The sequence below is a fragment of the Mytilus trossulus genome, chromosome 14, assembly GCF_036588685.1.
Source record: "Mytilus trossulus isolate FHL-02 chromosome 14, PNRI_Mtr1.1.1.hap1, whole genome shotgun sequence".
NCBI classification, from domain to species: Eukaryota; Metazoa; Mollusca; class Bivalvia; order Mytilida; family Mytilidae; genus Mytilus; species Mytilus trossulus.
In genome coordinates this window covers 5,891,649-5,963,737 of record NC_086386.1, presented here as the reverse complement: position 1 = coordinate 5,963,737, position 72,089 = coordinate 5,891,649, and the positions used below count along the sequence as shown (strand labels likewise).

The 72,089-nt window shown below is 31.7% G+C and overlaps 2 protein-coding genes across 2 annotated transcripts; both read left to right on the top strand.

The window, feature by feature from the left end:
- Positions 1–31,257: 31,257 nt before the first annotated feature.
- Positions 31,258–36,279, top strand: LOC134696944 (uncharacterized). The gene is made up of 3 exons (XM_063558915.1): positions 31,258–31,370; positions 35,583–35,760; positions 36,153–36,279. The coding sequence occupies exons 1-3, from the start codon at positions 31,298–31,300 to the stop codon at positions 36,277–36,279; spliced, it is 378 nt and encodes a 125-aa protein (XP_063414985.1). The 5' UTR covers positions 31,258–31,297.
- A 4,119-nt stretch (positions 36,280–40,398) lies between these two features.
- LOC134696942 (collagen alpha-2(I) chain-like) lies at positions 40,399–66,532 on the top strand. Its single transcript, XM_063558913.1, has 35 exons — positions 40,399–40,530; positions 41,422–41,487; positions 42,986–43,021; positions 43,556–43,582; positions 45,167–45,193; positions 46,590–46,616; positions 47,024–47,050; positions 47,263–47,289; positions 47,957–47,983; positions 48,391–48,417; positions 48,633–48,659; positions 49,327–49,353; positions 49,761–49,787; positions 50,003–50,029; positions 50,697–50,723; positions 51,133–51,159; positions 52,503–52,529; positions 52,744–52,770; positions 54,165–54,191; positions 54,599–54,625; positions 55,968–55,994; positions 56,209–56,235; positions 56,903–56,929; positions 57,337–57,363; positions 57,578–57,604; positions 58,273–58,299; positions 58,950–58,976; positions 59,644–59,670; positions 60,078–60,104; positions 60,318–60,344; positions 61,016–61,042; positions 61,450–61,476; positions 64,371–64,397; positions 65,673–65,747; positions 66,480–66,532. Exons 1-35 carry the CDS (start codon positions 40,404–40,406, stop codon positions 66,491–66,493), a joined length of 1,128 nt encoding a protein of 375 aa, XP_063414983.1. The 5' UTR covers positions 40,399–40,403; the 3' UTR covers positions 66,494–66,532.
- Positions 66,533–72,089: the final 5,557 nt, after the last annotated feature.

The window sequence follows — 72,089 nt, the reverse complement described above, 5'->3', positions numbered from 1 at the left end:
TCATCTTTTTTATCGACTCTAATCTTCGAAAGTGGCGTTTGATACCATATAAACTGCGGTATACGTCAAAAGATTGCCAAAAAAGAAAATTATACTACTACTTTAAACAGTAAAGATCAAAATATTTCTAGCTTATGAAAACAAAAATAAAAATGGTATTTTCTGTGATTTAAACAATAGTTTGTTATAAAAATAAATAAAAAAAAGGCATAAAGATTCGAATTTTGTATCGTTAATTTTTACCGTTCTGACGTTTGTACCCAAAAATACAACGACTTATCGACCACGGCTATCAGCAGGTTCAATGTAAATCGATTCATCGCTTTCCATATATAGTTTTGATTTAAAATTAGATAAACATGGATCTAATCTTGGTTGCACAACATATCTAAAAGCTAAGATTGGACATTCTCTCGAAACAAATCAAAATTTGCAGATTCGTGGAGTTTTTTACCTTTCAGTTATTTACAAGGGACATTGTCGTCATACACATAACGATTCACAAACTCTGCAATGTCCTGTTCAATGGTTTCAATAGCTTTTCGAGGTCCATATGTTGCCACTGCTGGGCTTGGCTTGTTTCCAAAACATGCATGGTCGTTCTATATTCTGTCATTTTGCGATCTGGGTCATTATTCTCAAACCAGAAAATCAGAGGTAGTCTCTATGTTCTGGTTTAACAAAGAATCTGTAACACATCTGCTCTATATACGGAGTGATTGCACATTGATGTTTTCCGATTTCAAGTAAAACACCTTAAAGACTATTGGTGAGGTTCTGTCCTGATAACAATTCATTGTTCAAAGAGAATCCCTTGTAAAAAACTAAAAAAGTCAAAATAGCATACTTGTACTAAGCAGCACACAATAACAAGTGATGACTGCTGTAACCATTTTTTTACTTTTTTTTTAATTATTATGTCTGTTTTGTTCACGCAGCGTCGTAAATATTACGGAATTTAATGCGACTGTAATACAGGTGAGAAGTTTAACGCTATATAACCAGGTTCAATCCACCAGTTTCTACATTTGAAAATACATGTACCAAGTCAGGAATGACAGTTGTTGTCTATTTGTTTGATATGTTTTGTCATTTGTTTTTGCCGTTTGATTACGGAGTTCAGTACTTTTGATATTTTACTTGATGCATATCAAATTTGTTTTAACTTGTCGGATGCTTACTTCAACGTGTAGGTACAATCATTTACGACTTTAAGAAAAAATAATAGACAAATTATAAAATCTTCATGTAATTTCTTGATTTACGGTCGAATCGTAAAATAAACGGTCGTTTTACCCGACATTTTAAGCTTGAGAATTTATGATAATAAGTGAATTGGAAACTAACGTTTAGCGTGGATTTTAGTTTACGAAGGAACTACTTATGAGAAATACAAATATAAAAAAAGCGCATAGAACGTTCGAAATTTATGAAGTTTTTTTCATACTTTTCCTATCACAAATTTGCAAATGCACATTTCATGAAACGATATATGTATACTCAAAGCAATAGCGTACGATTATAACTTGAAACTTGAGATAATTGGGTTAATGATGAAGGGTTCCAAAATTGTATTGTCAGATTCCGTTTGAACATAGAATTTGAGCGTCTCTAACCAACAGACCAGACCCTTCGTTACAATGCAATTCCAATTAACTGAAAAACTTTGCAAAGAACCTTTCTAACTATCGTGTTATTGATTGATTAGTCGGTGCTTCCTTAAAGCGCAGTTTCAAACGTACTATGAAAATGTTCAATATCTTAAAATACATAACTACATGGTATACTTTCATCCACATGTTATACAAAGACAACTAGGTGGAAATCGTTCAATGTAATAAGTAAATCAATCAAAATGTTGTATGTTTCGAAAGTAAATAAAGGCAACAGTAGTATACCGCTGTTCAAAACTCATAAATCCATGGACAAAAAAAATAAATCTGGGTAACAAACTAAAACTGAGGGAAACGCATTGAATATAAGAGGAGTACAACGACAGAACATTAAAATGTAACACACACAGAAACGGACTAAACATTAGACAAAATCATATGAGAATAAAAAATATAACATCAAAACCAAATACATGAAGTTGGGGTCGATAATATAACTGGACACTTTGTATGAATGGATCAAAGCTATTCGATCATGCATTCAGAGGCGCATTCAAAAACTACGATGGAATAAGAGTACTAGAGTTTCTAACCCTTTCAAGAATCCGGAGGTTGTGGATGCTTTAGCCTCTTTGCATGACAAACATGTCGTCGCTGTTCCAGCAGATAAAGCCTCCAATAATATTGTCTTCATATGTAAAAAAAACATTATTTGCAATGTCTCACTACAGAGCTTTGAATTAATAAAACTACTGGTATTCCTACATATCCTTAACATCATTTACCAAGGATGAAATTTTACAAAATCATAAATCTGTCCTTCTTTCTTTTGGTATCAACATCAAAGAAAACGAAAAAAAACTTGCCATCATTATACTGGATACCTAAATTACACAAAACTCCGTATAAAGAACGATACATAGCTAGGTCTTCAAAATGTTCGACTAAACATCTTTCTAAAGTACTGACTACTATTCTTTCTACAGTTAAAGATGGGCTTCAAAAATATTGTGAGGAGATATATTTTACCAGTAGTGTTAACCAGATGTGGATTCTCAAAAATTCGAAAGATCTACTGCTTAACCTTCGATCACAATCTTTGCAATTTTGCAGCAACATAACAACTTTTGATTTTTTACGCTATATACTACTATTCCCCATGCTCAGTTGAAAGATCGACTTTACCATCTCATAAAACAGAGCTTTTTCTATAAAAATGGGAATCGTAGATACAAATTTCTTGTTTTGGGTTACAATAATTCATATTTTGTGAAGAACCACACTGAATCTTCCGAAAATATTCTGAAGATGATATTATCATAATGCTGGACTTTTTGATCGACAATATATTTGTTGAGTTTGGAGGATTTATATTTCAACAGACATTCGGTATTCCAATGGGTACTAATTGTGCACCCTGCTGGCTGATTTGGTTTTGCACTCGTATGAAGCAGAATTCATTCAGAACCTTCGAATTCTAAATGACAAAAAGAAAAAGCACCTTGCCAAATTCTAATTTTACTTTCCGATATATTGATGATGTTCTATCATTTAATAACCCATACTTCAGCCAATACTTACATCTCATATATCCCAGTGAACTTGAAATTAAGGATACTACTGATACTAGAAGGACTGCTTCGTACCTTGATCTTTTCCTCAATATTGACGTAGATGGACGACTACCCACGAAAATCTATGATAAACGGGACGATTTCCCATTTCTCAGTAGTAACATACCCTCTGCCCCTTCGTATGGTGTTTACATATCACAATTGATACGTTATTCACGTGCTTATTCACACTATACGCACTTCATATACAGGAGTGTGTTCCTTACGCAGAAACTGCTCCAACAAGGTTATGAGGAGGACAGATTAAAATTGACACTCCGTAAATTTTATGGACACCATCACGAATTGGTGGATCCATACGATGTGTTTTTAACCAAACTAGCTAAGGACATTTTTACCACATGGTAGATTGTGGTTTGTCATTTTGTCGTTTAATTAATCTTTTAATTACCGAACATGACTTATTCCCGATTGTGACTGTTTTGCTGAATGTGAATTCGCATTACTAAAAGACGTGTTACGGTACTTGTCTATCCCAAATTCATGTATTTAGTTTAAATGTTTAATGTTATATTTGTTATTCTCATCGGATTTTGACAAATGTGTTGACGTCTTTTTTATTATATTTATGTGTTATGGAAAGAAAAATTAATCACCGCCTTCATTTATTAGATTTAATTTTGTTCAACGTAATCTGTGCGATAATTTACGTTTGAAGTTGGATTCATAACAAACTGGACACATATATATATATATATATATATTATAGTTAATTGCTATTAATAAGTATTGCAATATGCACTGTGTTTAAATGTAATATCAGTACTTAGTTTTAATATAATCTTAAATCAATCCTAATTCTATCTTACCTTGGAATTATAGTTTTCATATGTGACGTCATTTTTGTGCTGTTTCAGAAATTTCATAAATTCAAATGTGACGTCATTTTTGTGCCTTTTCGCCTTTTTATGATTTATTGCGTTGAGCAAGGCCTGAACTGAGTCGGTTGTGTCTATTCTGTGTTGGTCTTAGCATTATGTATTCGTGTGTTGTTTTCTTTGATTAGTTAATTCTTCAGTTTCATTATGTATATCTCATTTATATTCATTTGATAAAATTTACTGTTTGCTATAGCATTAATTGTTCTAAATGATAAGGATGTTCTTATCCTAAGCATAAAAACATAGCCGTATTAGACACAAACTTTTTCAACTTTTGATCTTCAGTGCTGTACAACTTTGTACTTTTTTTCACTTTCGATCTTATATATCTGGGCGTCACTGGTGAGTCTTGGTGGACGAGGCGCGTTTTTGGCGTATTAAATTTTAAACCTGATGCTTTTTGTTATCTATTAATCATGTGTTTTTTTTGTCTAATACGTTCTCCTATTTATTTGTATTGTAGTCCTGTAATATTGTGTTGTCATTTCAATGTTATATTTAACATTGCCATTAAAGTGCGAGGTTTGGCATTCCACAAAACCAGGTTCAACCCACCATTTTTTTCCTTTAAAATTGTCCTGTATCAAGTCAGGAATATGGCCATTGTTATATTATTGTTCGTTTCTGTGTGTGTTACATTTTAACGTTGCGTCGTTTCTTTTCTCTTATTTTTGAGTGAAAATTCACATTGCGATAAGACGTGTCACTGTACTTGTCTATCCCAAATTCATGTATTTGGTTTTGATGTTATATTTGTTATTCTCGTGGGATTTTGTCTGATGCAAGGTCCGTTTCTGTGTGTGTTTCATTTCAGTGTTGAGTCGTTGTTCTCCTCTTATATTTAATGCGTTTCCCTCGGTTTTAGTTTGTTACCCCGATTTTGTTTTTTATCCCTTGAATTATGAGTTTTGAACAGCGGTATACTACTGTTGCCTTTATTTATATAAGTACCATGATACGTCTTATAGCATTGTGAATTCACACTCAATTTAAGAGAAAATAAAAGACACAACGGAAACACAATGTTAAAATGAAACACATACAGAAACGAACTATTATATAACAATGGCCATATTTCTGAGTAAAACAGGAAAAATGTATATTGATTATTATATATGAATTAAAAGAGCTAAAGGGTGTTTACGTCAAATATTATTTATTTATATTTTCCAAGATAAATGATCTACTAGTATAACATGTTATATTATCGAAATCATGTATTTTATTTAGTCGCTTGCCGGAGGATGTGCAGAAAAAACATGCAAATCTGGTCAGAAATGTGAGAAGCAGTCAAATGGTGTATTCGGTTGTACCCATGTCTGTAAGATATATTCATATCACGTATTGGAGATAATTTGAGTGGCGTATTTTGGTTTTTAATATTTTTTATTCTTAATATTTTATGAAAATAGTAAACAAACAAGATAAATTGTATAAGTATTCTGCTATTAGATAAATTTGTCACTGTTTTACTCGCATGTCTTCTAAACTTAATTAGTAAACCATAATATTTCTATTGACAATGATCATGGCTAGATAGTGTCAATATAATTTTATACAAAACATAAACGTATAATAAAGTATGATTTTTAATCAAAAGATTGTGAAAGTCCTGCACCGACGACACCAAATGCGACATGCATTGAACCTTTTGGATTGTATCGAAATCTCGGAACTGGAATACAATTTAAATGTAACAACGGATTCACGATAAAAGGACGTCCATTTCAAATATGTAGTGAACATGGAGAATGGAAACAGCTGTTTTGCTGCATTGAAAAATGTAGGTATTCTCTAGCTGTAGATAATTACATATTATAATGCTAACCTCTCTATACATATGTCAGGAGAACTGTTCTAGAATGTTATGTAGAACATATATTCAGACACCTTTAGAGCAGTCTCTGACATAAGCGGTTGTACCTTTTACTATACCAGTGTTGGACAATTGTAACCTAAAACAGATTAAAAGAGATCTACCATATACTAACTTATGTGTAAATAGAGAGAAATTACAAAAACATACACCCAAGACGGTACATACTTGTACGTTTTATTCTTAAAAAATTAACTTACAAGGAAAATCTAGCTACCATTCCGTTCTCGAAATCATCAAAAGAATTTTTTTGTTTGAAATGCCCTTCCATGAATAAGAACAGTGTCTAGGTTGGTACCCTAGCCGAGATTGATAAAATCAAGTTGGTTGGCCGTTATCGAATGAATAAAGGCAACAGTAGTATATCGCTGTTCGAAATTCATAAATCGATTGAGAAAAAGCAAATCCAGGTTACAAATTAAAACTGAGGGAAACATCAAATATGAAAGGAGAATTACGACCCAAACGGAACGCAACCCTAAAATGTAACATATTCAGAAACGAACTATAATATAACAATGGCACATATCCAGACATGGTACATGTCATTTTAAGAAGAAAAAAATCGATGGATTGAACCCTAGTTTTGTGGCTAGCGAAACCTCCCGCTTTTATTTCAATATCTAATATAACATTAAAATGACAACATTTCATGACTGGACTATAATACAAGTAAATGGACGAACACATAGGACAGAAAATGCACAAGGTTTATAATTTAATACGCCAGACACCCGTTTCGTCTACACAAGCATAAACAGTGACGCTCAGATCAATAACCGTTTCACAGATGATATTGGATATGTTCCTCATGTCGTAACTACAATCGTCTTCCTTTTTGACGAAAAATGTGACATACCGAATAAGACTATATACCGGATTTGTAATAGTATGAGCAACACGATGGGTTCGACTTGTAGATGAGGATCTGCTTACCTCTCCGGAGCACCTGAGATCGCCACTAAATTGTTGATGGGGTTGGTGTAGCTTAGTCTTCATCAATGAAGCAGCTGTTATGTAATGTTACGACATATCCAAACTGTATCATCTGTCATATTTGAGTTCTACTCAGTTATCTGATATGGTGTTCTATATTATTCTAGCACTTCGTCCACATGATTGTGGTGACATACCGGAACATTGTCCATCAGCAGTATACACAATTTACCGGACAGGCACCAGTCCTCTGGATGTCTACTGTGACATGGAAACAGCTGGCGGAAGTTGGACTGTATGTATAAAAAAATTTCATCATTATAAGATAGTCTAACAAATGAATTATGAAATGACATGAAATGCTTTCGTCTGATTGTGAAGATTTCCATTTTAGTGAATAATAGTAGGCACTATTTAACTGAAGTTTGTGGTGACTTGTCGATATGATGGATCGATATAATAGATTATTTGTATCTTTATTTGAAAAGTATGCGTTAAGTAAATGTTTCAATGGTTTAATCAATCAGTTGCTATTGATATCATTTTAAATATACATAAAATAACCACACTTAGTATACATAGAATATCAATATCAAATTTAATCTAAAAAAAAACAAGTTTCAAAGTAAAATATATAAAAAAACAAACACGTTATTAGTTGTTCGTCCGAAGCGCTTTTCTGGATTAACCTTTATCAGGATCATAGCCAAATAATGTAAAGCCAAAGTGTATAAACACTCACACAGTTTAACAGCTATATGAGACACAAACATTTCCAAATTTATCTTTTAACGGTAAACTTGCCTATGGGGTTGAAACAATTGAAAACAACACGTTTAATAATTCCATCTGTCCGAAGCGACTTTCTGAGTTTACCTTCATCAGAAACGCTCAAAGCCATACATTTGAAATCCGAGGATGTATAAGTACCCAAACCGTTGAAACCTTAGCTTCTTATAAATTTAAAATTTATTAATGGACACAATTTTAGAAAGGTTCGTAATAAATCATGTCAGTACCGAAATTCTCACTACTAGGCGGATGATATCCTCGGATACTGATAGTCCACCAGCAGAGGTATCGACCCAGTGCTTTCAAATATGAATACACATATTGTAGGTCATTCAGAGAAGAATTGACGGATCTACAGATTTCTATAGAGGATGGTCTGATTATGAACAGGGATTTGGAAGAATTGACAGTGAATATTGGTTAGGTATGTCATGTCTTATTCGTAAAAAGTAAAATCACTAAAATACTGAACTTAACGAAAAATCAATTCGGAGAGTCCATAATCACATGGCAAAATTAAATAACAAAACGTATCAAAAACGAATGTACAAGAACTGTCATATTCCTGACTTGGTACAGGCATTTTCAAAAGTGGAAAATGGGGGATTAAACCTGGATCTATAGCGCTTACCCTCTCACTTGAATGACAGTCTCGTCAAATTCCGTTATATTTACATTGATGCGTTAAATAAACAGACGCAATAAATAAAATAGTCAAAATATTGGTACATCAGTCATCATCGTATAACAATTTTAAAAGTAACAATTTAACAGAACACAAACATGAAGGAAGAAGCGTAACCGATTTGAGAGATGATATTTGAAGACAATTGATAAGTTTCTACATTGCATTCTATATAAATTATTTCAATTTTTGATATTGTTTTTTAAATATTGACAACCTTTAAATGAAATAAAACACTTCCCCTTAATAATTAGCCAAACCTATTTTACGAAAGGTGGGTAAAGAGTTTTGTATTTACGTGTTGTAGCTAAGTCTTTCAAATCGCATTATGGATATGAGAGAATACTTCGCAACTCCAACAATGCACAAAACCGGATTTACTGTTTACTTAACAGCAAGTAATGCAAAGTATGCGTTTTGTTCTATAAGCCTGCTGTTATGTAAAGAGAATGCACAGACGTAAAGTCCTTGCCTTCTAAAATCATTTTATTTAATGCATCATATATATTGAATACTGTTATGATAAATCAGGAAACCGAAGAAAGGTATACTAGAACTTTTCACCGAACTACGAGTGTTAACCAGAAACGGCAACATATATGGTTTTGTTTCTAATGGAATTTCTTTTTATGTTTGTCAATAGGAAATACGGTCATACATACTATTACATCGTCTGGAAAATACGAGCTGTATATACATTTAGAAGACTTTGATGGAAAGACTGAATACGCAAAGTACAGTACGTTTAATGTTGATGATTCCCAATCAAGATTTGTATTACACATTAGTGGGTACACAGGAACTACAGGTATGTCTTGTACTCTACTTTTTCACAATTTTACCTATTACGTTATATCTGTTTGTTTTGTTCAAGCATCGTTTTCAAAATAATGGATTTTGTTACGACTGTCATATATGTGAGAGGTTTGTGTAGCTATAAAACTAGGTTCAATCAATATTTTGATATGAGCGTCACTGATGAGTCTTATGTAGAACAAACGCGCGTCTGGCGTACTAAATTATAATCCTGGTACCTTTGATAACCAATCAATCTACCATTTTGTACAGAAGAAAATGCCTGTACCAGGTAGGAAAATGGCGATTGTTATCCATTCGTTCGATGTGTTTGTGCTTTTGATTTTGTCATTTGATTAGAAACTTTCCGTTTTGAAATTTTCTCAGAGTTCATAACTTTTTTGTGATTTTACTTTTGACAAAGAGGTCTGGATTTTAAAATCAGAAAACAAAAAGAGCTAGAAGATAATTAATAACTGATAATGTCTTATTTGTTAATGGAGTGGTCAAATTTATATTAATATCATGGGTCTTTTTCTTATAACAATTTCAAAACGCGCATATCCTATAGACTCATAATGAAAGTATTTCTTTTGCTTTTACAAATTATTGTATTCGTCATTTCTGTAATGCATATCGGAAAAATACATGTGTTAGATTTATACTAACCATTTACTCCTACTCGACATATTAAGTATCATACTACAGAACCTTCAAATCACGTTACTTATGGTATGACTATAGGCAGTTGAATAAACCCTAGCATTCCTGTAAAAAAGAGGGACGAAAGACACCAGAGGGACAGTCACGCTCATAGATCGAAAATAAACTGACAAACAGACAAATAAAAATAAAGAAGACATAATATACAAAACTAAAGACTAATCAACATGAACCACTACAAGAACTGGCGGTGAGCTCTAGTGCTCCGGAAGGGTAAGCAGATCCGGCTCCACATATGGCATTTGTCGTCTTCGTTGTTTATGATATTACAAATCCGGCAAATGGTCTAACTCGATAGGTTACATTCGTGAAAATGGAAGGGTATTGCAGTGATGGCTTCACTTGGAACTTTTTTGTTATAGCTTATTATGTTAACTATATGGTCGTAGAAATATTTTATTATTGTATGCAATACATAGTCATAGTAACGAACATTGTCACCAAAATATCGCTTTTTTTTACTTAAATTTTAATTTAGAAAACAAAAGAAAATGGATACAGTATTTTATTCTTTTTACTATATTTTTGGTTTTTGTTTCTATTCTGACATAGGAGACAGCCTTGATATCCACAACAATATGATGTTTACTACCAAAGATAAAGACAACGATCGATATTATCGTAACTGTGCTGCTCTTAGAATAGGAGCGTGGTGGTACAATCGATGCATCCACTCCAACTTGAACGGCAAATATGGAGACAAAAACAGTGGACAGATATTTTGGAAAACATGGCGAAGTGTTAAAGAATCGCTGAAATCTACAAAAATGATGATTAAAAAAACACAAGAACAATAAATATTTTTTTTTTATTATTATTTAATGACTCATCTATATTATTTCAATTTAGTAATTCTTTTTCTCTGTATAATTTTTTTGTATATATATAAATGTTGTTTTTGTTATAATTTCATGTCGTCCTTTGTAGTTACATGGCATATAGTGTACTCATTCTACTTTAGCCTAATAAGTATCTTTCAAAAAAGAAATCCGTTTTCCCTCGAACGTAGTCAGAATATATAGTGTTGTACGCAAGAAGTCCTTGAAGTACAATTTATCGGGGTAAATGTAGTTCCAACTTCGTACCAATCATTCCACGAAATTTTCATTGTTCAACTATTGGTTTTGGATAGAATATGATAAAATGTTTGTAAAATTTATAAAGTTTTATTTCATATATTTCATAAAACGATATATGTATACTCGAAGCAATTGCGTACAATTATAACTTGAAACTTGAGGTAATTGGGTTAATAATGAAGGGTTCCAAACTTTTATTGTCAGATTGCGTTTAAACATAGAATTAGAGCGTCTCTTACCAACAGACACTTCGTTACAATGCCATTCCAATTATCTCAACATCTTTGCAAAGAACCTTTCAGTTGAAAACAAACTTTACGACAAAAGAGATGATTTTTACTTTCCAATTGTGAACTTTTCATTTCTAAGTAGCAACATTCCAGCAGCACCTGCATACGGGGTATATATCTTCCATATATATCCCAACGTGCTTGCATTTCCTATCATGATAGAGGGTTGCTACTCACAAGGAAACTATTAAACTAAGAGTTCCAAATGGTGAAGTTGAAAACATCCCTTCGTAAAATTTACGGACGCCATCACGAGTTCGTGACCGTTATTGAATAACCATTTCACAAATGATATCGGATATGTTCCTTACGTCGTAACTACAATCCCCTTCCTTTTCATGAATGTGACCGAATTATACAATTTACCGGAGTTGTTATCACATAGGCAACACGACGGGTGCCACATGTGGAGCAGGATCTGCTTACCCTTCAGGAGCACCTGAGATTAACCGTAGTTTTTTGGTTGGGTTCGTGTTGTTTATTCTTTAGTTTTCTATGTTGTGTCATGTGAACTATTATTTGTCTGTTTGTCTTTTCATTTTTAGCCATGGCTTTGTCTGTTTATTTTAGATTTATGAGTTTGACTGTCCCTTTGGTATCTTTCGTCGCTCTTTTCTTACTATCTAATCGTGCTATTTATTGATTAGTCGGTGCTTCCTTATAGTGCAGTTTCAAACGTACTATGAAAATGTTCAATATCTTAAAATACATAATACATTGAAAACTTTCATCCACATGTTATACAAAAACAATTAGGTGGAACTCGTTCAATGTAATAAGTAAATCAATCAGAATGTTGTATGTTTCGAAAGTAAAACCGGAAAATGTAGATTAATTTTCATATATGAATTAAAAGGGCTAAAGGGTGTTTACGTCTAATCTTATTTATTTATATTATCGAAATCATGTATTTTATTTGGTCCCTTGCCGAAAGATGTGCATAAAAAACATGCAAATCTAGTCAGAAATGTGAGAAGCAGTCAAATGGTAGATTCGGTTGTACCCATGTCTGTAAGAAATATTCATATTCTAATATTTCACAAATCTACACATGTAATAGTAAAATGACAAGTTTAATAGCATAAATTTCTTTCTTTTCATTTACGATAATCCTGGACAGAAAGCATTAATATACATTTATACAAATTATATGCCAGCTATGCTGGCACTTATGGTAGAAGCATCGTTTTGTTACAAAGAACGATAACTCTTGCTAGACGACCCATCTGAAAAGTTTCGTCACTCTCGTTAAATCTCGTACGATTTTTTTTTAATGGCTGTCAAAATTCTCGTTCAATCGCGATCTTGTATAAACAGGCAGAACGGAACAAATTCGATGTTAAATACGACATGAATTTTTATTTATTTACAAAAACAAGAATTCAGAAATTTTCGTAACTTGTGTAGTTAATTTAAATTTTATTGTACCACCATGACCACGGAAATTACCGAAGTTATAACAACAACATCTGACGCCGTGTTTCGTCTGCTTCGACATTCCATAATATCAGTGAGGTCAAAACAAATAACCTAAATTACCACAGGTACTTCATTTAAAAGTCAGAAAATCATAATTAACGTTAACATATTTAACGTAAAAGTTCCGTCCAGCCATGGGAACACAGATAAAACCTCCGCAAGCAATACATTTCGATTTTTTTAAATGGCCATGGGGCATGCGGGGTAAACTTTGGTTCACTGGTTGACCATGTCTACTCATGTTCATCTGCCGCACAATTCCCCACATCAAAGAACAGTGATAAAGGCGTTGGTTATACTGTTGAATGTGATCACGGTTATTCGTGTAGCCAGTGGCGAATATAGAACTTTTCAAGGAGGCCCCGCTGACTGACCTGAAAAGGGGGGGCTCCAGTCATGCCCTACATAATCAACAGGTTTTTTCCCCATTAAAAGGGGGTGGGGTGGCGCCCCCACCTAAGGATCTGCCTATGGCAACAGACTTATTCAAAAATTTTCAAAAGTTTGAAACACAGAAAAGAAATATTCAAATAATTGACAATTCTAATTCTGGTACTTCTTTTGGCAAACTAAACTCTCAACCAATCTTTTCATTAGATATCTACCTTAAAAGTCCAAGGAGATGGACACTGTTTTGTTCTCTCTCTCTAAGTTTAATAAAAAAAAATTGAGACTTGAGTCTGAGTGCTACATTTAGTACTGTATATATGTTGTATGCTCCCATATTGTCCAAAATTAGATTTTATGGGAAGATGAAGTTATAATGATAACCCATGAGAATACCATGACTTTGAAAGGTATATATGCAGGGCAGATTACTTTGAAGTATGTGGGCTACATCCTTTAAAATTCAAGCTGCAGCAGTGGCCTGATCATAACATTTTCAATCTACCAAGTACCTTTATCACTATATATATATATATATATATATCACTATCAGGTTCACATTTCAACCTATTTAGCAATACACACTTTGGTTATATAACATCACAGTACCTAAATTGCACCTACATGAATTCAACAAAAAAAGCTGCAGAAATCTTTCAAGCTTTCTTTCACCATGTGAAGTTATATAATTATCATATTTTTAAAAAGAGAAATTGAAAAGCAAGATGTGGTATGATTGCGAATGAGACAACTGTCCACAAGAGACCAAAATAACACAGAAATTAGCAACTATAGGTCATCGTACAGCCTTCAACAATGAGAAAAATCCACACCACATAGTCAGCTATAAAAGGCCCTGATATGACAATGTAAAACAAAAATTAACTTTGTTACCAGCATCTTTTTCTTAAAAAAAAATAAGCACAGAATGGTTCATATAAAAAAGTTGGTGAAAAACTGACAATGTAGGTGCAATTTGAGTACTCTCATGTTAGCAACTTTACAACTACAAATTTATTTTTAGGACCAAAAGGCAAAACAAAAAAAAGTTCAAACCTAAAGGCAATAAATGCTTCCCCATGCACAGCCTGATACAACAGCGGTATACAGATGTATATTTAGCATATAAAAAACACCATTTTTTTTTATCATTATGTCAGTTGAAATCAAACATATTTTAATTTTAGACCCTTCAAACTTCAATATGGACTAATTTGAAAACAGATATAAGGTCAGTAATATTGTTTATGTACACATTGTAGGGTCTATTTATGTATCATCACTGACAATATGGGGTATTATTTTAAAGCAGGGTTTGACTCTTGAAAATGGGTCTGTAAATTAAAGTTTCAGTCAAATTCATGTTTTTTTTTTAAATTTCCCAATTTGATGAAAATGATGCATATTTTCCTCATAAAAAAGGGCAGAGTTAGTTTTGAAAAAAGCCAGCAATATCACTGCAGGTGATTAACCAAAACATTTCTATTCAGCAGCAGTCTCTAACTACATATCTCCTTAATTTTATATGATAGTCCTACAAAAATATTGAAAATGTGAAGATTTTTTTCTTTCTAGCTTCTCTCATGTGAAAGCAGTACCTTTTTGGTCACTATTCATGTGTTGCGTATTAATAAGAATTGTAACACTTTATAGTGACTGAACAGGTTAAACAAATACTTCTTAAGAAACAGAAAAAGAAGACAACTTGAAACAGCACAGCCATGCCAGTATAAGTATGTATAAAACTCGGATCAGAATAGCATGGACAATGTGTTAGTTCTATGTCCTTGTGAATATATTGTGAGGAAAGTTATCGATAATTCTGCAGATAATGCAATTTTATCAAGTGTTTTGTACATTTTCTGTTAAAATTTTCACACAATCAGTGAAACATTTAAACAGGCTAAACTAAATTTTTATTACTGAAAGTGTCAAACAATGACAAATGTTTTATTCACCAAATAAGTTATAACTTGTGTTTCTGTGAGAAAAAAAATCATGTGCAATATTTGGAATTAAAGGGAATAAAAACTCGCGTCGCCATTATCAAGAAGTACAAATCATAAGAAAAATACACAAATTACATTCTCAAATTTTATTTTGCTGTCATATAAGAACTTGAAAAGTAAGCTACATCATGTACATGTAACAAAAAAAATATATGCAAGAAATTACATAAAACCGACTCTGAATTATTTTTTTTATTATTATTACTTTTAATGTTAAGTCTGTTTTTGTTATATCAACTTTACGTAAGTCTTCATTTATGTATGCCGTCATACGACAAAATTATTTTTATGTCTACCTGTGCGAATTTCAAACGCGCATTTTTAAACCAGTAATGAAACCTTCTATCATTATGGGTAGACTTTACATAGATAAATTCAGCCGTATAAGAAAAGCAAAATGAGAATGTTAAATTAATGTATGCCTTTTTGTGCTTCTTTGTTACATTTGTTGTTTATGTAGAGATATTAAGATGATAACACAATATTGACTGTTGTACCCCTATTTTTGACATTTTTACTCTTTGAGTATGTTTGTTTTGTTCATGCATCGTTGACAATTTAATGGAATTTGATGCGACTGTCATATAAGTGAGAGGTTTAGCTAGCTATAAAACCAGGTTCAATCCACCATTTTCTACATTAGAAAATGCCTGTACCAAGTCAGGAATATGACAGTTGTTACCCATTCGTTTGATGTGTTTGGACTTTTGATTTTGCCTTTTGATTTTTGATTTTCCTTTTTGAATTTTCCTCGGAGTTCGGTATTTTTGTGTTTTTACTTTTTAAAAGTACATAATACTAGTATTGATGAAGAACTCACTAACTGAGGTGAAACAAGATAATGAGAAATACAAATGTTTTTTTTTATTCCAGTCAGAATTTCATTACCGAAGGCCTTTAGCGCTATCAATTAAAATTATTTATTCAAAATTTAACACTAGTATTAAGGTTTATCATAACAAATTGGCAAATACGGCCTTATTATCACCTAAAAAAATACTGTGTACAGACTGACATGTGCGGTTTGGGAAGTTTTAATATTTTTTTAGATAAATACAAAAGTTGAATTTATTTTGCATATATCTGAAAGATAAAATCAGTTTTGGTAAAGATCTGGATTCAAAATATATTTTTTGTCCTACGCTTGAACAGATTTTTAATTCATCAATTTGGGAATCAGAATATTTTTTTCAGGAAAAATAGCATAACCCCTCAAGCCTTTTCAAGTTTAACGTTTGTTCCCTAAACATTTTCCATCTGATCTTATAATTTAATTTTAGACATAAACAATACGTTAATGTAGCCTTGGACATTCGTTCTGAACATGCATGAAATATTTGCCACTGGACATTAAACAACCAATCAATATATAGGACAATGTCTCAGTATAAAGCTGGCATTTAAGGTAGCGCCTTCCTCAATGAAATATTTTTTTGTCCTATGCTTTTTTATTCATCAATTTGGGAATCAGAATATTTTTTTCAAGAAAAAAATAGCATTTTCCATCTGAACTTATAACTTTATTTTAGACATAAACAAAACGTTATTGTAGCCTTGGACATTCGTTCTGAACATGAATGCAATATTTGCCACTGAACGTTAAACAACCAACAACCAATCAATATCTAGGACATTATAAAGCTGGCATTTAAGGTAGCGCCTTCCTCATATTAAACGTATGATAAAGTATGATATTTAATTGAAAGATTGTAAAAGTCCTGCTCCGACGACACCAACTGCTACCTGCATTGAACCTTTTGGATTGTATCGAAATCTCGGAACTGGAATACAATTTAAATGTAACAACGGATTCACGATAAAAGGACGTCCATTTCAAATATGTGGTCAACATGGAGAATGAAAACAGCTGTTTTGCTGCATAGAAAAATGTAGATATTCTTTAACTGTAGGTAATTACATTTTATAATGCTAACCTCTCTATGAATTTGTCAGGGGAACAGTTCTTGAATGTTCTGTAGAACAACTATCCAGACACCTTTAGAGCAGTTTCTGAGATAAGCGGTTTTCCCTTTTACAGTGTTGGACAATTGTAACATGATTCAGACAGATCTATCATATATGTGTAAACAGGGAGAAATTACAAAATTAACATTGTGTACAATTTGGAGTTTAGTATGGTGTTCATTATCCCTGAACTTGTATAAATATTTGTTTAGGGGCCAGCTGCAGGACGCCTTCGGGTGCGTGCATTTCACGCTGCAGTAAAGACCTGTTGGTGACCTGCTGTTGTCTTCTTTATGGTCGGGTTGTTGTTTCTTTGACACATTCCCCATTTCCATTTTCAATATTAACCAAGATGGTACATATTTGTACGTTTCATTCATAAGAAATTATTTACAAGAAAAATCTAGCTACCATAATCTTTTCTAAATCATCTAAAGAAAATCACAACATAGAAAACTAAAGACTGAACAACACTAATCCAAATCTGGGGGTGATCTCATGTGCTCCTGAAGGGTACACAAACTCTGCTCCACATATGGCACACACCATGTTGCTCATGTAAGAACAAACCCAGTGATAAGTCTAGTTCGGTAGGTCACATTCGGGGGGAAAATACAGGATTGTGGTTACAATAAATGGAACATATCCATCGTCATCTGTGAAGCAGAAGTTATATAACGGTCAACCTCCTCGTAATTGCGTCCGTACAATTTACAAAGAAAGAACTATACTAGAAAAATTTTGAACAGTTCTTTGACAGATTAAACAGGTGACAGTTCTTCTAAAGAGAAGTTAAGACTGATCCAAACTTTACCTTCAGTCATATTTGTATGCTACTTAGTATTCTGATATCGTCCTGACACAAGTACCCACTGAGTACATATCACGTAGATAGTGGGGAGGAGGTACGATGTGATTCGGATTTGTAAAAAAATATTTTTCTTACATGGTATTCTATATTATTTTATCACCCCGTCCACATGATTGTGGTGACATACCGGAACATTGTCCATCAGCAGTATACACAATTTACCCGACAGGCACCAGTCCTCTGGATGTCTACTGTGACATGGAAACAGATGGCGGAAGTTGGACTGTATGTATAAATCATTTTCATCATTATAAAAGAGGGAAAAAGATACCAAAGGGACAGTCAAACTCATAAATCTAAAACATACAGACAACGCCATGGCTAAAAATGAAGTTATATAAGTTAATCTAACAAAATAATTTGAAAAAGTTTTTACGATTTTTTATTCACTCTGTAAGATATGTAAAGGCTTGCACCAATAAAATGGCCTTCCAAATACCTTTCGATTTCTTACATCACTGAATAGACATTAATTGTCGAAATCCGGTTATGGTGTGAAAAATTGATCACCTCCTCCATTTTCAATAAAATGTAGCTAAATGAGTGTCACACACATACTTATCAAATTGGTACGCTATGACAAGGTAATCAGGCATTCGGTAAAAAAATCCAGCAGCATTATCAAAAGAAATGCCAAGGATAGCACTACCAACACATCCGATGTAAAACGAATACAATTGAGAATGGAAATGGGGAATGTGTCAAAGAGACAATAACCCGATCATAGGGGGAAAAAACAAAATAAACCAGCAGAAAGCCACTAACAGGTCTTCAATGTAGCGAGACATTCCCGCACCCGGAGGCGTCCTTCAGCTGGCCCCTCAACAATTATACTAGTTCAGTGATAATGAACGCCATACTAACTTCCAAATTGTACACAAGAAACTAAAATTAAAATAATACAAGACTAACAAAGGCCAGAGGCTCCTGACTTGGGACAGGCTCTAAAATGCGGCGGGGTTAAACATGTTTGTGAGGTCTCAATCCTCCCCCTATACCTTAAGCCAATGTAGAAAAGTAAACGCATAACAATACGCACATTAAAATTCAGTCAGTGCAAGAGAAGTCCTAGTCTGAGGTCGGAAGATGTAACCAAGTAAAATAAACAAAATGACAATAATACACAAATAACAAAAGACTACTAGCAGTTAACTGACATGCCAGCTCCAGACTTCAATGAAACTGACTGAAAGATTATGATTTCATCATATTAACATCAGACACAATCCTTCTCGTTCGCGGGTCTAGTATCATACCATCATAAAATATATGCGAAGAACATAATCCGAGTCATGCCAACAACTGGTTTTTGAATAAATGGGTTAAATTCAGATGCAAAGACCCCATAAGTGAATCAATATTAACGCCAAAATATGCAATCTTTAATGACCTGACAACAATATCGTAACTATATCCCTTCTTAATAAGTCTATTCAAAGGTTTTGTTTGTTTCTGAGGTGAATACTGAATTCCTTTGTGATTTATAAACAATATTTCCATAAAAAATTGGATGTGAAATACCTGAACGTATAAGACGTCTGCATGTTGAGCTATATTTACGAATGCTGTCCTTATATCGATGATAAAATTTAGTTAATGTTTTGACTAGTTTGTGATATTTTTTTAAGACGTTTTTGAATTCGGAGCGCTTTGATGGCATAGCCCAGAACAAAAATGCAAAACAAATTGTGTGTCAATGATTCTATATTCAGATTTGATATCAATTGTGATAAATTATATATAATAAGAAGTATAGTGATAAATACCTTTCATTTCTTAATGTTTTAATTATTTATCAGAATGTATCATTACTTATAGAATTAATGTAGAGCATATAATATTAAATAATACGCTAAATAGTTCAATTTTTATTGAAAAATAGAAAAACACAAACCATCATTAATCTATTGTTATGTGGATCATAAATTAACTTTAATTTGGAATAACGATTGCTTATTCTCACATCAAATGAATGCATCAGAAGAATATTTTTATACAAAGTTATCTAAAAACCACTAAATATTGCAATTCTTCACATTTCTCATATCAAAGTATGAAACCAACATGTGTTCACGGTTAATTATTGATCTTTCAATTAAAATATCAAAAAGTAACTAAACATAGTCATAATATCAATCAAGGGCACATAATAACAATTCAATTTGCATACTTTATGCAATGGCAGACAATTTCATCGCAAACTATCATCCTCTAGTAGGAATAGATCTACTTGTGAACAATGCTGACTTTAACAGAACTATTTAAAATGTTAATCACATCCTTCAAAGGATACATATTTTCTTAAAAATGCCTATCAATTAGTTCAATAAAAGCATACTTCACATGATTAATACAAAATTTCGAACTCATACTTGCATTTGCAAAGCTTCTAATAAACATATAGAATGTTATTTATATACTCTTTTATACATAACAGTTAAATTCAAAATCATTATTTACAAAATGAACCAACCTTAAATCTTCAAATATTGTAGATGACAAAACTGAAACACAACTACACCTGCCGATCAGTTAGTTATCAATAATAAAAAAAAAACATACAATCTAGTGAATAGTTTGTACCTGTAATCTTATTACTAAAATGAGGTAATTGATATTCTGAAATACCTTTAAATAGTATTGGGACAAAAAAAAATCAAACTGTATCATAAATATGATTTGATAAAATATACAAATGCTAATATAAAAATTGTCTTTTCTCTTTTCTAATTTATTTAATTTTCCAATTTCTCTTTTTTTGCTGAACTCTATACAAAGAGAGATAACTCAAATATTTATTATGTTATTTTTGTCATGTTACAGGTTACAATAGAGGATTTATTCGTAATGCATTTTTCATAGGGTACCACTATTGTTCCGTATTTTTTTGTCAAAGAGTACAGAAACTAGGGGAAACAAGTAGCAGTTCATGTTGCTAGAAATGCCAATTGTGCATTATAATCAAAAACATATATAGAATCATGCGGTTTTAATTGACTAAAAATGCAGTTGAAAAAGATCGTCTATTTCTTTCGCCTAATGAGAAGGGCATATTTTTAATGGCTCCGACGTGCAGAAATGGGAGATATTTTCGTAAAATGTGAATATGAATTTCTACAATGTTTAACCCTAATTGGATAAGTTTTCGATTAAATGCAAAATAAAATATAACAATAAATAAAACAATACCAAACAAAATACTAAAAAACTATTACAGACCACAATATGCAATCTCTTCGTTATAGTTTGACGATCTGCTGTATTAAATATCATTGTACGACGCTTGATGAGATGTTCTTTCCACTATTGATCATACTCATTTCATTATTCAAAATTGGCTATTTCTTAACTTTCACGCGTATTTTGGCATTTCAGTCATCCGTTATCCCTATAATGGTCAGCGTTGAACATATTGCTCATCACCATTTTGTTTCACTTTCGAAAGGCTTTCAATTAATGTATAAAGTTTTCTGTAATTAGGGTTGACGGGTTGTAGCAGTCCAATCAATTATTCAAAATAAGTTGTTCCTTTATTATTAAGTTTTTGAATGAAGTATAACATGTATAAGGTATAACTGTAATTAGAGGCTAACCAGTCGCAGCAGTCCTTTCCATTATTCAACATATGCATTTCATTATTCAAAATTGGCCATTTTTTTTAACTTTCACGCGTATTTTGGCATTCAAGCCCCCCATTACCCATATGAATGCCATTGTGAGACATATGGTGTATAACCATTTAGTTCCTCTTTCTATAGGATTTAAATTGGTGTTAAAAGTTTTCTGTAATTAGGGGATGACGGGTCGCAGCAGTCCATTCCTTTATTCAAAATAAGCTATTTCTTAATAGTCCCGCGTATTTCTATATTTAGGTCCTTCGTCATTCCTCTCATAGGTGGTGAAGAATATATTGACCAAGTTCCATCTATTAATAAGCGAATGAGGTACTGGGTATATTTGTAATTAAGAGCTGAAGGATCGCAGCAGTCTATAACATTTTTCAAAATATCCATTTCATTTTTCAAATTGTCTATTTTAACTATTTTTGGATTCTTATAAATTTTATCTACAACTTTTGGACTAGTTTAAATCTCGGTCTATTTCTGAAATTTATTCTTACATACTTTTGATTTTTTAACCTGTATGCTTACATTGTTATCTATCATTCATGCGTCTCTTGGTCTAATATGTTCTCCTTTTTATTTGTATTGTAGTCCTGTAATATTATGTTGTCATTTCAATGTTATATTTAACTTTGCCATTAAAGTGCGAGGTTTGGCATGCCATAAAACCAGGTGCAACCCACCACTTTTATTCCCCTTTAAAAGTGTCCTGTACCAAGTCAGAGAGATGGTCATTGTTATAATATTGTTCGTTTCTGTGTGTGTTGCATTTTAACGTTGAGTCATTTGTGTTTTCTCTTATTTTTGAGATATTGAGATAAGACGTGGCACAGTACTTGTCTATCCCAAATTCATGTATTTGGTTTGGATGTTATATTTGTTATTCTCGTGGTGTTTTGTCTGTTGCTAGGTCCGTTTCTGTGTGTGTTGCGTTTCGGTGTTGTGTCGTTGTTCTCCTCTTATATTTAATGCGTTTCCCTCGGTTTTAGTTTGTTCCCCGATTTTGTTTTTTGTCCATGGATTTTTGAGTTTTGAACAGCGGTATACTACTGTTGCCTTTATTCCCTATGTAAATTTTAAAATCATTTGTATGCACATTGAATGACAAATTAATGTGACGTATAAAAAAAATTCTGACATCAGACATTCAAATCAATCAATGTGTTCGTAGATAGTAGATGTTTTAGTGTTCTGTTAAATTGTTCCCTTTAAAATTGTTATACGATGATGACTGATGTACCCATATTTTGACTATTTTATTTATGTGTATGTTTATTTAACGCATCAATGTAAATATAACGGAATTTGATGAGACTGTCATTAAAGTTAGAGGGCTAGCGCTATAGAACCAGGTTTATTCCACAATTTTCTACATTTGGAAATGCCTGTACCAAGTCAGGAATATGACAGTTCTTGTTCATTCGTTTTTGATGCGTTTTGTTATTTGATTTTGACATGTGATTATGGACTTTCCGAATTGATTTTCCGCTAAATTCAGTATTTTTGTGATTTTACTTTTTTCTTTACTTCCACGCGTATTTTGGTATTTTAAGTCCTCAATAACAACCCCCATGAAGGTCATTGTGGGACATATTGTGTATAACCATTTCTTTCCTCTTTCTATGGGCTTTCAATTAGTGTATAACGTTTTTTGATGCCACTGTTGGTGGACGTTTCGTCTCCGAGGTAATCAACAGCATTAATGTCAATAATGTGGACATTTTTATCCATTTCCTGTTTACCAAACTTTGAATTTTTGAAAAACTAAGGATTTTTTTTTATCCCAGGCATAGATTACCATAGCGGATCTGGGTCATATATTAGATCATCACTGCCCTTAAATTTTGTACTTGTTTGGTTTTATACATATTTTGATATGCGCGTCACTGAGGAGTCGTATGTAGACGAAACGCGCGACTGGCATGCTAAATTATAATCCTGGTACCTTTGATAACTATTTTGTAATTAGGGAATGACGGGTCCCAGAAGTCCATTCCATTATTTAAAATAAGCTAATTTTTAATAGTCACGCGTACTTCGATAATTAGGTCCTTCGTTACTCATCAAAAAAGCGTTACAGAACATATTGCCCTTATAACTTTTGTTCCTCTATTAATAAACTTTGGAAAGAGGCATAAGGTTTATCTGTAATTAGGAGCTGAAGGGTCGCAGCAGTCAATTAAGTTATTCAAAATATATTTCATTATTCAAAATTGGCTTCTGATAGTCTTAAATATCAGGCAATATTTGAATTTATGTCCCCAGTAACCCCTATCATGGTTATTGCGGGAAAAATTGTTTATGGCCATTGTGTTCCTCTTTCTATAGGCTTTCTATACGTGTATATAGATTTTTGTAATTAGGGGCTAAAGGGTCGCAGCAGTCCATTCCATTGTTTAAAATAATCTATTTCTAAATTTTCTAGCGTATTTTGGTATTTAAGTGCTCCGTAACCCCTACAATGATAATTACGACACAATCGACACGTTATATCGATAACCAAAGGACAAAGAATAGCAAAGGTCTAGTGAAAATTAAAAGGACAATGTATAATATTTTAACTTTTACATTTGTTTTTTGTATGCAGGTGGTGCATACATTAAACCAAGAAATGTCTGTTAGAAAAAGTTAGAATAACCCACAAGTTTATCCTCAGAAGCAAAACAAATCCAAAAGATATTTATTGCATTATTCATTATTGAATTTTGAATAATGACAAATAAATAATGACAAATGAATAATGACAAATGAATAATGGACGTACCTCAATGCGGTTTTAACAGCCGCAAACATTCACCCTAGTCTAAAGTAATAGTGTAACATTAAAACATTGAAAGACATTTTACAATATATGCTGAATTGTTTAACTCAATCAAATAAGCATATTAACAAAAACAGACATTAAACGAATACATTTGTTCTATGACAAAATCAAATCTATATTAATGAAAAAAGAGACAGATGTAAAAGAATATAAGAATTTCAACCATAACCTTGTTCGAAATGAGATTTTATTCTTGAAATACAAAAATGTACAAATAATAATTTTGTTGTGAGGAGTACATGTACATGGAGTACTAAAACAGTTATTACAGAATAAATAAATGTCTTGTTGTTTATAGTACGAGTTCTGAATTGGAAATGTGTCTTCATGCTACATATTATCAACGGTGGTACATCTAAATTACGTGAGACGAGACATAATCCAAAATAAGGAAATGATATTGATTAACAAAAAAAAAAGGCCTAGAAATTAAATGTATTGATTTGAAGGAAGAAAAAATGATGGTTATCATGTTTTTATGCATTTAATACTCGACGTGTGTATGCGGAAAAGGTTAAGTGTGAAAACCTAGTGTTTTAACAGCAGACATGTTCCTCGGACATATTCAACATACAAAGTAGCAGTATATGTATGCGATATGGTTATTCATTCTACAATTGATCAGTTTTCCAAAGGATATAACCTGCAACTTTGAAAATCGTTGCACTGCTTAGCCGATAGTGCAAATAGAGCTCAATGACAAACAAAATATACAACATATATTTTCACCAAATAATCACCACCAATGATCATCGCAGCGGATGCCTTTAAAGTATAATCTGAATACTTTTGCTGCTAACATGATGTTCATACCAGTTTTAAGTAGACTTTGAATAGCAAAGCATTTTTATTTGTCTATTTTTGAAGACTATCAACCTGTTGTTTTCGCCTTTTTTAATTGTTTTTAGAAAATATTTTGTTAATTTCTTTCCCACTCACTATTTCCTTTACGGCATATTTCGCCTCTTTCCTTCATTGGACATATTTCTTTACAAAACAAGTTGTACAAACATATCGTGTTCTTTGTCACAGATTGAATTTTTAAATCAAATATATAAATGTTGTTTACAAGAAAGTATTGATTTGCGAAATCTGTTTGTTATTAATGTACGTTTTAATTTCCGTACATGGAAAATTCAAAGACCCTCTATTTCCTAATCATGCAAGTTTCTTTTAAAATCTCCTCCTACAAAAATCTAATAAATGTTTTTACTAGTTTATGATATCGGAAACCCTGGTGTAATTATTTTTCAGTAATACATAAGTTTCTCTAGTTGAAATCTAAAATGTTGTTATATACACGAGTGAATCGTACACCGTAAGCTGGTGACAAGGGAACGTCATCATCTAAAAATGGATATCGCAGTCACCCTATATGGACTCTACTGGCCCCATGTATATCATATTAAGTCACTAGCACACTATGTTATTGATATCATTTGTTTTCATTTGAATAATATATTGCATGAATATTGGGAAATATTGTCCCGAGTAAACTCAATATTGCACGAGCTTGCAAGTGCATTTTATGTTCTACGAGGGACAATATTCCCCAATATTCATGCAATAACCCTTTTATTGTATAGCAATATAATATTTGAAAGTAAAAATTTGTTTTCGCTAAGATTTTGTCGTTGATGACGTCATGCATTTTGAAGATCTATTGCACTAGTGCAATATTAGAATTTATTGCACGCTAACTTTTGGTTATTTTTTGTTGGAAATATTATATTGCTATAAAATAATATATAATATACATCTATATCATGTAAGTTATTTTTTGAAATAACATATGCATACAACATAACATGACTATATGCATACAATTTAACATGACGAATTTTTTAATGGACAAGATTTTATGTACTTATAGATCGGAAATTATATGAAGATACAATTTTCACATCACAGTAACACAACTTTTTTATAAGGAACAGATGAGAAGGAGGGTTATCGGTGGTTGTTTTGATTATTTCGTAGCATTCTCATCTTTTACTTTGAATTTTACTTATTCTCCGCCACAGTTATGTTTAAATGTTCTCGACATATTTAAGTACATTATATCGGGATGGATAAAAGCCTGCTGAGTTAGGATTTCTGCTCATTTAACCAAGGTTTTTTTTAAAGTTTTATTACAAGCATAACTGATGAGTATTGTGTAAAAAAACTTACGTCTGTTGTACCTAATGTTTTATAAGCACATAATATTTTGATAAGTGTTTTACTGTTTTAAGCCAGTTTGAAGATGAGACTGAAGATACCAACAACATGCTCAATCTTATAAACTCAATACAAACTGGCAATACCATGGCAAAAAAACACAAAAAGCACAAAATCTTTTGATAAGCTAGTGTTTTACACTTTTTGTTTAGGATATGTTGAAGGAAAGACTAAAGTACCAACAACATTCTCAATCTAATAAACTCAATACAAATTGGAAATGCCATGGCAAAACAAAAGCACAACAAAAAAACAACGAAGGACAAAAAGACCTACAACAATTTATAAAACACAACATACTAACTAGTGACGGAACATCAAAAATCCACACACAGAGGTGGTTTCGAGTTGCTTTAAAAGGACGAAGACCCTGGCCTGTTCCATACTCGTCACACCTGTAATTTAAAATATCAGGGTAAGAAGTATTGTGTTCGTTATTTCTCATTGATCGTGTTTGGCTTCATTTTGATATGTAAAAAGGTGTTGTGTTCGTTAGTACGTTTTTAATCAAACATTCCTGTTTGATCAATTACAATTCAAAAAAAGAAATATTTGGATCAGAGCTTTTTACATATGCTATCAGAACGATGAGTAATTTACATCTTAATGAGACAATCAACTAACAATGTGTGTTATTAACTGTCCTTATGAATTTTCATGTGTTATATATTTGTTAATATTTTTCTCGCAACAGACAAGAAACATTTGTCTACCCGTATATGCACTATGTTTTCTTTTTTGGGTGCTGTAATGCTGCTTTTTTTGTTACATGTTCATCTAAGCAAAAGAGTATAGTGTATCAGTCAATCACTGTATGTACCATAGTTAGGCGCGCTATGAACGTTTTTACTATATTTTTCTGACATATCTTCCCTCGCAACTCCTTACTCGTAGCACCGGTGCTTCCTGCTTTAAGAAACATAATCAAATGCCATTCTTTGCAATGATTACGGAATTTAGAAGAACTGAATTATATCTAAAAAAAAATACCAGGACAGGAAAAGCAAACAAATGTCATATCTGTGCATCATTATACATTTTGAAGTAAGTTTATTGTAAAGTTGATAGGGATTTCGTTTAGTATTCTTTTACCATTGTCTGAATCCCAGCAAGATGTACACTTAAAAATATATAATTGCGTACATTGATGAAAGGAAAAAAATCAATGTTTTTGTTATACAATTTGTTTTCATTTGAATAATATATGCACACAGCTGTATTATGTAAGATATTTTTCTAATAAAATATGCATACAACTAAACATGACAACTTACAGAGCATATTAATAAATTTTCTAAAGAACAGTGTTTTATGAACTTATAGATCGAAAATATTTACAATTATATGAAGATACAATTTACCAATCATAGTAACAGAATTAACTTTTTATATGGGAATAACTCGGAAAGAGGGTAGTCGGTAGTTGCTTTGACAATTTCGGAGCATTCTCCTTTTTTTATCTTGAAATGTCTTCTCATCCTTATTTCCCACCGCAGTTATGTTTGAAGTGTTCTCGACACTTTTAGGTACATCATTTTGGGATAAATAAAAGCCTGCTGAGTTAAGATTTCTGCTCATTTTACCAAGCCTTTTTATTACAAGCATAACTGATGAGTCTTGTTTAAATGAATGAACATCCGAATATATTTGAAAGTTTTCTCCATATCTAGCCACTTAGATAAGAAAAACAATTGCTGTCGTTCGAATAGATAAAAACACGTTGTCATTTTAAGCCACGGTTGTTTTGGGTTGCATGATTTGCACACACCAATATAGCCGATTTTATTATTCTTTGTTACATGTGTTATATATTTGTTAATATTGTTCTAGCAACAGGCTTGAACCATTTTACTACCCGTAGATGCACTTTTTTTTTGCTGTTCTACTGCTTTTTGGGGACAGAATATGCATGTAAACATTAGAGTTTTGTGTATTAGTAAAATACTGTATGTACCATGATATTAAGCCGCGCTATGAAAGTGTTCACTATAATTTCCTGACAGATCTTCCTTTGCGACTCCTTACTCGTAGCACCTGTGCTTCCTGCTTTAAAGTTCATAATCAAGTGCCATTCTTTGCATGAACTAGAAAATTTAAAAGAATTTCAAAACATGATGGAACAAAGACCATGCAACCGACATGACCATCCAGTTTTGAAGATACTCTGATCCTGAGTTAGAAATGGTAGGTCTTTTGATTCGGCATGTCTGATTTTTTTAGAAATCATCCGATAAAGTTTGGTAAACATGATAGCATATTACAGAATAAGCTCCCCTTTAATGATTCTAGTGCATTTCAACTGAATTATATCTAAAAATACCAGAACAGGAAAAGCAAACAAATGTCATATTTGTGCATCATTATACATTTGGAAGTAAGTGAATTGTAAACTTGAGAGGGTTTGCGTTTATCATTCTTTAACCATTGTTTAAATCCATATTCAGATTTGCTCTTAAGAATAAATTATTGCGTATATTGATGAAAGGAAACAATGTAATGTGTTTTTGTTTTATATAATTTGTTTTCATTTGAATAATATATGCAAACAGCTGTATCATGTACGTCATTTTTGTAATAAAATATGCATAAAACTATACATGACGAATTCTTTAAAGAGCATATTAAGCAATTTTCTAAAGAACATTGTTTTTTGTACTTATAAGATCGAAAATAATTACAATTTGAAGGTCACTTCCGGTTGTTTTTTTAAAGTTAAATGATTTGATACCTTTTGCCAAAAAGTCTCAGGGCTTAATTATGTATACATATGAGGTAAAAGCAAAGGTAAAAATCTAAAACGTTAAATTAAGATATGACCTTGAGATCAATTTCAATGTCATAACTCAAGGACATCAAATCCAAAGATCATAGGTCTTAATAATATTTAGTTAATGAGTTATATCACCATATGCGTAATTTTAAATACAAGAGGGGAGCAAACTCACTTTTAAGTTCAACGTACCCTTGCAATCCAAATTTACGTGTCACGACATGTCGCAACTAACAATTTAGTAAAAATAATTGAAAATAAGCCAAATGCAAAAAACTAGAATATGACCTTTAGATTTGACCTTGACCTAATTTTCATTTTTTCGGACCAAGGACCTCAAATCAAAAGATCCTATATCTCTATCACTTGTGGTTTACAATATAGAAATGCATATCACTTATATCAAATGCACAAGGGGAAATAACTCTCATATGGAGCGTTCATATTGCTTCGGTTAAAATAGGACAAATCATGCGAAGGATATAACGAGCAATTTTATAAAATAAATTTGTCGTAGTCTTTTACTATGGCGAAAAAGTAGTGGACACAAGGAAAAAAGTGTTTGGAGATAACTCCTACAAAGAAAAGTATTCAGTTACGCAGGGTAAATTTCAAAAGCGCAGAAAAAGTTCGATATCATTCACATAAATATATAAGCGACTTATTGCGAGACAAATATTTATCGCAAAAACAAAATTAGGCGGAAGAAAAAAAATAATCAAAAGAAAAACCAAAGGTCTTTCCACAGAAAAGAGGAAAGACCTAATTATATATATGAAGATACAATTTACCAATCATAGTAACACAATTAACCTATTATATGGGGAACGGATTGGAAGGGGTTGCCGTTGGTTGGTTTGACCACTTTGTAACCTTCCCCTAATTCATTTTGAGATGGCTTATTTTCCTTATTCAATGCCGCAGCTATGTTTGAATTTTCTCGACATTTTTAAGAACATCATTTCGGGATAAAAAAAAAACTGCTGAATTAAGATTTTTTTCTCATTTAAGCTAGACTTTTAAAGTTTTATTACAAGCACAACTGATGAGTCTTGTGTAAATGAATGCACATCCGAATGTTATGTAAGCACAAAATCATTGATAAACTAGTGTTTCACACCTTTTTTTAAGATAAGGTGAAGGAAAGACTGAAGATACCAACAACATGCTCAATCTTATAAACTCAATACAAACTGGCAATGCCATAGCAAAAAAAAAATAAGCACAAAAATATAAAACGATGAAGGACAACATGGCAAACAGCAGTCTATAAACTACAACATACTAACTAGTGACTGAACAGCAAAAATCCACATAGAGGGTGTTTCGAGTTGCTTAAAAAGGACGAAGACCATGGCCTGTTCCGCAATCGTCACACCTATTATTTAAAATATCAGGGTAAGAAGCATTGTGTTCGCCATTTCTCATTTATCGTGTTTTGGTTTCATTATGATATGTAAAAAAAGTGGTGTGTTGTTAAGTACAATTTGGATCAAACATTCCTATTGTATCAATTACAAGCTAAAAAAATTATTCAGATCAGAGCTTTTTCAAATACGTATCATCTGGATAGTGAAGTATAAAGATAGATATCGTTTTCACTTGAAAGTATATGCTATTTTTGAAGAAACACCATCTGTTGGTCAGGTACATGAATTACGTGTTGGTAAAAATACGTGTTTGTGTTTCTTATGCCACGGACATATCGTATTGGCTGATTTGAGGACTAATGAAATCGCAATTGTTAGCTAATTATGAGGTATAAAATCAGCCACATCGTCTCGTTGAGCACAGATACTGTAAAATTCACTTGTAGTAAAATAATAACGAAAATATAGTCAAGGCATGGATGCACCACTTTCACCGGTGATTTACGTTGCTTTCATAACCAGTCTATTGGATAATGTGATAAATGTAGGTAAGGAAACTTTGCATTATGAAGTTAATTAGCTTAAAATATAACAATGGAAAGGTTAAAGTAACGACTAATTAGATTAAAGATTGTAGTCTTCATTATTAAACTCGGGCAAGTTCTCATCTCTTTCAGCTACAATTCAAGAAAACGTGATCTACAAAAACGTATGCGGTTAAATACATTTTTATTGGCAGTATTCTGAAAATTTAGATAAGTAACCTAGAAATTCTTGATAATTGCAATATAAGTGAAATCATAAGATCTAAAGAAACCCGTAAGGTGTTTTTCAAAGTGTCTGCTTTCTACAGAGAATACAATAAAATATGTGATTTCTTTGAATGGAAAAACGAGAAAATTTGATGACAATTTCTTTAAAAAATCACGATTTTTTAAAATGTAGTCATCATTGAAAAAGCTTCAAATTATCTCCCTTTGGTGCAAACTTGCCATTTTGGCATTAAAATTTAAATATCTTTTTAAACTCATTTGGTACCTATATGTTTTATTATAATTTTCAAATAAGCTGTACTTTTATTAAACTATTGTAAATTATGAGCGATTTCTGTAATAAAGTTCTTTTCTTATTTCGATATTACCTCTTTTCTCCAATTAGTTCAACAGAAAAAAAATAATACAAAAACGTATGCTTCTTTCGGAGGCAGATTGTGGGCGTAAATGAACGGTGACCCCATAAGAATATTTCAATCGTTCAATACTAACCGTGTATTAAAACAAGCCCCATCTACTAACTCTATATGAAATATATGTACGATATCCACGAGTTTGCTTTCATATTCGTAGAAATAAATACTAGAAGGTGGTAAGATAATATTTGTTACAAGTCAGTCATCTGTATAATTGAATGAATTGCATAGGATTAGTCTTATAAACAAATAATTATTGTTGCTTGTGCCACTGTTGAGTATGTCTGCGCTCAGCAATGCATTTTCTTCTTTTTACTTTATGAATAAAACCAGTCCATTCATGGTTATTGTCGCTCTATGTATATATATGAAAGCTCCTTTTTTGAGAGCCCAGGTGGTCGTGTGGTCTAGCGGGACGGCTGCAGTGCAGGCGATTTGGTGTCACGATATCACAGTCGCATGGGTTCGAATCCCGGCGAGGGAAGAACCAAAAATTTGCGAAAGCAAATTTACAGATCTAACATTGTTGGGTTGATGTTTAGACGAGTTGTATATACATTATGTACACAGCCATGTATCACCATCATTGATGGCGATCCGATGGATACATCTGTTGTAGGATTGTCACTGACTCAGACGTACTTATATATATATATGCGATCCGATGGATACATCTGTTGTAGGGTTGTCACTGACTCAGACGTTCTTATATATATATATGGATACATCTGTTGTAGGGTTGTCACTGACTCAGACGTTCTTATATATATATATATACACCGAATGTTTGTGGCACAACATCGTAGCCACAAGTTAACATTTTTTTTTTCTGTGACGTATTAAATTTATATTCAGATCCATTTTGTTACATCTTGTGATCAATTTTATTTGGCAATCGTCAATGGCAGTCAGCAGGGTTAAAGAACATCAGTTGTTCGACCTGTTAGTCAAATGCGTTTTGTTTAAATATACTTTTTCACTTTTTTGCTCTTTTGGAAAATGTTGTTTGTGCTGTTTTTAGACCCTTCTACAACGAAATTTGTTTGACATGCACACGTATAAAAATTGCGATTTTTATCCAACGCAATCATAGGTTTGAACGTAGTTTTCAATTTAGACTCGTTTATAATTTTTGTTTGGGCATGTATCATATTTTCCCTCCGGTTTATATGATCCGTTCATCCTACATTGTCTCTTAAAATTCAAGAGTCAATCTTAAATTGAGAGTAAATTATATGGCCTTCCAAATACCGTTTCGATCCCTAACATCACTGAAGAGACATATATTGTCGAAATCTAGATTTGGTGTACTAAAGAAATATTGACACCGAATGTTTGTGGCACAACATCGTAGCCACAAGTTAACAATTTTTTTTTTCTGTGACGTATTAAATTTATATTCAGATCCATTTTGTTACATCTTGTGATCAATTTTATTTGGCAATCGTCAATGGCAGTCAGCAGGGTTAAAGAACATCAGTTGTTCGACCTGTTAGTCAAATGCGTTTTGTTTAAATATACTTTTTCACTTTTTTGGTCTTTTGGAAAATGTTGTTTGTGCTGTTTTTATACCCTTCTACAACGAAATTTGTTTGACATGCACACGTATAAAAATTGCGATTGTTATCCAACGCAATCATAGGTTTGAACGTAGTTTTCAATTTAGACTCGTATATATATATATATATATATACAACTCGTCTAAACATCAACCCAACAATGTTAGATCTGTAAATTTGCTTTCGCAAATTTTTGGTTCTTCCCTCGCCGGGATTCGAACCCATGCTACTGTGATACTGTGACACCAAATCGCCTGCACTGCAGCCGTCCCGCTAGACCACACGACCACCTGGGCTCTCAAAAAAAGAGCTTTCGGTGGCCATATGTTACCTTTCGACGTCAGTTTTAATCTAGCGGCGTACTACAGTACATGATATATAAGGCATGAAGATATTATTATTACAGATCAGCTAAATTATCTATAGTAAAGGATCCTACAAATTAATGTAAGATACAGTCACAGAAAATAATATATATATATAAGTACGTCTGAGTCAGTGACAACCCTACAACAGATGTATCCATCGGATCGCCATCAATGATGGTGATACATGGCTGTGTACATAATGTATTTACAACTCGTCTATATATATATATATGTACATTCAAAAGTGACTGCTACATGTAAAATTGAGAATAGAAATGTGGAATGTGTCAAAGATACAACAACCCGACCATATAAAAAAAACAATAATAACAGCAGAAGGTCACAAACAGGTCTTCAATGTAGCGAGAAATTCCCGCACCCGGAGGCGTCCTTCAGCTGGCCCCTAAACAAATATGTACTAGTTCAGTGATAATGAACGCCATACTAATTTCCAAATTGTACACAAGAAACTAAAATAAAAAAAAACCACAAGACTAACAAAGGTCAGAGGCTCCTGACTTGGGACAACATCGTTTATTGTTGTTCATTTCTTTTGTATGTAATTTGTAATATGAGGATTGTGAAATAATATAAATGCACGCATTTCGTTCATGACTTATATCTCAGTGAATAAACAATACATTCCGACAGTCCTGCAAAAGTACATCGGTTGTAATACATTTGTACCCACACAACATATTTGATGTTAAAGTATTTGTCTCCTTCAACAATCGGGTCAAGGAAATGTGATGGAAAGGGTAATTGCATACAAGAATCAAACGCTGTAAACTGATTAATGTTTACTATAAAGCGAATTTCTTTTTAACTCTGATGGTTTACGTGTGTTTAGCACCAAAGGTCGATTGGTCTAGGGAATCTGTTCATCCGAACCTTCTGCTGTACGACAGTTAAGCCTTTGCTACAAAATGTTTCATGTTTTCCGATCCGAAATGATAATAATTATAATAACCCGTTCGTTCGGAAAGGGAATATTGCACGTTTTTAATGTCTCGGAAAAATAAACGCATGTGACCTGTTGCAAGGCTACAGTTCTCCATCTTTCAAACATGCTATATTCTTGTGTATAATTCGGAGTTTAGTATGACGTCCATTATCACTGTACTAGTATATATATATATTTTTTAAGGGGCCAGCTGAAGGACGCTTATGGGTGATGGAGTTTCTCGCAACATTGAAGACCAATTGGTGGCCTTTGGCTGTTGTCTGCTCTATGGTCGGATTTTGTCGCTTTGACACATTCCCCAGTTCCTTTCTCTATTTATAATTTTCTAGTCGTATTCCAATTGTCCCGCTGAAATCCAATGCAACACTTGCATGTTTCATCGATCTGTGTGTTTAGTCAATACATGAATAAAAAATATTAGAGCGTTTTCATGAGAATTAGAAAATTGGCAATAGATAACAGGTAAAACAAAAAATGACGAAACAATAATCTGTCGTTATCGTTGTAGTCATCCCCTTTTTGAAGATTAACACCGGTTGATGTATCAATTCCATATTTTTTTCAGCATGCAACATAATTTTATGCCAGAATATTAAACAAAGCGTTTTTAACAATATGCATACCATTGAGTTTTATTTATTTTTGTTACAATTAATCATTCTAAAATCTCCGTCTTCTAGAAAGTACATGTACGTTGCCGCAATATTTGATTGGTGAATGGATTGATGTTGCTAAAAGTCTAAGCATAAAATTCCAGTCAACGACTCCAAATCTACTCGGATGGCAAGCTCTTATTACTGGCGAAGTTTTGCAGGATCAGACGTGTATTAAGAGTACCGGAAACGTCTTTGTTTTTGAGTATGCATATATATTAACTATTTTATAATACATTTCTTCCAACATACGTAAGATTATAAAGGACATTTTGCTTCATAGTTCTTGTCATTGATATTCTTGAATTGACAAACCAAAATAATTTCAGTTAACTGCTTCTATAAAAATAAGAAGATGTTATATGATTGCAAATAAATTAACTATCAGGCAGGGACCAAAATTAGGGAAATATAAGCGTGCATTGTTTAGCTGAGCAAGAGCAAGGTGTCTAATTTTGTTCCTGTCGAGTGTTAGGGGACAGGCTTATTGTTTTAGACTTCTTCCTTCATGTTTCTTTACAATTAACAACCATTATTCAAACTATAACATAATCAATACGGATATAAGTAATTATATATTATTGTTTATATTTCTAGAGGACGCTATGTTGATATGAACACGTTACAAAACCAGTACTACTATATGTGTATGAAGATTACTAAGATATCTGATGATGTGCTATATTACTATCTCCTATCAAGTAAGACTATTCACTATACATGAAATTGAAATTCACCAATAGCCCAGCAATACATTCTGAATTTCAACATTGGGTATTTTGAACAGAGATATCATGTAAAGGAGGGGTATTTGCAAAAAAATACCATTCGAGAGAATGTTAAATTTCTCGAGCCGTTACGGTAAAGCGAGGAAAATTCATTCTCAAAACTGGTATTTTTCGCAAATACCCCTCAAGAACATGCTGTTACTGTTTAATTACACCAAATGTTAATGTTCAAAAACGCATTGATGATCGTGAAGTAGCAAGCGTCCAGTCGGATATTGTAGTTTGGGCAAATACCACGACAGAGAGGGTGAAAAGGCATATCCGTTTTGTTTATACCCCGGTAACGTTGAAAATGGATGATATTCATTTGATAGCAGTAAATTGGTGAAAAATACACTGGGTATCAACCAATCAAAACACAGGATTCTTACATAAGGTTTAAGTTAAGTGTAAATACTATACTTTCTATCTAAACAAGATAATAAATACAACAGAAACAAACATACAAATGCCAAATACAGTCATACTAATACAATGCTATCATGAGCATCTAGTTACTCTTGTTACTCTGAGTGGCTGTGCATTACAATGTTCTATTTACTTTATTTTATAATGTGAACCTATGTTTTAATATTTGAACACATTGCGACAATAAGTAAAACAAGCATTTATAAAACAAATGTTGTGGTATGATTGCCAATGAGACAACTACCCACAAAAAGACCGAAATGACTCAAACATTAACAACTATAGGTCACCGTACGGCCTTCAACAATTAGCAAAGCCCATACCTCATAGTCAGCTTTAAAAGGCCCCGATAAGGCAATGTAAAACAATTCAAACGAGAAAACTAACGGCCTTATTTATGTACAAAAATGAACGAAAAAAAATATGTAACACATAAAAAAACGACAACCACTGAATTACAGGCTCCTGACTTGGGACAGGCACATACATAAATAATGTGGCGGGGTTAAACATGTAAGCGGGATCCCAAGCCTTTCCCTAACCTGGGACAGTGGTATAACAGTACAACATAAGAACGAACTATAGCAAGAGGCTGTCATGAGTAAATGCAACAATCTGAATGGAAACGCCATTTTACGATCTTTTAAGAACCATAACTCCTGAACGATAAAAGTCAAAATCGTCATTTTTGAACTTGACCTCTATTTTGTCATCAGTAACAATATATAAAAATTTTGGAAGCTTTAGTAGAACAGTTCATGCGTAAATGCACGGACATGACTGGAAACTCCATTTTTCAATCTTTCAAGAACCATAACTCCAGAACGGTAAAAGTCAAAATCGTAATTATTGAACTTGACCTCCATTTTGTAATCAGTAACAACATATTCAAATTTTGGAAGCCTTGGTAGAACAGTTCATGCGTAAATGCACGGACATGACTGGAAACTCTATTTTTCAATCTTTCAAGAACCATAACTCCTGAACGGTAAAAGTCAAAATCGTCATTATTAAACTTGACTTCCATTTTGTCATCAGTAACAATATATAAAAATTTGGGAAGCTTTAGTAGAACAGTTCATGTGTAAATGCATGGACACGACTGGAAACTCCATTTTTCAATCTTTCAAGAACAATAACTCCTGAACGGTAAAAGTCAAAATCGTCATTATCGAACTTGACCTTCATTTTGTAATCAGTAACAACATATTAAAATTTTGGAAGCTTTGGTAGAACAGTTCATGCGTAAATGCACGGACACGACTGGAAACTCCATTTTTCAATCTTTCAAGAACCATAACTCCTGAACGGTAAAAGTCAAAATCGCCATTATTGAACCTGACCTTCATTTAGTTGTCATTACAACATATTAAAATTTTAAAAGCTTTGGTTGCACGGTTCATGAGTGAATGCACGGACAATATTTGATTGCCGCCCGCCAGACAGCCCGGCCGCCCGCCGTACATCCCCAAATCCATAACCGACATTTTTGTCACAAAAATCCGGTTAAAAATCAGTTGAAAAAGGCTTAACTCATCAGATAGACAAAACAATACAAGTGGACGTGGCCGGGTACTTATACATCCCGACTTAAAAAGACACAATGAACAGATCTGAGAGTACTCGCAGTTATCTGACAGCTAGTTCAAAGCCACTAACAACTATTTAAAAAAAATCATGCCTCTAAGACTAAACAATCAATCCGTACACATCCAACATACAATGGATTTAGTGTAAAGACAGAGAAAAACATGAATTTAAGTTATTATAAGTGAGCAAATGCTTAAAACTGTTTAATCTCATTCATTCAAACATATCTTAGAAATAAAAAAAAATTGTAATTTTGTGCCTTTTCCCGTCGATATAAATTGGAAGTACTGAAAAAGTATGACTGAACGACGGAGGTCTTAAAATATTTTACATATGATTAGTCAGACAAATTGAACATTTAGCACCGTTCTAAATAAGTCAGAATAAACGGAATCGCAAAACAGGAATGTTGCACAATCATACAACTAAACCCCTACTAACAAATGATTAACTCATATCATGTAGGTTAATTAGACTGGTGACTTGTCATTAAACTCTTTGGTTCTAGACTGATGGAATATTTTCTGCAACAATTACATCATTTTGCGTTTTTCATGCAAGTTTAGATATTTATTAAACGTAATCCTCTGTGATTTAAGGACATAAGACAAGTGGTCAGATCCGGATGTCCAGAGACATGAAATTAACCATAGATACATTAGCTTCTTTTTCAACATTATACGAATTGCGCTTGAATATTAGTTTATATGTGTAACGATATAAAGCAGTTCACAATGTGTGTGCGGTATTTTATATTTCAATTGCAATGCGAAACATTTGATAAACATAATCATTAGAAGACGTTGTCAAAGGCAAAGATTTATTCTAGTTTCTGTTAATTTTGTCACAATAGGCTATTGTATGAATCTGGCGTTTCACCAAATAAGAAAGTATATAGAAAAAATAGAAAACAACACGTTTAACAATTTTTGCGTCAGAAGCGTTTTTTTGGGTTTGCCTTCACCAGGAACGCTCAAAGACAAACATTTGAAATCCGAAGATGTTTAAGTACCAAAAATCGTTGAAGAGCTATATAACAAAAATACCTAAAATAAATAGCCAAATTCATCTAAAGCCAACTTTTCCAGAGGGAGTTGAAACCTTAGTTTTCAATATAATTTCAAAATTTATGAAAAGATAATTCTAGTAGTTTGTTATATCATGTCAGTATCTAAGCACTGAATACTGAGCTGACGATACCCTCGGGGACTGATAGTCCACCAGCAGAGGTATCGATTGCGACCCAGTAATGTGAGAAATAGAAAATATAATATGATATTAAGCTGCAAAGAGAAGCCCTTTCCGCGTGGAAAATCACTACGTTAGCAATAAGTTATCATTACAAAATCCACAATTTTGATGCTATAAGTTCCTAACTGACATGATGTTGTACCATTAGGGCAAAAATTTGCACAACGAATAAAATAATTAATGCTTTGGATCATGTACATTTTGGTCTGTCCAGGAACAAGCCATTTATATGTGTAGAACATATCCCTATGTTGATACCATATGCATAAACTTATTGTTTACAAAAGAGGCGAAGGATACCAAAGGGATATTATATATGACGAACTTAATGAGCTAAAAAAAGAAACGACAAACTTCAGTTTACAAAACACAACATATAGAACCAAAGATTGACCAACACGAACCGCACCTAAAATGGAGGGAGATCTCTGGCGCTCCGGAAAAGTAAGGTTCTGTTCCTCATATGCAACCAACCGTGTTGCTCATATTGAAATAGCATGACAAACTGGATGTGAAGTAGTATCTGCTAACCCTTTGACAGAGATCAGCAAAAGTTTTAGGTAGGGTTCGTACTGCTTATTATTTAGTTTTCTATGTTGTGTTTGTTGTACTGTTGTTCGTCCTGGAAGAGAACATCTTGGGGATTTTGATTGACCTTTTATCTAGAATCTAGAGAGGCAGTATTTAATAACAAGATGTCATTGAATAAACCGTAATAACTTCGATTGTTAAATACATTTTATGTGTGGTCTAAAATCATTACAACTAATCTACGAAATTACTATAAAAAATGATTTTAGATAGAAATACAATGGCAGACTTGGAAAGAATTTACTTTCCGATCCCAAGACCAGATGCCAGTACTACTCCGACATGCGATTATTGTCAGTTTACCGAGACGATACCTGACGGCGATTTTAGGGAACTCAGAAAATCTGGTATGGCCTTATATATAAAAGTTATTAACAACAACTGCTACTCCATTTCATAAACTTTGTGTGTTTAAGTCTGTACACCTTGAACAGATTCACAGACATAGTTACATGTACATGTATATATAACATGTCTTTCTGGTAACCCCTCTATACATCAATATTAAGATTCGTAATACTAATCTTCTAATTAAAGATAACTATTTTACATTTTTGGAGATAAATGTGTAGACATTCGCTAAAACCTGAATCAATGAGTTTTGTATTAATTATATGAAATTCCTCTTCATACGGTATATAGTTCATAGCTTAATTTATTTTATCACTTACCATAGTTTTGTGGAATGTAAGTACAGAAATAAAATAAATCTTGATATCTATTCGTTGTTTTATCATTAAAATAAGCAGACTGGTCGCCATAGGAATTTTCTTTGTAGACGACAGGTAAAACAATAAGTAAACAGATATATAATGTAGTACTATACATACTTTGTTCGTGTAGTTTGCATTGGCACCATTAAAAATTATGAAAACATTTGGATTTTATAAGATTTCATTCTAAGGGTAATACAACTAAAAATCCAAAAACAGCCGACATTTTCAAAGGCTTTATAAATAATACTAGTGGATTGCAATTTTTTACAGCTCTTACAAATCACGTGAAGTGTGGTAATCCTGTATCTACTCAAATGGAGAAAAAAATGAAAATTACAAGAATTATATCAAATTATCATTTTCTAAAAGGAATCGTAATATATAGTTAAATGATTAAAAACTGCAAAAAATAAAAGATTTTCTTTTGGCTAGTGTAGACATTTGACACGGACATAACAACTTTAGTTCGATGTAAGAATATATTTATTTCTAAAGATATGATATTCTATATTGTCTTTTTAGGTACAGCTGAAACGTTAACCACTGATCCTCAACTCTGTCTGCCATGTAATTCAACCTGCGACTCAGGTAGGTTAATGGTGCCTAACGTTAACTTAGTCATTTACTCAAAATAAAAACATAAGAAATAAGCATTTTGGTGTATCGAAATCAAGTACTGGTCACCAAGGTAATAGGCGGCATTGAAAGATGATGTGTTAAGACTAGGCTATTGTTCATAGAGAGAATCGTCGAAACCACGTCATGATTGGAAATTGGTACGGGTTCCGCGGAACCCAGTGTCTCGCCATCTCTTGCTGTTAACAAAAACGAGGGATAAAAATACCAAATTTTTCCACTCAATACTACCTTTTAATTGTAAGAAGCTTCTTTCCAATTTTGGTAAAAAAACAGGATAGTTAATGAATCTATAAAAGAACTGAGTATTCATGAACTTTATGTTTTGACTCTGTTTTAATAGTTCCGATGTTTGAAATCATTCAGATTCTGAATTAGATGAAATTTAACAAAACGGAAAAACAAAACGTCTTTCAATTGTTGCCTTAACCATAATTCTCTCCGCGTCAGAAGTCCCATAACGCCTCCACGTGCTGTTCCATCTCTTTCTATCTTTTGCAGCTGTTTTAGCTACGTTCCAACTTGACCATCCTTGTTGGTTCCTTTCTCTCTCTGTTGTTCTTCTTCCATGTAGTTTTTGGCCTTCCTCTAGTTCTTTTCCCTTCAGGTGCCCATTGTAGTGCTACATAGCTGCTGTTTTCTCTTTCACGCCTTCATATTTGTCCTATCCATGTCCACGGTCTCCTTCTGATTTCACAACCGATATTTCGGGTGTTAGCAATTTCGTTTACTGTTTTGTTTGATGTTTTACTTGCCATCTTATATTTAGGATCTTTCTAAGGCATTGGTGTTCTACAGTATTTAAATTCTGTTCTTCAATGTTTAAAAGTTCCCATGTTTCGTATCCATACAATAATACAGGTCTTACTAATAATTTGTATGGGTGCATATCATATATTTCTTAGGCGATGTAATATCCCATGAACAATTGACTTTAATTATGTATATGGTCCCATTAACAATTGACTTTAAGTATGTATGTGGTGTTAAAATATCTGATAATGGCTGATTTTGTTATGTTACATATTTCAAAGACCACATTTAGTTCTTGTGTGTATAACATCTAAATACACTTTCTGTTATCCGCTGCTTAAGAAAAAAATGTTAAAACATGTATATTAATTTATTTAAATGAAGAATTTCTAAATTGAGAATATCATGAGTAAATATGTAGCCATTGCAGTACAACCATCATTTTCACAATCAATATGGGAAATTTTTCGACTTAACATTTTATTTGTTACAGGTCCAATTTGCATCAAAGTTTTAAAAGAACATTGTAATTATTGTTTTTATTAATTTTGCTGTTAATCGAACCTTAAACGATCATCGTAATTCTGCAAATGTTGTTTGTGTTTTATGTGGAACCAAAACAACTGTTCTTCTAACTAATTATAATTACTGTTTGCTATTACAATACACTACATTTAACTGTATTTTTTAATCATAGGAACAACAGGTGAAAAGGGGGAAAAAGGAGATACAGGTAATAGATGAATGTATAAAATTTCTATATACAAGTTAAAAAGAAATATCTATACACCTTATCCCGGCGTACCTCATAATCGGTCCCGGTCGAATTTTTAACGTCATATAACAATCACCTTTTCATTGTAACGTCATATATTTTGTATTATGACGTCAACATTTTACAAAGCTGTTTTAAATTGACAGAATTATTCAGTTCTCACTTCATTTCCTGTAGATAGATCTTCTAAGCGACGACAAAATCGCTATAAATTTGAAATATTCAAACGCAGAGTATTATCTCAAGTAATACTATAAATGTTTTAGATTATAATAAAGCCTGATTTTGTTGTGTTACGTATCAATTTGATAATAAAATCTACAGTAACACATTAATTTGATATGCAATTTGCCACATATAGCAATGCTTCAAGAAATATTTCTCTCGGCGACTTTAAATCTGAAGTTTACCCAAAACGTATTTATGATGCAGAATTATGAAAGCCCCTTGTAACATTTCATATATTAAAATCAATTGTGTTTACAATTACAGGACTGACAGGACCAAAAGGAGATACTGGTAAGTGTTAAAGTAGTCAAGTAAACATTGTTTTTAAAAAATTGGTGATAATTATAAAATAAATTCGGTCTTACTTTATTTGTTCAATTTAAGAATGATTCTTTATAACAAAAGTTATACAATTATATTTTCATAACCAGTTTTATATATTAAGTGAAATAATTGCTTTTCGTTATGCTTTAGATCTTAAAAGCTAGTGTTATTTCATTTACAGGAGTAGCCGGACAAAATGGCACTGCTGGTAAGAAATAAAGATATTCAGTAAGATCTCTTTTTTGGCCCCAAAATAAAGCAGTTTTGGAAAATTGTGAAAACATAGTCTTTAAGCTAAATTTTGGAAGGTAAAATGCTTCTGCTTCGTATAAATGAGCTGTTTTTGACAATACAATGCACAAATATCGCATTTTAGCATTATTAAGTCATGCTAAATTACTGAAATCTTCGAAATTTAAGCTTTTTGGTTAATTCTTAGACGGTTTCCGTCTAAAATAAACGTGGCCACATTTGTGTTCATTCCTAATATTGAAATGTTAGTTGTATTTGATGATAATACAAAACATACATAAAGATTGAGGATGCACACGGATGCGGCCACTTTCATTTTTGACAAAAACTCTCTGAAAAGTGACGTTTTTGGCATATTTGATAGATTTTTCATATTTAAGCTTGAATCAGAGCGTTTTTAATGACTAAATCAGTTAAAATCTTTCACAGGAACTAATCGAATCAATTGAAATAGACACTTAAGTGTTTAAAAAGTGTGGACCTACTCCTTTTCATAATATGTTATTAAGTAAAAGACTTTACAGCTGAAATTTACCTCAAATCGAAGTATAATGTCTCATGCAGTATTATGAAAGTCCCTTGTAACATTTCATATATTAAAATCAATTGTGTTTACAATTACAGGACCGACAGGACCAAAAGGAGATATTGGTAAGAGTTAAAGTAGTCAGGAAAATATAATTTCAAAATATTGGAAATATTTGTCAAAAACAATTGGTTCGAGCGTCATTGTTACATTAATGTAACACGTATCCTGTTATTAATTTTGGTGGTTCAACATATTACACGTACCTGTCAAGGTAATTTCTTATTAGATATTTTCTATAAAAAACAATATTCCTTGAACTACGATTAATATTGAATTTGATAATAACATCTACAGTAAAACATCCCTTTTAGATTCGTGTATTCTTATATAGCAATGATTCAATAGAGCATTATCACGGCGTCTTCACAGCTGAAATTGACCAAATATGTATTTATAATGTGCCATGTAGTATTATGAAAGCCCTTTATTACATTTTATATCTTAAAATCAATTGTGTTTGAAATTACAGGACTGGCAGGACCAAAAGGAGATACTGGTAAGTGATAAAGTAGTCAAGTAAACATTGTTTTTAAAAAAATGGTGATAATTATAAAATAAATTCGGTCTTACTTTATTTGTTCAATTTAAGAATGATTCTTTATAACAAAAGTTATACAATTATATTTTCATAACCAGTTTTATATATTAAGTGAAATAATTGCATTTCGTTATGCTTTAGATCTTAAAAGCTAGTGTTATTTCATTTATAGGAGCAGCCGGACAAAATGGCACTGCTGGTAAGAAATAAAGATATTCAGTAAGATCTCTTTTTGGCCCCAAAATAAAGAAGTTTTGGAAAATTGTGAAAACGTAGTCTTTAAGCTAAATTTTGGATTGTAAAATGCTTCTGCTACGTATAAATGAGCTGTTTATGGTACTTTTGATAACTATTTACACCACTGGGTCGATGCCACTGCTGGTGGACGTTTCGTCCCCGAGGGTTTCACCAGCCCAGTAGTCAGCACTTCGGTGTTGACATGAATATCAATTATATGGTCATTTTTATAAATTTTCTGTTTACAAAACTTTGAACTTTCGAAAAACTAATGATTTTTTTACCCCAGGAGGAGATTACCTTAGCCGTATTTGGCACAACTTTTTGTAATTTTTGATCCTCAATGCTCTTCAACTTTGTATTTATTTGGCTTTTTAACTATTTTGATCTGAGCGTCACTGATGAGTCTTATGTAGACGAAACGCGCGTCTGGCGTATAAAATTATAATCCTGGTACTTTTGATAACTATTTACACCACTGGGTCGATGCCACTGCTGGTGGACGTTTCGTCCCCGAGGGTATCACCAGCCCAGTAGTCAGCACTTCGGTGTTATCATGAATATCAATTATATGGTCATTTTTATAAATTTTCTGTCTACAAAACTTTGAATTTTTCAAAAAACTAAGGATTTTCTTACCCCAGGATTAGATTACCTTAGCCGTATTTGGCACAACTTTTTGTAATTTTTGATCCTCAATGCTCTTCAACTTTGTATTCATTTGGCTTTTTAACTATTTTGATCTGAGCGTCACTGATGAGTCTTATGTAGACAAAACGCGCGGCTGGCGTATAAAATTATAATCCTGGTACTTTTGATAACTATTTGACAATACAATGCACAAATATCACATTTTAGCATTATTAAGTCATGCTAAATTACTGAAATCTTCGAAATTTAAGCATTTTGGTTAATTCTTAAACGGTTTCCGTCTAAAATGAACGTGGCCGCATTCGTGTTCATTCATAATATTGAAATGTTAGTTGTATTTGATGATAATACAAAACATACATACAGGTTGAGGATGCACACGGATGCGGCCACTTTCATTTTTGACAAAAACTATCTGAAAAGTGACGTTTTTGGCATATTTGATAGATTTTTCATATTTAAGCTTGAATCAGAGCGTTTTTAATGACTAAGTCAGTTAAAATCTTTCACAGGAACTAATCGAATCAATTGAAATAGACACTTAAGTGTTTAAAAAGTGTGGACCTTCTCCTTTTCATAATATTTTATTAAGTAAAAGACTTTACAGCTGAAATTTACCTCAAATCGAAGTATAATGTCCCATGCAGTATTATGAAAGTCCCTTGTAACATTTTATATATTAAAATCAATTGTGTTTACAATTACAGGACCGACAGGACCAAAAGGAGATACTGGTAAGAGTTAAAGTAGTCGAGAAAATCTAATTTCAAAATATTGGAAATGATTGTCAAAAACAATTGGGTCGAGCGTCATTGTTACATTAATGTGACACGTATCCTGTTATTAATTTTGGTGGTTCAACATATTACACGTACCTGTCAAGGTAATTTCTTATTAGATATTTTCTATAAAAAACAATATTCCTTGAACTACGATTAATATTGAATTTGATAATAACATCTACAGTAAAACATCCCTTTTAGATTCGTGTATTCTTATATAGCAATGATTCAATAAAGTATTATCACGGAGTCTTCACAGCTGAAATTGACCAAATATGTATTTATAATGTGCCATGTAGTATTACGAAAGCCCTTTGTTACATTTTATATCTTAAAATCAATTGTGTTTGAAATTACAGGACTGGCAGGACCAAAAGGAGATACTGGTAAGTGATAAAGTAGTCAAGTAAACATTGTTTTTAAAAAATTGGTGATAATTATAAAATAAATTCGGTCTTACTTTATTTGTTTATTAAGTATGATTCTTTATAACAAAAGTTATACAATTATATTTTCATAACCAGTTTTATTTATTAAGTGAAATAATTGCTTTTCGTTATGCTTTAGATCTTAAAAGCTAGTGTTATTTCATTTACAGGAGCAGCCGGACAAAATGGCACTGCTGGTAAGAAATAAAGATATTCAGTAAGATCTCTTTTTGGCCCCAAAATAAAGCAATTTCGGAAAATTGTGAAAACATAGTCTTTAAGCTAAATTTTGGAAGGAAAAATGCTTCTGCTTCGTATAAATGAGCTGTTTTTGACAATACAATGCACAAATATCGCATTTTAGCATTATTAAGTTATGCTAGATTACTGAAATCTTCGAAATTTAAGCATTTTGGTTAATTCTTAAACGGTTTCTGTCTTAAATCAACGTGGCCGCATTCGTGATCATTCATAATATTGAAATGTTAGTTGTATTTGATGATAATACAAAACATATATACAGGTTGAGGATGAACACGGATGCGGCCACTTTCATTTTTGACAAAAACTATCTGAAAAGTGACGTTTTTGGCATATTTGATAGATTTTTCATATTTAAGCTTGAATCAGAGCGTTTTTATTGACTAAATCAGTTAAAATCTTTCACAGGAACTAATCGAATCAATTGAAATAGACACTTAAGTGTTTAAAAAGTGTGGACCTTCTCCTTTTCATAATATTTTATTAAGTAAAAGACTTAACAGCTGAATTTTACCTCAAATCGAAGTATAATGTCCCATGCAGTATTATGAAAGTCCCTTGTAACATTTTATATATTAAAATCAATTGTGTTTACAATTACAGGACCGACAGGACCAAAAGGAGATACTGGTAAGAGTTAAAGTAGTCAAGTAAATATTATTTCAAAATATTGGAAATGATTGTCAAAAACAATTGGGTCGAGCGTCATTGTTACATTAATGTAACACGTATCCTGTTATTAATTTTGGTGGTTCAACATATTACACGTACCTGTCAAGGTAATTTCTTATTAGATATTTTCTATAAAAAACAATATTCCTTAAACTACGATTAATATTGAATTTGATAATAACATCTACAGTAAAACATCCCTTTTAGATTCGTGTTTTCTTATATAGCAATGATTCAATAAAGTATTATCACGGCGTCTTCACAGCTGAAATTGACCAAATATGTATTTATAATGTGCCATGTAGTATTATGAAAGCCCTTTGTTACATTTTATATCTTAAAATCAATTGTGTTTGAAATTACAGGACTGGCAGGACCAAAAGGAGATACTGGTAAGTGATAAAGTAGTCAAGTAAATAATTATTAAAAAAAAAAATGGTGTAATTATAAAATAAATTCGGTCTTACTTTATTTGTTCAATTTAAGAATGATTCTTTATAACAAAAGTTATACAATTATATTTTCATAACCAGTTTTATTTATTAAGTGAAATAATTGCTTTTCGTTATGCTTTAGATCTTAAAAGCTAGTGTTATTTCATTTACAGGAGCAGCCGGACAAAATGGCACTGCTGGTAAGAAATAAAGATATTCAGTAAGATCTCTTTTTGGCCCCAAAATAAAGCAATTTCGGAAAATTGTGAAAACATAGTCTTTAAGCTAAATTTTGGAAGGAAAAATGCTTCTGCTTCGTATAAATGAGCTGTTTTTGACAATACAATGCACAAATATCGCATTTTAGCATTATTAAGTTATGCTAGATTACTGAAATCTTCGAAATTTAAGCATTTTGGTTAATTCTTAAACGGTTTCTGTCTTAAATCAACGTGGCCGCATTCGTGATCATTCATAATATTGAAATGTTAGTTGTATTTGATGATAATACAAAACATATATACAGGTTGAGGATGAACACGGATGCGGCCACTTTCATTTTTGACAAAAACTATCTGAAAAGTGACGTTTTTGGCATATTTGATAGATTTTTCATATTTAAGCTTGAATCAGAGCGTTTTTATTGACTAAATCAGTTAAAATCTTTCACAGGAACTAATCGAATCAATTGAAATAGACACTTAAGTGTTTAAAAAGTGTGGACCTTCTCCTTTTCATAATATTTTATTAAGTAAAAGACTTTACAGCTGAATTTTACCTCAAATCGAAGTATAATGTCCCATGCAGTATTATGAAAGTCCCTTGTAACATTTTATATATTAAAATCAATTGTGTTTACAATTACAGGACCGACAGGACCAAAAGGAGATACTGGTAAGAGTTAAAGTAGTCAAGTAAATATTATTTCAAAATATTGGAAATGATTGTCAAAAACAATTGGGTCGAGCGTCATTGTTACATTAATGTAACACGTATCCTGTTATTAATTTTGGTGGTTCAACATATTACACGTACCTGTCAAGGTAATTTCTTATTAGATATTTTCTATAAAAAACAATATTCCTTAAACTACGATTAATATTGAATTTGATAATAACATCTACAGTAAAACATCCCTTTTAGATTCGTGTTTTCTTATATAGCAATGATTCAATAAAGTATTATAACGGCGTCTTCACAGCTGAAATTGACCAAATATGTATTTATAATGTGCCATGTAGTATTATGAAAGCCCTTTGTTACATTTTATATCTTAAAATCAATTGTGTTTGAAATTACAGGACTGGCAGGACCAAAAGGAGATACTGGTAAGAGATAAAGTAGTCAAGTAAATAATTATTTTAAAAAAAAATGGTGTAATTATAAAATAAATTCGGTCTTACTTTATTTGTTCAATTTAAGAATGATTCTTTATAACAAAAGTTATACAATTATATTTTCATAACCAGTTTTATTTATTAAGTGAAATAATTGCTTTTCGTTATGCTTTAGATCTTAAAAGCTAGTGTTATTTCATTTACAGGAGCAGCCGGACAAAATGGCACTGCTGGTAAGAAATAAAGATATTCAGTAAGATCTCTTTTTGGCCCCAAAATAAAGCAATTTCGGAAAATTGTGAAAACATAGTCTTTAAGCTAAATTTTGGAAGGAAAAATGCTTCTGCTTCGTATAAATGAGCTGTTTTTGACAATACAATGCACAAATATCGCATTTTAGCATTATTAAGTTATGCTAGATTACTGAAATCTTCGAAATTTAAGCATTTTGGTTAATTCTTAAACGGTTTCTGTCTTAAATCAACGTGGCCGCATTCGTGATCATTCATAATATTGAAATGTTAGTTGTATTTGATGATAATACAAAACATATATACAGGTTGAGGATGAACACGGATGCGGCCACTTTCATTTTTGACAAAAACTATCTGAAAAGTGACGTTTTTGGCATATTTGATAGATTTTTCATATTTAAGCTTGAATCAGAGCGTTTTTATTGACTAAATCAGTTAAAATCTTTCACAGGAACTAATCGAATCAATTGAAATAGACACTTAAGTGTTTAAAAAGTGTGGACCTTCTCCTTTTCATAATATTTTATTAAGTAAAAGACTTTACAGCTGAATTTTACCTCAAATCGAAGTATAATGTCCCATGCAGTATTATGAAAGTCCCTTGTAACATTTTATATATTAAAATCAATTGTGTTTACAATTACAGGACCGACAGGACCAAAAGGAGATACTGGTAAGAGTTAAAGTAGTCAAGTAAATATTATTTCAAAATATTGGAAATGATTGTCAAAAACAATTGGGTCGAGCGTCATTGTTACATTAATGTAACACGTATCCTGTTATTAATTTTGGTGGTTCAACATATTACACGTACCTGTCAAGGTAATTTCTTATTAGATATTTTCTATAAAAAAAACAATATTCCTTGAACTAAGATTAATATTGAATTTGATAATAACATCTACAGTAAAACATCTCTTTTAGATTCGTGTTTTCTTATATAGCAATGATTCAATAGAGCATTATCACGGCGTCTTCACAGCTGAAATTGACCAAATATGTATTTATAATGTGCCATGTAGTATTATGAAAACCCTTTGTTACATTTCATATCTTAAAATCAATTGTGTTTGAAATTACAGGACTGGCAGGACCAAAAGGAGATACTGGTAAGTGATAAAGTAGTCAAGTAAACATTGTTTTTAAAAAATTGGTGATAATTATAAAATAAATTCGGTCTTACTTTATTTGTTCAATTTAAGAATGATTCTTTAAAACACAAGTTATACAGTTATATTTTCATAACCAGTTTGATTTATTAAGTGAAATAATTGCTTTTCGTTATGCTTTAGATCTTAAAAGCTAGTGTTATTTCATTTACAGGAGCAGCCGGACGAAATGGCACTGCTGGTAAGAAATAAAGATATTCAGTAAGATCTCTTTTTGGCCCAAAAATAAAGCAGTTTTGGAAAAAAGTGAAAACGTAGTCTTTAAGCTAAATTTTGGAAGGTAAAATGCTTCTGCTACGTATAAATGAGCTGTTTTTGACAATACAATGCACAAATATCCCATTTTAGCATTATTAAGTCATGCTAAATTACTGAAATCTTCGCAATTTAAGCATTTTGGTTAATTCTTAGACGGTTTCCGTCTAAAATGAACGTGGCCACATTCGTGTTCATTCATAATATTGAAATGTTAGTTGTATTTGATGATAATACAAAACATACATACAGGTTGAGGATGCACACGGATGCAGCCACTTTCATTTTTGACAAAAACTATCTGAAAAGTGACGTTTTTTGGCATATTTGATAGATTTTTCATATTTAAACTTGAATCAGAGCGTTTTTAATGACTAAATTAGTTAAAATCTGTCACAGGCACTAATCGAATCAATTGAAAAAGACACTTAAGTGTTTAAAAAGTGTGGACCTTCTCCTTTTCATAATATTTTATTAAGTAAAAGACTTTACAGCTGAAATTTACCTCAAATCGAAGTATAATGTCCCATGCAGTATTATGAAAGTCCCTTGTAACATTTTATATATTAAAATCAATTGTGTTTACAATTACAGGACCGACAGGACCAAAAGGAGATACTGGTAAGAGTTAAAGTAGTCAGGAAAATATAATTTCAAAATATAGGAAATGATTGTCAAAAACAATTGGGTCGAGCGTCATTGTTACATTAATGTAACACGTATCCTGTTATTAATTTTGGTGGTTCAACATATTACACTTACCTGTCAAGGTAATTTCTTATTAGATATTTTCTATAAAAAACAATATTCCTTGAACTAAGATTAATATTGAATTTGATAATAACACCTACAGTAAAACATCCCTTTTAGATTCGTGTTTTCTTATATAGCAATGATTCAATAGAGCATTATCAAGGCGTCTTCACAGCTGAAATTGACCAAATATGTATTTATAATGTTCCATGTAGTATTATGAAAGCCCTTTGTTACATTTTATATCTTAAAATCAATTGTGTTTGAAATTACAGGACTGGCAGGACCAAAAGGAGATACTGGTAAGTGATAAAGTAGTCAAGTAAACATTGTTTTTAAAAGGTTGGTGATAATTATAAAATAAATTCGTTCTTACTTTCTTTGTTCAATTTAAGAATGATTCTTTATAACAAAAGTTATACAATTATATTTTCATAACCAGTTTTATATATTAATTGAAATAATTGCTTTTCGTTATGCTTTAGATCTTATAAGCTAGTGTTATTTCATTTACAGGAGCAGCCGGACGTAATGGCACTGCTGGTAAGAAATAAAGATATTCAGTAAGATCTCTTTTTGGCCCAAAAATAAAGACGTTTGGAAAATTGTGAAAACGTAGTCTTTAAGCTAAATTTTGGATTGTAAAATGCTTCTGCTACGTATAAATGAGCTGTTTTTGGTACTTTTGATAACTATTTACACCACTGGGTCGATGCCACTGCTGGTAGACGTTTCGTCCCCGAGGGTATCACCAGCCCAGTAGTCAGCACTTCGGTTTTGACATGAATATCAATTATATGGTCATTTTTATAAATTTTCTGTTTACAAAACTTTGAACTTTCGAAAAACTAAGGATTTTCTTACCCCAGGAGTAGATTACCTTAGCCGTATTTGGCACAACTTTTTGGAATTTTTGATCCTCAATGCTCTTCAACTTTGTATTTATTTGGCTTTTTAACTATTTTGATCTGAGCGTCACTGATGAGTCTTATGTAGGCGAAACGCGCGTCTGGCGTATAAAATTATAATCCTGGTACTTTTGATAACTATTTACACCACTGGGTCGATGCCACTGCTGCTGGAAGTTTCGTCCCTGATGGTATCACCAGCCCAGTAGTCAGCACTTCGGTGTTGACATGAATATCAATTATATGGTCATTTTTATAAATTTTCTGTTTATAAAACTTTGAATTTTTCGAAAAACTAAGGATTTTCTTACCCCAGGAGTAGATTATCTTAGCCGTATTTGGCACAACTTTTTGGAATTTTTGATCCTCAATGCTCTTCAACTTTGTATTTATTTGGCTTTTTAACTATTTTGATCTGAGCGTCACTGATGAGTCTTATGTAGACGAAACGCGCGTCTGGCGTATAAAATTATAATCCTGGTACTTTTGATAACTATTTGACGATACAATGCACAAATATTACATTTTAGCATTATTAAGTCGTGCTAAATTACTGAAATCTTCGAAATTCAAGCATTTTGGTTAATTCTTAGACGGTTTCCGTCTAAAATGAACGTGGCCGCATTCGTGTTCATTCATAATATTGAAATGTTAGTTGTATTTGATGATAATACAAAACATACATACAGGTTGAGGATGCACACGGATGCGGTCACTTTCATTTTTGACAAAAACTCTCTGAAAAGTGACGTTTTTGGCATATTTGATAGATTTTTCATATTTAAGCTTGAATCAGAGCGTTTCTAATGACTTAATCAGTTAAAATCTTTCACAGGAACTAACAAATCAATTGAAATAGACACTTAAGTGTTTAAAAAGTGTGGACCTACTCCTTTTCATAATATTTTATTAAGTAAAAGACTTTTCAGCTGAAATTTACCTCAAATCTAAGTATAATGTCCGATGCAGTATTATGAAAGTCCCTTGTAACATTTTATATATTAAAATCAATTGTGTTTACAATTACAGGACCGACAGGACCAAAAGGAGATACTGGTAAGTGTTAAAATAGTCATGAAAATATAATTTCAAAATATTGGAAATGATTGTCAAAAACAATTGGGTCGAGCTTCATTGTTACATTGATGTGACACGTATCCTGTTATTAATTTTGGTGGTTCAACATATTACACTTACCTGTCAAGGTAATTTCTTATTAGATATTTTCTATAAAAAACAATATTCCTTGAACTAAGATTAATATTGAATTTGATAATAACATCTACAGTTAAACATCCCTTTTAGATTCGCGTTTTCTTATATAGCAATGATTCAATAGAGCATTATCACGGCGTCTTCACAGCTGAAATTGACCAAATATGTATTTATAATGTGCCATGTAGTATTATGAAAGCCCTTTGTTACATTTTATATCTTAAAATCAAATGTGTTTGAAATTACAGGACTGGCAGGACCAAAAGGAGATACTGGTAAGTGATAAAGTAGTCAAGTAAACATTGTTTTTAAAAAATTGGTGATAATTATAAAGTAAATTCTGTCTTACTTTATTTGTTCAATTTAAGAATGATTCTCTATAACAAAAGTTATACAATTATATTTGCATAACCAGTTTTATATATTAAGTGAAATAATTGCTTTTCGTTATGCTTTAGATCTTAAAAGCTAGTGTTATTTCATTTACAGGAGCAGCCGGACGTAATGGCACTGCTGGTAAGAAATAAAGATATTCAGTAAGATCTCTTTTTGGCCCCAAAATAAAGCAATTTTGGAAAATTGTGAAAACATAGTCTTTAAGCTAAATTTTGGAAGGTAAAATGCTTCTGCTACGTACAAATGAGCTGTTTTTGACAATACAATGCACAAATATCGCATTTTAGCATTATTAAGTCATGCTAAATTACTGAAATCCTCGAAATTTAAGCATTTTGGTTAATTCTTAAACGGTTTCCGTCTAAAATCAACGTGGCCGCATTCGTGTTCATTCATAATATTGAAATCTTAGTTGTATTTGATGATAATACAAAACATATATTCAGGTTGAGGATGAACACGGATGCGGTCACTTTCATTTTTGACAAAAACTATCTGAAAAGTGACGTTTTTGGCATATTTGATAGATTTTTCATATTTAAGCTTGAATCAGAGCGTTTTTAATGACTAAATCAGTTAAAATCTTTCACAGGAACTAATCGAATCAATTGAAATAGACACTTAAGTGTTTAAAAAGTGTGGACCTTCTCCTTTTCATAATACTTTATTAAGTAAAAGACTTTACAGCTGAAATTTACCTCAAATCTAAGTATAATGTCCGATGCAGTATTATGAAAGTCCCTTGTAACATTTTATATATTAAAATCAATTGTGTTTACAATTACAGGACCGACAGGACCAAAAGGAGATACTGGTAAGAGTTAAAGTAGTAAGGAAAATATAATTTCAAAATATTGGAAATGATTGTCAAAATCAATTGGGTCGAGCGTCATTGTTACATTAATGTAACACGTATCCTGTTATTAATTTTGGTGGTTCAACATATTACACTTACCTGTCAAGGTAATTTCTTATTAGATATTTTCTATAAAAAACAATATTCCTTGAACTAAGATTAATATTGAATTTGATAATAACATCTACAGTAAAACATCCCTTTTAGATTCGTGTATTCTTATATAGCAATGATTCAATAGAGCATTATCACGGCGTCTTCACAGCTGAAATTGACCAAATATGTATTTATAATGTGCCATGTAGTATTATGAAAGCCCTTTGTTACATTTCATATCTTAAAATCAATTGTGTTTGAAATTACAGGACTGGCAGGACCAAAAGGAGATACTGGTAAGTGATAAAGTAGTCAAGTAAATAATTATTTTAAAAAAAATGGTGTAATTATAAAATAAATTCGGTCTTACTTTATTTGTTCAATTTAAGAATGATTCTTTATAACAAAAGTTATACAGTTATATTTACATAACCAGTTTTATATATTAAGTGAAATAATTGATTTTCGTTATGCTTTAGATCTTAAAAGCTAGTGTTATTTCATTTACAGGAGCAGCCGGACAAAATGGCACTGCTGGTAAGAAATAAAGATATTCAGTAAGATCTCTTTTTGGCCCCAAAATAAAGCAATTTTGGAAAATTGTGAAAACATAGTCTTTAAGCTAAATTTTGGAAGGTAAAATGCTTCTGCTACGTACAAATGAGCTGTTTTTGACAATACAATGCACAAATATCGCATTTTAGCATTATTAAGTCATGCTAAATTACTGAAATCCTCGAAATTTAAGCATTTTGGTTAATTCTTAAACGGTTTCCGTCTAAAATCAACGTGGCCGCATTCGTGTTCATTCATAATATTGAAATCTTAGTTGTATTTGATGATAATACAAAACATATATTCAGGTTGAGGATGAACACGGATGCGGTCACTTTCATTTTTGACAAAAACTATCTGAAAAGTGACGTTTTTGGCATATTTGATAGATTTTTCATATTTAAGCTTGAATCAGAGCGTTTTTAATGACTAAATCAGTTAAAATCTTTCACAGGAACTAATAGAATCAATTGAAATAGACACTTAAGTGTTTAAAAAGTGTGGACCTTCTCCTTTTCATAATACTTTATTAAGTAAAAGACTTTACAGCTGAAATTTACCTCAAATCTAAGTATAATGTCCGATGCAGTATTATGAAAGTCCCTTGTAACATTTTATATATTAAAATCAATTGTGTTTACAATTACAGGACCGACAGGACCAAAAGGAGATACTGGTAAGAGTTAAAGTAGTCAGGAAAATATAATTTCAAAATATTGGAAATGATTGTCAAAATCAATTGGGTCGAGCGTCATTGTTACATTAATGTAACACGTATCCTGTTATTAATTTTGGTGGTTCAACATATTACACTTACCTGTCAAGGTAATTTCTTATTAGATATTTTCTATAAAAAACAATATTCCTTGAACTAAGATTAATATTGAATTTGATAATAACATCTACAGTAAAACATCCCTTTTAGATTCGTGTATTCTTATATAGCAATGATTCAATAGAGCATTATCACGGCGTCTTCACAGCTAAAATTGACCAAATATGTATTTATAATGTGCCATGTAGTATTATGAAAGCCCTTTGTTACATTTTATATCTTAAAATCAATTGTGTTTGAAATTACAGGACTGGCAGGACCAAAAGGAGATACTGGTAAGTGATAAAGTAGTCAAGTAAATAATTATTTAAATAAAAATGGTGTAATTATAAAATAAATTCGGTCTTACTTTATTTGTTCAATTTAAGAATGATTCTTTATAACAAAAGTTATACAGTTATATTTACATAACCAGTTTTATATATTAAGTGAAATAATTGCTTTTCGTTATGCTTTAGATCTTAAAAGCTAGTGTTATTTCATTTACAGGAGCAGCCGGACAAAATGGCACTGCTGGTAAGAAATAAAGATATTCAGTAAGATCTCTTTTTGGCCCCAAAATAAAGCAATTTTGGAAAATTGTGAAAACATAGTCTTTAAGCTAAATTTTGGAAGGTAAAATGCTTCTGCTACGTACAAATGAGCTGTTTTTGACAATACAATGCACAAATATCGCATTTTAGCATTATTAAGTTATGCTAGATTACTGAAATCTTCGAAATTTAAGCATTTTGGTTAATCCTTAAACGGTTTCCGTCTAAAATCAACGTGGCCACATTCGTGTTCATTCATAATATTGAAATCTTAGTTGTATTTGATGATAATACAAAACATATATTCAGGTTGAGGATGAACACGGATGCGGTCACTTTCATTTTTGACAAAAACTATCTGAAAAGTGACGTTTTTGGCATATTTGATAGATTTTTCATATTTAAGCTTGAATCAGAGCGTTTTTAATGACTAAATCAGTTAAAATCTTTCACAGGAACTAATAGAATCAATTGAAATAGACACTTAAGTGTTTAAAAAAGTGTGGACCTTCTCCTTTTCATAATGCTTTATTAAGTAAAAGACTTTACAGCTGAAATTTACCTCAAATCTAAGTATAATGTCCGATGCAGTATTATGAAAGTCCCTTGTAACATTTTATATATTAAAATCAATTGTGTTTACAATTACAGGACCGACAGGACCAAAAGGAGATACTGGTAAGAGTTAAAGTAGTCAGGAAAATATAATTTCAAAATATTGGAAATGATTGTCAAAATCAATTGGTTCGAGCGTCATTGTTACATTAATGTAACACGTATCCTGTTATTAATTTTGGTGGTTCAACATATTACACTTACCTGTCAAGGTAATTTCTTATTAGATATTTTCTATAAAAAAAACAATATTCCTTGAACTAAGATTAATATTGAATTTGATAATAACATCTACAGTAAAACATCCCTTTTAGATTCGTGTATTCTTATATAGCAATGATTCAATAGAGCATTATCACGGCGTCTTCACAGCTAAAATTGACCAAATATGTATTTATAATGTGCCATGTAGTATTATGAAAGCCCTTTGTTACATTTTATATCTTAAAATCAATTGTGTTTGAAATTACAGGACTGGCAGGACCAAAAGGAGATACTGGAAAGTGATAAAGTAGTCAAGTAAATAATTATTTAAAAAAAAATGGTGTAATTATAAAATAAATTCGGTCTTACTTTATTTGTTCAATTTAAGAATGATTCTTTATAACAAAAGTTATACAGTTATATTTACATAACCAGTTTTATATATTAAGTGAAATAATTGCTTTTCGTTATGCTTTAGATCTTAAAAGCTAGTGTTATTTCATTTACAGGAGCAGCCGGACAAAATGGCACTGCTGGTAAGAAATAAAGATATTCAGTAAGATCTCTTTTTGGCCCCAAAATAAAGCAATTTTGGAAAATTGTGAAAACATAGTCTTTAAGCTAAACTTTGGAAGGTAAAATGCTTCTGCTACGTACAAATGAGCTGTTTTTGACAATACAATGCACAAATATCGCATTTTAGCATTATTAAGTTATGCTAGATTACTGAAATCTTCGAAATTTAAGCATTTTGGTTAATCCTTAAACGGTTTCCGTCTAAAATCAACGTGGCCACATTCGTGTTCATTCATAATATTGAAATCTTAGTTGTATTTGATGATAATACAAAACATATATTCAGGTTGAGGATGAACACGGATGCGGCCACTTTCATTTTTGACAAAAACTATCTGAAAAGTGACGTTTTTGGCATATTTGATAGATTTTTCATATTTAAGCTTGAATCAGAGCGTTTTTAATGACTAAATCAGTTAAAATCTTTCACAGGAACTAATCGAATCAATTGAAATAGACACTTAAGTGTTTAAAAAGTGTGGACCTTCTCCTTTTCATAATACTTTATTAAGTAAAAGACATTACAGCTGAAATTTACCTCAAATCAAAGTATAATGTCCGATGCAGTATTATGAAAGTCCCTTGTAACATTTTATATATTAAAATCAGTTGTGTTTACAATTACAGGACCGACAGGACCAAAAGGAGATATTGGTAAGAGTAAAAGTAGTCAGGAAAATATAATTTCAAAATATTGGAAATGATTGTCAAAAACAATTGGGTCGAGCGTCATTGTTACATTAATGTAACACGTATCCTGTTATTAATTTTGGTGGTTCAACATATTACATGTACCTGTCAAGGTAATTTCTTATTAGATATTTTCTATAAAAAACAATATTCCTTGAACTAAGATTAATATTGAATTTGATAATAACATCTACAGTAAAACATCCCTTTTAGATTCATGTTTTCTTATATAGCAATGATTCAATAGAGCATTATCAAGGCGTCTTCACAGGTGAAATTGACCAAATATGTATTTATAATGTGCCATGTAGTATTATGAAAGCCCTTTGTTACATTTTATATCTTAAAATCAATTGTGTTTGAAATTACAGGACTGGCAGGACCAAAAGGAGATACTGGTAAGTGATAAAGTAGTCAAGTAAACATTGTTTTTAAAAAATTGGTGATAATTAAAAAATAAATTAGTCTTACTTTATTTGTTCAATTTAAGAATGGTTCTTTATAACAAAAGTTATACAATTATATTTTCATAACCAGTTTTATATATTAAGTGAAATAATTGCTTTTCGTTATGCTTTAGATCTTAAAAGCTAGTGTTATTTCATTTACAGGAGCAGCCGGACAAAATGGCACTGCTGGTAAGAAATAAAGATATTCAGTAAGATCTCTTTTTGGCCCCAAAATAAAGCAAATTTGGAAAATTGTGAAAACGTAGTCTTTATAAAAGCTACATTTTGGAAGGTAAAATGCTTCTGCTACGTATAAATGAGCTGTTTTTGACAATACAATGCACAAATATCACATTTTAGCATTACTAAGTCATGCTAAATTACTGAAATCTTCGCAATTTAAGCATTTTGGTTAATTCTTAGACGGTTTCCGTCCAAAATGAACGTGGCCACATTCGTGTTCATTCATAATATTGAAATGTTAGTTGTAGTTGATGATAATACAAAACATACATACAGGTTGAGGATGCACACGGATGCAGCGACTTTCATTTTTGACAAAAACTATCTGAAAAGTGACGTTTTTGGCATATTTGATAATTTTTTCATATTTAAGCTTGAATCAGAGCGTTTTTAATGACTAAATCAGTTAAAATCTTTCACAGGCACTAATCGAATCAATTGAAAAAGACACTTAAGTGTTTAAAAAGTGTGGACCTTCTCCTTTTCATAATATTTTATTAAGTAAAAGACTTTACAGCTGAAATTTACCTCAAATCGAAGTATAATGTCCCATGCAGTATTATGAAAGTCCCTTGTAACATTTCATATATTAAAATCAATTGTGTTTACAATTACAGGACCGACAGGACCAAAAGGAGATACTGGTAAGTGTTAAAATAGTCATGAAAATATAATTTCAAAATATTGGAAATGATTGTCAAAAACAATTGGGTCGAGCGTCATTGTTACATTAATGTAACACGTATCCTGTTATTAATTTTGGTGGTTCAACATATTACACTTACCTGTCAAGGTAATTTCTTATTAGATATTTTCTATAAAAAACAATATTCCTTGAACTAAGATTAATATTGAATTTGATAATAACATCTACAGTAAAACATCCCTTTTATATTCGTGTATTCTTATATAGTAATGATTCAATAGAGCATTATCACGGCGTCTTCACAGCTGAAATTGACCAAATATGTATTTATAATGTGCCATGTAGTATTATGAAAGCCCTTTGTTACATTTTATATCTTAAAATCAATTGTGTTTGAAATTACAGGACTGGCAGGACCAAAAGGAGATACTGGTAAGTGATAAAGTAGTCAAGTAAACATTGTTTTTAAAAAATTGGTGATAATTATAAAATAAATTCGGTCTTACTTTATTTGGTCAATTTAAAAATGATTCTTTATAACAAAAGTTATACTATTACATTTTCATAACCAATTTGATATATTAAGTGAAATAATGTTTTTTCGTTATGCTTTAGATAAAAAAAAAAAAAAAGCCATTGTTATTTCATTTACAGGAGCAGCCGGACGTAATGGAACTGCTGGTAAGAAATAAAAATATTCAAATTTACATAATATTTTATTGAGGAAAAGTTGAACAGAATTTTTCAGTCATCATAGATTATATTTTAAGTCAGCAGAATGCATTATATATTCCAAATAAAAGGTACTTTAGTTCCTCAGTAAAACTTGAATGGACCGTTTTAATATACCTCGACGCTTGACATAGATTTTGACATATTTGTAATGTACCATGCAGTTTTTCATTTAAGAATTGAATGCTTCTTTTTGTAAATTTATTGGGTGGTAAAAGCGTTGACCGAAGTACATTGTGTATGAAGCGCGGAAGCGCTTCATTCTAAATATGTACGCACGGTCAACGCTTTTACAACCCTATAAAGTTTCAAAAAGAAGTATTCAATACTTATAATTACATTTTTTATAGCTAAAATCATGAAAACACGATTTTTATCCAGTTTTATTTAATTCACCTGTGCACTTTTTTGTGGGACCTCGTGTCATCATGCATGATAAATGTTATTGTCTGATGAAATTGTTTACGGAATAACATGTTAGCCAATCAGAATAACGTATTATAATGAAACTAACATCTAATGTAATTATTGTATTATGTACTCGTTGTAGTTTTTATTTCTGATACAGGCTGATTTCGTAATGTTACATATTCTAAAATCGGCTATGTTTTGATTTGCGGGAATACATGGAGATCCTGATGAGAAAGAATATTAGTCAAGTTCATCTCATTTTACAATTAAAAACCTTAATGTAACACGTATCCTGTTATCTATTCTTGTTGTTAATCATATTACCTGTCAAGGTAATTTCTTATCAGATATTTTCTGAAAAAAGATTCCTTCAACAACGACTAATATTGAATTTGATAATAAAATCTATAGACAAACTCAAATTCTGGAAACGAGTTTTCTGGTATAGCAATGCTTTAAAGAAGCCCTCTTGCGGAGACTTCAAAGCTAAAATAGATCACAATGTATTTATAATGTCCCATGCATTATTATGAAAGCCCCTTGTTACATTTTATATTTTAAAATCAATTGTGTTTACAATTACAGGACTGACAGGGCCAAAAGGAGATTCTGGTAAGTGTTAAAATAGTCAGGTAAATAATTATATTAAAAAATTGGTGATAATTATAAAATAAATTCGGTCTTACTTTATTTGTTCAATTTAAGAATGATTCTTTATAACAAAAGTTATACTATTATATTTTCATAACCAATTTGATATATTAAGTGAAATAATGTTTTTTCGTTATGCTTTAGATCTTAAAAGCTAGTGTTATTTCATTTACAGGAGCAGCCGGACGTAATGGAACTGCTGGTAAGAAATACAAATATTCAAATTTACATAATATTTTATTGAGGAAAAGATTAAAAGAATTTTTCAGTCATTATAGATTATTTTAAGTTAGCAAAATGCATTATATATTCCAAATAAAAAGTACTTCAGTTCCTCAGAAAAACTTGAATGGACCCTTTTAATATACCTTGAAGTTTGACATAGATTTTTACATATCTGTAATGTACCATGCAGTTTTTCATTGTATTATGTACTCGTTGTAGTTTTTATTTCTGATAAAGGCTGATTTCGTAATGTTACATATTCTAAAAACGTCTATGTTTTGATTTGCGGGAATACATGGAGATCCGGATGAGAAAGAATATTAGTCAAGTTCATATCATTTTACAATTAAAAACATTAATGTAACACGTATCCTGCTATTTATTCTTCTTGTTAATAATATTACTTGTCAAGGTAATTTCTTATCAGATATTTCCTACAACAACGATTTATATTGAATTCAAAAATAAAATCTACAGTAGAAAATCCTTTCAAGATGCATGTATCCTAATATAGCAATGTTTCCTTGAAGCATTATCTCGGCGACTTTACAGCTGAAATTTACCTCAAATCTAAGTGTAATGTCCTATGCAGTATTATGAAAGTCTCTTGTAACACTTCATATCTTAAAATCAATGATATTTACAATTACAGGACTGACAGGACCAAAAGGAGATACCGGTAAGAGTTAAAGTAGTCAAGTAAATATTAATTTTAAAATATTTGAAATGATTGTCAAAAACATTGGATCTAGCATCATAGTTACACGTAACACGTATTCTGTTATCTTTTCTTGTTGTTAATCATATAAAGGTAATTTCTTATCAGACATTTTCTAAAAAAACAGATTCTCTCAACAACGAAAAATATTGAATTTGATAATAAAATCTATAGTTAAACACAAATTCTAGAAATGTGTTTTCTTTTATAGCAATGCTTTAAAGAAGCCCTATCGCAGAGATCTCAAAGCTAAAATAGATCACAATGTATTTATAATGTCCCATGCACTATTATGAACGCCCCTTGTTACATTTTATATTTTAAAATCAATTGTGTTTACAATTACAGGACTGACAGGGCCAAAAGGAGATTCTGGTATGTGTTAAAATAGTCAGGTAAATAATTATATTCAAAAATTGGTGATAATTATAAAATAAATTCGGTCTTACTTTATTTGTTCAATTCAAGAATGAGTCTTTATAACTAAAGGTACACTATTATATTTTCTTTACCAGTTTGGTATATTTAGTGAAATAATTGCTTTTCGTTATGCTTTAGATCTTAAAAGCTAGTGTTATTTCATTTACAGGAGCAGCCGGAGGTAATGGCACTGCTGGTAAGAAATAAAAATATTCAAATTTACATAATATTTTATTGAGGAAAAGTTGAACAGAATTTTTCAGTCATCATAGATTATATTTTAAGTCAGCAGAATGCATTATATATTCCAAATAAAAGGTACTTTAGTTCCTCAGTAAAACTTGAATGGACCGTTTTAATATATCTGGAGGCTTGACATGGATTTTTACATATTTGTAATGTACCATGCAGTTTTTCATTGTATTATTTACTCGGTGTAGTTTTTAATCAAACCATGCATCATTGATGCCGGAAAATTGATTGTTTTCGAAACGCTTCTCTTAAGTTAACCTTTAACAAGAATGCTCTCTTGAAATATTTGAAAGCCAGTTCTGTGAACATAGGTGTCTATGAAATAAGTGCTGATTGGGGTTAAGCAGTGAATAACAATCTTCTGCAATTTTAAACAGGTTAGGTGTTGAATTTTTTGTTCATGAGTTTTCGTGTAATATGAATATATCTTTAAAAAGTTTTTGAATATATTAGAATCTCTATTTATGGGCCAAAATAAAATGCGTCCGTCGTCTCCGCAATAAAGGCTTAATTTATTCATTTTACCCTTGTTTCGAAGGTTCAAACTTATACACCTTTCATTTCAAACAGTGAAAAGCTGAAAAAAAAAAAATAGGGCTGATTCGAGGATCATGAACGGTTTACCAACTTGACCCAACATACGGGTTAATTTTATTTTCCATTTTACGAGTCCTGTTTAAAGTTTATAATGCATAACCATGCATTGCATGTAGTAAATCAAACACTGTCATATGTCGTTAGTTTATATCACCTTTCTAAAAAATGGCGAATTTGGCTGTTTATTAGATATACACTATCACTTTCAACGCATTTGGCACAACTTTTTGGAATTTTGGATCCTCAATGGTCTTCAACTTTGTACTTGTTTGGCTTTATAAATATTTTGATATGAGCGTCACTGATGAGTCTTATGAAGACGAAACGCGCGTCTGGCGTACTAAATTATAATCCTGGAACCTTTGATAACTATCATTACAGAAACTTCATAAAAAAAACACAGCAGTTTATCTGGCCAAACATAAAACTGAAAATATTGTTGGTGTGATATACACAGTAACATGAACAAGTAGTCAGATTAACCTCTCTTTAAGAAGGAAAATAATTAAAACATTTATTTACGTTCATTTTGAACGTAATTAAATTATTATTATGTAGAGAAAAAAAAAGAAAAAAAGGACGTAATTTTGGATGTGCATTCAAATTATCTTATTTTTTTCAGTGATATTTGATGTACGTGTTCATTTTGGTGTTAAAATGTATGTGGAAAACGGAAGACTAAGAATAGGCAGAATTGGTAAATAACTTATAATTCTACCAAACCTTTGATATATGTACAAAGGCTCACCCGTATATACCAATCATTATGAATGGTATTCATCCTATGTAATTATCTATCATACTAAACACATTTAATCAATGAGTGTAAGAGCCATTTATATGTTGCTCTCTTTACTGAAGTCTCAAATTATTTCAGCGTTCAGCAATAGTTATCAGGATTTTGACATATGATACATTTAAAGGTCACCATATGTAAAACTTGTCGTCGGATAACTGTAGTGAAGGTTACAAAGAAATCTATATATATCATTCATACATGGGTAGGGGTTACATTTGCCGTAATCTTGATACTGAATGTAAGCGAGTTGTAATATATCATCAAGTATATTGCATAGCCATGTTAAAATGAGATAGAGCACGAAATGATATAACTATTAAGATAATAATCGGACGATTTAGATTTTTTTGTTCTTCCAAGCAGACCTGTAACAGGTATAAAAAATGAAATTGATTTGATAAAGCAATAACGTAAAGAACATCAATCATTAGACGATGAATAAAGAACAGATACCTGTTGAATTACAATTTGGAAAAAAAATCATTTCTTAGCAAACATATAGAACACAATTGTCCAATTTGTTTTCCTGCGTTGTGCAAAGTATGTATTTTTATATATTAACCACATGCTTATGTTTTTGATTTTAAATTTGCAGTCTTAATCATATCGTATCTCATTTTTATTTTGCAGAAAATACTAAATAAAGAAAGCCGTGAAAAAACATATTTACAGACATCATTAATAATAAAGAGCATCGTAATATAAAAGAAATAGTGTGTTTCTTATTCCTTAATCACAGATAGGTACACACAGATTATAGGAATACGTAATTATTTGATTGCTGTTTGCTTAATCTCCAGTGAGAGGTGTCAAATAATGACAAAGTCCCGTCCAATAGTGTATAGGTCCTGGTGCTGAGTCACTCGTTTTCTATGGGTTTTTTATTGTGTCTTTTGAAATTGTTTTATGGCATTAAAAGCATAATGACGTTTTACACTTTTTAGTTTTGAATATGCCTGTAGTATTATTTGCCTCTTTTTAAGAAAATTATCCATACAATATGTTAAGATATTTATTGTCTGAATCGTACAAAAGCTGACAGTATTTAGACAGAAACAAGTGATAATTAGCTATCATTACCAATTTTGCCAAGCAACATATGGTTCTAGAGCTACCGACGAGGCATATAAAAATTAATGTACTTCACATTTTGCATTTTTTTCGCATGTACAAATGAGGGGCCTCTTGCCTTTGTTAGTGTTGTTTTTAATTTGGGATTATTAATATGTTCCGATGTTTAGTGTGATGACCTTTTTCGATTGACTAGTATACTTTTTTTTGGTACGGATGTTGTCTCTTTAACATTTTCTTTTGTTTCCATTTTCAGTTTTTAATCAGTGAAATTGTTACATGAATCAACCAATCTTCTTAGATTAATACATAAGCTATCTTTATCCTTTCATATAAGAGAGGGGCGGAAGATACCAGAGGGACAGTCAAACTTATGTATACATCGAAAGTAACTGACATCAACGTTGTTACAAAAACCGAAAAAATTAAAAGACAACTCATAGTACACAAGACAGAAAACTAAAGACTACAGACCAAACAATTGGGGTTGTCTAAGGTTCACCGGAGGAGTGAGCAGGTCCTGCTACAAACGTTGCAGCGCCATATCTAAACAAATTGTTTGATTATCGATTCAATGTCGCTTTCTTCATATCCTCTTTAACAATGGAAGTATTCATTTTGTCCAGAAAAGATCGATGTTATATTGTTCGTGGACCTTATTGTTTTTAATTAAAAAATTCAGAAGGATTTTCAAAGGATTGAAAGTTATCATTTGGTTTATATAGTTTAAAATCAAATAAACTCATCATTAAACAGAGATGTGCAAGAATAACTCCCCTCAACACTTGATATAATAGTCTAACAATAACAAGTAAAATAAGCCAATTTTAAAACGTTATGCACTTTAAAGAGCAATTAAACTCATTATTGGAATTAAAACAAATAAACCCAGTAAGACTTATATTATCTTCATGACAGACACAGTATTTGCGCAAAACTTTTCATTACTTGTCATTCGTCTTCTATTCCACGAAGGTGATACATGTATCATTTTATACTAATTGTAACTCAATGTGTACTTAGTTACGACGAATGCTATATTTCAATAACATCTACTTACCATTTCGGGACACGTCATATCCGCAATTTTTCGTGGGTTCATTTTTGAGCTCGCCTGACTCAACGGCTCCAACGCGAGCTAATGCCATCACTTGGCGTCTGTCGTCCGTCATGAAATTTTGAGACGAATCGAACAACCCATTGTTGGATCGCTGTCACTTAATTGGTTAATTTTCAGGAAATTTTGCTGTATTTGGTTATCATCTTAAATATATAGACATAACTATAAACAGCAATAATGTGCAGCAAAGTAAGATCTACAAAAAACGTTCATCAAACCAAAATTGTCAATCGTGAATTAAGGTGGTTTTTTTTTAAATACAATTTTACACAATATAAAAAGAAGATGTGGTATGATTGTCAATGAGACAACTGTCCACAAGAGACCAAAATGACAGAGACATTAACAACTAAAGATCAAAACAAAGCTGACATGGCTAAACATAGAACATAGAGGTCAAATGCAGTGTTTTGCTTATATCTTAAAAAAAATCTAAAGCTTTTAGAGTGACTCTGACATGGATTCAAAATGGTATATAAGCCAAGATTTATTAGCCCTGACATTTTCAGCCTAACTGAACAACCCTTTTATAGGTTGCTGCCACTAAATAAATTGGTAATTTTAAGGAAATGTTTAATGTAATTAGAGATACTGATAAACTGTTAACAGCAAAGTTCAGCGAAGTAAGATCTACAACAAAACTTTCTATTGACCTCTGCAGGGGTTATTGATATTTAAAGACTTTGTTTCAAATATTGTCCATCTATTTTTTTTGCCTTACTTAACTCAACCTTCTGCTTTGAAACTGCGAAATTATTTTGATCCAAATTAGTGATGAATGAGTTACAAAGCATCTTGTATAAATTATTACCTTGCCCAAGAAAAATGGCCGCGCATCAAGAAACATGGCCACTATGGTATAGAAAAACATAAGGGTAAAATGCATTTTTTGTACTTAAATAAAAAAAAATACGACAGATACAAAGAAAATTTAAATGGAATCTATAAGCCACTCATTAATCAATATTAAAATGCAAAAATAATCATCAAAATTACAGGTGAGCGACTTTAAAAGCTCTTGAGAGATTTTTATTTGTTTTTAATTTCTGTGTTATGGTATGTTCCCCCTGATCTTGTCTTTTGGTCGTTTGTCGTGCCATGACTTGCTGATGTCAGTAGTCGAATCATAATTTCGAATAACCCTTTAATATATTCTTCTACTATTTACATGCGTTTTGTTTGACCGGAAATATACTGTTCCATGAATGATCGGGGTTGCCAATTGTGTGATTGATTGATAAATGATCGGTTATCGATGATCCATAGAATCCGGTATGGGCTGTGCAGATTTAAGTCTAGATAACATTGTCTGTTGCACAACTGTTACACAGCCTGAACGAACTATGTTTGAAAAAAATATTTAATATTTAAGAAAAAACTATGAACGAACTATTATGAGGCATTCATATAAATCAGAACATTATCCCAACGTTAACGTAGTGTTGCTGTATGAAGATTCGTATGCTCTTTAAACAATGTGCTTTTATGTTTAATACTAAAGTACAAAGTGAGGCTTTTTATACGTTTATATAGGACTGTATTAAAAGCAAGAAGATTTACATCCTATATAAAAATGTATCCTCAAGTTAAATGAGAATAGGTCAACCCAATTTTTCGGAAAACATATTTGATAAAATTCTGAATAACAATAACTATAACCAGTTTAACTACACTAAATGTATATTTTGACCATTTAGTGTTGTACGGTTATTCTCGATCGCGAGTACAAAGCTATTGCGAATTCAAAACAAAATACAAGGTGAAAGAGTGGATACAAGAGGCCCCTCATGGGGGGTCGAAGTAATAACATATATAAGCACACATTGTTGCCAATAAAATCACTTAATCTTTATTATTTAATTATTTTTTAACAAGAAAATCTACTTCAAAAAGTTCGAGATTTATAGAGTATCGTTGGTTATCTCAACGAGATTGAATTACGATACGGCGAAAGAGAGAAAATCAATGAGTTAAGATTACTAATGATAACATGTTTAACGCTAATATTATTTTATCTATGAAGACAGTTGTTAATGTTTGTGATATTTTTGTCTTTTGTGGATAGTTGTCTCATTGGCAATCATACCACATCTCTTTTTTATAGGTTCATTGACAACGACCACGTGCGCCCTTATTATCTAGTAATAATGTTTTATATCACTTGACTCCGCTGAGAAAGAAAATTATCATGGTTAGCAAGATCAAAGGAAAATTTCGTGAACTAGCAATAATATAAAATAATCATGAAATGTTTGGTCTGGTAATGAAATACTCACTATAAAAAGTAACCTATCACATAATCAAAAAATCCATAAGCCTACGTCCCAAAAATTGTTCCCGTTCTTCTCATTTTAGTTTGCCTCAACTAAATGTTATAAAAAAAAATGCTTATGAACAACAAAAACACATACCACAGTCGTATTTTTCTGATATCTTCTTTGCCAGCATTCGAGTTAACAAGTCACCGCTCAAATTATGTAAAGCAAAAGTGTTCAGTAAACAGGAATTTGTAATGAATCTGAAAACGTATCACACGATATAGCCGACTTCAATAAACCTTTCAGAAATCCTTTTAATGTCGTTCATGAATGTTTTCTTGTGTTTACATCGAAGATTTATCATATTTATCTAACTTTTCAAAGTTCTGACATGTGCTAGACTAAATATGTAAAAAGTGTTACTCCCTCAAATTTTTGAAAAATGATGCCCATCCTCAACTTTATCAGCTGAACAATACAATTTTTTTTAATATCTAGCATTTTCGATTCTTAATGTGATGGGCTGCACCGATTCTTAATTTTTTCTTAAAATCAATGATATCTAAATATGTTTCGCATTTAAAACAATCTTTAAATGAAAAATAAGTGTCAAGTTTGCCAAAATGAGTTTTTACAATCAATTAGACAATTTAAGAAAGACACAACAGGACAAGAATGTCACACATTGTCATAGATTTCTTACTAGTTGTTATAAATTTGCTTTTATACTGCACTCGTTCTATTTGAGCAGTCAAAATACGGTGTCTGTGTATTTCTATATCATAAACAGTCACCGACCCGATATCACGTTTCCTCATTAATACTTTTATATAAAAATAGGAGTTGCCGAAATGTTTATGTCCGTCATATTTGTTGTAGATCATCAGTCCTGCAATTCCTTCGACCATTATAAAACTAAAAGAGGCATATTTTTCTAGATTTTGAAAAGTTTTCTATCCTCTCTAACATTTTTTTAGGTCTAAATTGTGTTACGGACCATTCATTAATTTGGTTGCTTGATTTTGATTCATTGTTATTGTTTACATCACCTTTGTTTTCAAATAACTGTTTTTCACATAGTTGATCATCATCAAGTTTGCCTAAAGTGTCCTCATCACTGGCCTCTTCTACAGGGCTACTTGTAGGTGTATTGTGTCGAATAACTTGTTCACCATTGAACTCTTTAATTATTTTAATTAATGCTATCAAGATCGGAAAATCCCGTTTGACAAATTTGTCTTTGGCATTACCCTGTATCTGGATGACCCCAGTGCTAATAAAAAATGTAACTTTGTATAAAAGGGGGTATCTGTATCATGTGGATGCTTCGCTAAAATTTCGAATTGATATTTCACGGTAATTCTTATTTTATTTTCACCATAAACAATTTTTTCTATTCGTGACATTTTGTTACTTTTTAATTTGAGTATGTATTACTATAGGCATGTCCGTATATCTGCTGGAATGTTGCTATATAGAAATAGAAAATTCACAATTGGTAAGCTGAAATCATTTCTTTTGTCGTAAAGTTTCGTTTCCACCAACCCTCATTGTCAATTTCTAGATGTACGTAAAGAAATGATGCAGACTAAGTTGTATCTGTCGTATCCTTTATCTCATGTTTGATAGGCTAGATTCGTTCAAATTAGTCACTGAATCATTAAGTGAGAAAACATTTTTTAGTGGTTAGTAAAGTTTAAAAATACTGCTTACGTTGTTTTTTGTTTGTTTTTTCTTCCTATGAAGTTCATGTACTATGTCAGTCTTTAACTTATATAAATTAAAAGGAAC

What these genes read in the sequence shown, in the direction of transcription:
- LOC134696942 (XM_063558913.1), top strand. Translation starts at nt 40,404, where the DNA reads ATGGCAGACTTGGAAAGAATTTACTTTCCGATCCCAAGACCAGATGCC. An exon ending in AGGACCAAAAGGAGATACTG is followed by an intron (nt 49,354 to 49,760) that starts GTAAGAGTTAAA and finishes TTGAAATTACAG; the next exon opens with GACTGGCAGGACCAAAAGGA. An exon ending in AGGACCAAAAGGAGATACTG is followed by an intron (nt 55,995 to 56,208) that starts GTAAGTGATAAA and finishes TTTCATTTACAG; the next exon opens with GAGCAGCCGGACAAAATGGC.
- LOC134696944 (XM_063558915.1), top strand. Translation starts at nt 31,298, where the DNA reads ATGGATGCACCACTTTCACCGGTGATTTACGTTGCTTTCATAACCAGT. An exon ending in GGATAATGTGATAAATGTAG is followed by an intron (nt 31,371 to 35,582) that starts GTAAGGAAACTT and finishes TCCGTCTTCTAG; the next exon opens with AAAGTACATGTACGTTGCCG. An exon ending in GGAAACGTCTTTGTTTTTGA is followed by an intron (nt 35,761 to 36,152) that starts GTATGCATATAT and finishes TTATATTTCTAG; the next exon opens with AGGACGCTATGTTGATATGA.